Here is a 71,417-nt window from a genome sequence, read left to right as displayed (position 1 = left end):
TGTAAAAAATACCATAGGAAACATTTTCCCAGTTGCAAAACATCAAAATATATAAACATGTATGGAACATTTTATTGGCCAGCACTGTTGTATGCCCAGCTGGGCAACGCTTGCGCTGCCAGATGTGGAGCAGTAGTGGCTAGCGATTGTGGTCGTAAAGTCGAATGGTCGTAAGTTGCATAGATCGTAAGTTGATCAATACCTGTAGTATATTAACTTATTCCTACATCTAAAGACAAATATTCCTCAAAAAGTATAAAACAATTATTTCAGAAGGAAACTTAGTAATATGTATCAAGAAGCTTTAAAAATTCAAGCATGGCCCTGGCCAGGTGGTTCAGTGGATAGAGTGTTGTCCTGGCGCATTGAGGTCGCAGGTTTGATCCTGAGTCAGGGTATGTATGAAAAGTAATCAATGAATGCACAGCTAAACAGAATAACTAAGTGGAATAATGAGTTGATACTTCTCTCTCTCTTTTTCCCTCCCACCCCTAAATCAATGGAAAAAATTAAAGACAGGTATGAAGATATCACAGCAATATTTATACTATCAAAACTGGAGCCTGCCCTGTGGTGGCGCAGTGGATGGGGTGTCAACCTGGAAACGCTGAGGTCGCCGGTTCGAAGCCCTGGGCTTGCCTGGTCAAGGCACATATGGGAGTTGATGCTTTCTGCTCCTCCCCCCTTCTCTCTCTCTCTCCCCCCTCTCTATAATCAATAAAAAATAAAAAAAAACACAAAAAAACTGGAAACAGCAAAAACCTTGGACATAGGGACATGTCCCTATGCAATTTTATGTCATAGTTAAGCCATGTTACAGTTTCAGTCATAGTTCAGTTTCATGTCATAGTTAAGCCATGGAACATCAATTCAATGGAATATTATCACTGGAGAGCAAACCCTTTCACAGGATAGTCCAGGACATGAGAAATAATTAGGATGTACGTTGTATTTGCAAATTTATATATTTTTAAAAAGTTGATGTCTAAAAATAATAAAAAATGTTTAGAAAAATTATATTTAAGGGATCAGATTTGTTGAGTTTTCTTCTTTGTACTTTAATATACAAAATTTTCTTAATGAATGTGCAATATTATATAATACATATTTTAAGTTTATACTAATAGTACATTTAGTGATAAAGTTTGTCTTTGTGATTGTCTAATATTTATATAGCCTCAAAAAATGTCTTTCAAATATCTCTAAATTCCTATCTGAAGAGTATGGATGACTTTGAACTTGGGGGAATAAGTACAGTGAATATAGCACTGACCTTGTATTCATAATTTTCTTCTTGTTCCCAAGAAGGGATCGAGTTCAGCCTCTGCAATTCATAAACCACATGAACTTAGCCAGGCCATTTCCTTTTGGAACTTCCATTTAAAACTAGTATCCATTCCTGCTGTGAACCTGATTTTCCTGCCTCCAAATTCCTCTGTCCACAGATTCATGGGTTTCCTAAAGCCCCAAAGCATTAAGCTATTCAGAAAGATGAATTCACTGCTGTGTACAACCAGCAAGTATTTAAGATTTAAAAATTTAAATAGAATAATACACATTAACTAAATTTCATTTTAAAAGCCATTAAGTATTTTCCTTTTATTATGAAATATGTTTTTAAAAATATATAATCAAAGTCTACAAATAGATTTTTATTTATTTTTTAAAATTTATTGATTTTAGAGTGACAGAGAGGAAGGGAGAGAGAGAGAGAAGCATTCTTATGCTGTTCCACTTTAGTTGTGCACTCATTGATCATTTCTGTATATACCCTCACTGGGGATCAAACCTACAACCTTGGTGTTTTGGGATGATGCTCTAACCGACTGAACTAACTGGCCAGGGCATGAAATATTTCAATGATACAGAAAATGTAGGCCCTGGCTGGGTACTCAGTTCGATATCTGGTCAGGGCATATAAGAGAATCAACCTGTGAATGCATAAATAAGTGAAACTGCAAATTGATGTTTCTCTTGCTCCCTTCCTCTTTCTCTCTCTAAAATCAATAATGAGCCTGACCAGGAGGTAGCGCAGTGGATAGAGTGTCGGACTGGGATGCAGAGGACCCAGGTTCGAGACCCCAAGGTCGCCAGGTTGAGTATGGGCTCATCTGGTTTGAGCAAAAGCTCACCAGCTTGGACCCAAGGTTGCTGGCTCGAGCAAGGGGTTACTGGGTCTGCTGAAGGCCTGCGGTCAAGGTACACATGAGAAAGCAATCAATGATCAACTAAGATGTTGCAATGAAAAACTGATGATTAATGCTTCTCATGTCTCTTCGTTCCTGTTCATCTGTCTCTATCTATCCCTCTCTCTGACTCTCTCTCTGTCTCTGTAATCAATCAATCAATCAATCAATCATGAAAGAAAAACTGTAGAGCATATAATAATAACCACACATGTAACAACAACCAGTTTTGTTAAATCTGAACATTTTACCATATTTGCTTCACACACCACACAGACACACACACAAACACAGACACACACATTTTAAAGACCTAAAACATTAAGGGAGCAGATGATACATAGTCCTTACTAGGCCAAATCTTCTTTCTGTCAGAAGTAACTACTTTCTGAATATGCTGGTTCTCCTCCCTCTGTATATTTTAGTCTACTGCATGTGATAAATCCATAAATAGTATTGGTTTACACATAATTAACATTATAAAGTGGATATACTGTATATATTATTTTGAAGTTACTTTTTAAATACAATTGTATATTTTTGAGATTCATTATATTAATCCATGCAGCTCTAGTTCACTAAGTTCAGTATAGCTTTCCAATTTATGAATATGCCACAATTTATGTATGCATTAGTTTATTGGTGAACATTTTGATTTTTTTAAAAACAAATTTTACTAATTTTACTATCATAAACAATGTTGCAATGCATAGTATTGCACTTGTCTCTTCCTGCACATCTGCATGGATTTCCACAGGGTACATGCCTAAGAGCGAAGCTGATCAGTTTTGTGTTTTTTTGGTAAAGATTTTATTTATTGGTTTACAGAGGGGAGTGGAATGAGAGGTATCAATTCATAGTTGCTTCACTTGCGTTGTTCATCACTTGCTTGTGGCTTGTCCTATATGCCTTGACTGGGAAAACCCAGGTTCTCAACCCGGTGACCTCAGTATTCCAGGTCGCCATTCTAGCCACTGCATCGCCACAGGCCAGGCTGTTCAATTTTAGGATGTGTAAATGTTTGGCTTTACTAGATATTCTCCAAGCTGGTTGCCCGCCCCCCGCAACTCCTTTCCCACCAGCAGCGCATGAGCATCCCCACTGCTCACCATCGTTAGATAGCTGAGGGGAAGGTACATATCTCATTAAAAACAAAAAAGCCCCTTTATTGATATGTAATTCACATACCATATGATCTGCCCATTTAAAGTGTTTATCTACTTCAGTGGATTTTAGTGTATTCACAGAGTCGTGCAAGCATCACCACAATCAACTTCAGAGCATTTTTATTACTCCCCAAAGAGATCCTGCACAAAAGTTAGTGGTTGTTCGCCGTTCCACCTACCTCCAGCTCTAGTCAACCACTAATTTACTGCCTGACTCTATAGACTTGCCTGTTCTGGACATTTCCTATAAATAGAATCATACAATATGTAAATCTTTGTGATCGCCTTCTTTCACTTACTCTAATGTTTTCAAGGTTCATCCATGTGCTAGCATGTGTTGGTACTTCCCGTTTTTATTGATGAATAATATTCTATTATATGAACAGACTACATTTTATTTATCTAATGATGGGGATGTGTTTTTTTTCTACCTTTTGGCTATTATGAATAATGCTGTTGTAAACATTCCTGTACATATTTTTAGGAGGACATATATTTTTATTTCTCTCTCTCTGTTTTTCCATTGATTTGAGATAGAGAGAGGAAAGGGGAAGAAAGAAGGTAACGGGGAGAGAGAGAGAGAGAGAGAGAGAGAGAAAGAAAGAGTAGCATCAACTTGTTGTTTCACTTAGTTGTTCCATTTAGTTGTGCACTCATTGGATGCTTCTCATACGTGGGCACGGGGATGATGCTCTCTCCACTGAGCCACCCAGAGGCCAGGGCCTGTTTTTATTTCTTTTAGGTATGTACCTGGGAGTAGAACTGCTCGGTCATATGGCATCTCTGTCTAACTTCTGGAGGAACTGACAAACTGTTTTCCATTTTCCATTCCTACTAGTGTTTGAGTTTCAATTTTCCACATCCTCACCAGCATTGGTTGTCTGTAGTTTTTACTCTGACCATTCTAGTATGTGTGAAGTGTTATCTTATTGTGGTTTTGATCTATCTCATTGTCTTAATTTGCATTTTTTTATTTACTAGTGAAGTTGAGTATCTATTTATTGTCCATTCCTATTTTCTCTTCCATGAATGTCCTTTTATAATATTTACCCATTCCTCCCTTGCCTTTACTTATTGATTTGTTGGTATTTTAAAAATACATTTTGATATTAAATTTTTTGCTGATTTTATGCACTTTTTTTTTGAGAGAGAAAGAGACAGGAAGGGAGAGAGATGAGAAGCATCGACTTGTAGTTGTGCCACTTTAGTTGTTCATTGATTGCTTCTCATATGTGCCTTGATGGGGGCAGGGGCTCAAGCTGTGCCAGTGACCCCTTGCTCAAACCAGCAACCTTTGGACTCAAGGCAGCGACCATGAGTTTATTTCAATAATCTCACACTCAAGCCAGAATGAGCCCATGCACAAGCCGGCGACCTTGGAGTTTTTTTTATTATTATTTATTCATTTTAGAGAGGAGAGAGAAAGGGAGAGAGAGAGGAGAGAGAGACAGAGAGAGAAGGTGGGGAGGAGCTGGAAGCATCAACTTCCATATGTGCCTTGACCAGGCAAGCCCAGGGTTTTGAACCGGTGACCTCAGCCTTTCCAGGTCGACGTTTAATCCACTGTGCCACCACAGGTCAGGTGACCTTGGAGTTTTTGAACCTGATGTCAGCATTCCAGGTCAATGCTCCATTTACTGCACCAGCACTAGTCAGGCACATTTTAAGTTTTAATGAAGTAGAAATTAATCAATCTTTCTTTTTTGTTTATTTTTTTTAGTCTTGTTTAGGAAATCCTTCTTTCCCCCATGATTATTAAATAAAATATTTTTCAATAACAAATTTAAGAACTTGCTTTTCAGTTTTCACATTAAAATTTTAATGCAGGCCCTGGCCGGTTGGCTCAGTGGTAGAGCGTCGGCCTGGTGTGCGGGAGTCCCGGGTTCGATTCCCCGTCAGGGCACACAGGAGAAGCGCCCATCTGCTTCTCCACCCCTCCCCCTCTCCTTCCTCTCTGTCTCTCTCTTCCCCTCCTGCAGCCAAGGCTCCATTGGAGCAAAGTTTGCCTGGGCGCTGAGGATGGCTTTGTGGCCTCTGCCTCAGGCGCTGGAATGGCTCTGGATGCAACAGAGCGACGCCCCAGAGGGGCAGAGCATCGCCCCCTGGTGGGCATGCCGGGTGGATCCCGGTCGGGCGCATGTGGGAGTCTGTCTGACTGCCTCCCCGTTTCCAGCTTCGGAAAAATGAAAAAAAAAATTTAATGCAGAGCAATTTGGCCTTTATTTCATACTTTCCTTTTCTGTGTTTGCTTTAGAGGATTCCCTCTCAAGACTTTGACATAGCAACCTGTGGGGAGGGAAAGTGGTAAGTGTGTAAGTAATATGGAGAAGTGTATCAGGAGCATCATTTGTTCCCCAGTCTGAGCTGCACATTCTGCAATTTCTGCCTCACTGGTGTGAATCATACATAAGTACCTGTTCATGGGGCAGAGGTTTTCTGCCCCTGGGGCTCCCACACAGCCTTAGAGTCTGCCCAATTTCCTGTGCAGCAACCCTCTGGCCATCAGCCAGATTTCCCCTGAATCTTTATCTTCCAATGAAGCTGATGTTTAGCCACATGCTAGTGGGGGTTCTGTCGATCCCATTGTTCTAACCCAAATGTCCCATAGGGTCGGGATTGGGAAACAGTGGACTGGGGCAGGGAGACTGTCACCTGGCTCCCCAGGCTCAATTTCAACCCTGTTCAAAGAAGTGGGGACAGAAATGGAAAAGACATCAGCAACCCGACAGCACCCTCACCACTGCTCGCCCTCTCCCCCCAGTCTCTGTGTGTCATCGCTCTTTGGGCCTGCATAATCTATCTCTGATTTCTTACTCACTGATTTCATTTTTTTTTCCTTGTAAGCCCACAAAACATCCTCTGCACTTGTACATCAAGTAATGTACTTCCAACACACCCAGATTTTCTCTCTTCTCTGTTCATGCCTCCCAGCAAGACTGAAGGCACTATTGGTCCCAAATCTGGTTTGATCATTTGGTTGAAAGGTTCATACCAGGGGTCCCCAAACTACAGCCGGCAGGCCACATGTGGCCCCCTGAGGCCATTTATCAGGCCCCCCCACACACTTCTGGAAGGGGCACCTCTTTCATTGGTGGTCAGTGAGAGGAGCATAGTTCCCATTGAAATACTGGTCAGTTTGTTGATTTAAATTTACTTGTTCTTTATTTTAAATATTGTATTTGTTCCCGTTTTGTTTTTTTACTTTAAAATAAGATAAGTGCAGTGTGCATAGGGATTTGTTCATAGTTTTTTTTATAGTCTGGCCCTCCAACAGTCTGAGGGACAGTGAACTGGCCCCCTGTGTAAAAAGTTTGGGGACCCCTGGTTCATACCTTGGCTATATCTACTGCTGTGGGAGGTCATGAAATGTTACCCCTATTCACTGGACTGTGAGAGTATCCTGGAAGGTAAAGGCTGATCAAACAGATTGGTCAAAGTGTCACTGGAGGATCCTTGTGCTGTCCAGGGCAGGGGTGCGGCTGGAAGAAGAAAAAGAAGTTCCCCAAAGTTCACACCATCTTTATAAGCCCAGGAGCACAAGCTCCAATAGAGTGAATGAGAGACAGAGTCCACTGACCCCAAACATGGTCTTCAGGAAGATGGTCTTTTCAGAGGGGTGGGATGAGATGACGTTACTCCGCAAGGGTAAGGCTCTCTTTGTCATTCAGAGAAGATGGGTGTCTGGATCCCATACTGATGGTACTACCCCCTCCCCAAGGCTTCCCCTTCAAGGGCCAGTCATGCACCAGGTTGTGCCACATGGTCCCAGAGCATCCTGGGACTTTTAACTCCTGAGGCATCGGTGCTGCCCTGTCCCTGTTGGACCAGGGTCTCCTCTTCCTTCTTCGCCTTTCCTGGTTCTTCCCAATGCAAGATGCCATGATATATGGTGAAACCCATGTAGAGGGCACTGGGCACAGCCACCAACATGACCTGGAAGGCTCAGAAGCGCAGTGGGGAGAAGGGGTGGAAGGCATTGTAACAAGCCTTGCAGTCTGGCTGCTGAGTGTGACACACAGATTCGCTCTGCTCATCACCGTAGACCCCTGTCCCACCAGGCAGCCAGCAGCACGGGGCGGAATCCCAGGAGCACCGGAAGAAGAAGATGCCCCACAGGGGTGGAGTGCTAGATCTTTTCAGCCATCAGCCACCAGCCACCTTAGGAACCTGCCGCACGTCCTGCTGTGGAACACTGAAGTCAGGTTATTATGAGTGATTTTAACCTAAGCTGGATTCCTGGGCTGCTGGGGATGATTTTGCAGCCCAGGGATCCACCTTAGGGTCTTTCATGTCCTCATGTGGCTGAACAAGAACTGAAAAATTGATCTGACTCTCTAGCTTGTGCAAAAAAACAAGATTCTCTACTGAGTAAGTATCTGTGAAGCATCTCCTGTTAATCTTGTGCCTTACAGTTATAATACCCAGGACAGGTAGTGCGAGGAGACACACGTGGGTGGTTAGCAATCCCTGGAGATACCTGTCCCCATTCAATGATGAGTCAAGAGAAAAGAAATATGGTCCTTTTAAAATGTTACAGTGTGGCCCTGGCCGGTTGTCTCAGTGCTATAGAGTCAACCTGGAGTGTGGATGTCCCAAGTTCGATTCCCAGTCAGGGCACATAAGAGAAGCGCCCACCTGCTTCTTCCTCCTTCCTCCTCTTGCTTCTCTCTTTCTCTTCTTCTCCTGCAGCCATGGCTCAATTGGAACGGGTTGGCCCCAAGTGCTGAGGATGGCTCCATGGTCTCTGCCTCAGGTCCTAAAAAAAGCTCGGTTGCTGAGCAGCAGAGCAATGTCCCAGCTGGGCAGAGCATCGCTCCCTGGTGGGCTTGCCAGGTGGATCCCAGTGAGAGCGCATGTGGGAATCTGTGCCTACCTCCTTTCCTCTCACTGAATTAAGAAAAATAATATCACAGTGTCCTTAAAGAGTGTTCGCAGGCCTGGGATCTCAGAAAAAGCACAGCTCTGACAAAATTTTTGTTACAAAAGAAAAGATGAAAAATTTGGAAGACATCTGCTTAAGTACTTTAAAAATGCAATAGGATATCTGTCATACATATAGGAACCAAAAAAGAAATTTGGGCTCCAGTGCAGGCAGGTATGAATAGATAGACTGGATAAAATTTTTAAAAAGCAAGGATATACAGAATGTAAGAACAGATGATAAATCGATCTCAAAGAGAGTAAAAAGCTGAAAGAACACTGAAGAAGGTGTTCAGTTTCTTCATTTTTTTCATTCCATGAAGAATAAAAGAAAAAGTGAGAAACTCTGAAAATGGAGGAGGTATACAAATGGCTGAAAACAACCCAAATACCATCATCGACCTGGGCAATGATGTCTTCAACTTTGAAAGTAAACATAAGCTTCTGCTTGTAAGATGGTGACATAAGGATGTTTACATCTTTGTTCTCTTGAAAAACCACTCCTTAAACAACAGTGAGAATAAAGAAACAGGAACACAAATTACATTTATTTTTAAAAAATTTATTTACTGATTTGAGAGAGAGAGAGAGAGAGAGAGAGGTATTAATTCATTGTTCCACTTAGTTGTGCATTCACTGATTGCTTCTTGTACATGCCCTGACTGAGGATCCAACCTGTGACTTCAGTGTGCCTGGTGAATGCTTTATCCACTGAGCCAGCTGGCCAGAGCACAAATTTCGTTTTAAAAAGTAAGCTCAAGGAGATCTGTGGCCCTGAGATGCAATATCTACAGATGAGCTTAGGATACAGTATGACTACCCAGCTGGCCCCCGAAGCCCCACGGTCTGGCCTCTTCAGCTTACCTCTTTCCCTTCCCCTACTTTCCTTCCCTGACACAGTCATGACCTTCAATTCCCCAAATGCCCAGGTTCTCTTTGCCTAGCTAACTTTTATCTCCACTCCTTCCCTGATCCTAAACGCTGGGAGCTGTCCCTGCTATAGGCTCTCACAGTCTCCTATATTTCCCTTATCAAGTGATTTATATTTTACAGAATTTTATGGCAATTTCTTCTTTGCTTGTATCTGTTCCATGGTAAGTTTTCAGCTCTCTAATGCTTCTCTATCTAGCTTCTGCACTTGATCTTAGCCAAAAGGCTGAGAAGTGATCTCTATTTTCTGGAGAATTATTCTTTCTCTCTTTGTGTGGGAGGTTAGTAGGACTGTCAGCCTTTCTACCAGCTATGGATTGAGAACACAGATCAAATGAGGCTGATTGGATCAGTCTCTCCCCCAGAACTTTGAATCTTGAGCTGAGTGACTGTAGTAAACAACAAATGAACCTGGTTGGTGTTGATTTATTTGAGTGCCATTGAGATAGGGAATGTGGTGAAACAGCTGTAATGATAAGGACTACAAGGACTGTCAAAGAGATGGTTAGACCAACCCCAGTAGATTTATGGCTTAGAACCAGCAGAAGTCCAGCTTGATTCATCATGGTGATTACTTTCACCTTATGGTAATCCTTAGCCTCATTATACACTCATTATAATACATTAGCTTACTAAAGAACATGACCTTCACCACCATGATCAAAAAAAGAAAGTCCACATGAGGACACAAAATGGCTAAAGGTGCTCTTCCGAGAAGTTTCCATTCACTTTTCAGAAAAATCCTGAATATTCTTCCCCTTTATCGAAGGTCCTACCCCTCGATTAAATGTGCCTCAATTAAATAAGTAAATCCCCGTAGCTCTGTTGGTGGAGTAGCCCACTCTCTGTCTCACTGCTTCACCAATAAACTCTCTTTCACTTTAAACTCTATGCTGGCTGGCATTTGAATTCTTTTCTGTGCAAATGCAAGAACCCACAATGGGTTGTGGACCCTCAGGTCCCTGGACCCCTGGAACACCTGTATCACTATCATGGTGACAAGATTGTCAGTTACCTCCTACTGGCATGATCCCTAGTATTGGCCTCCTGAGAGATGGCTTCTTCAGCTGTTCCTTTGAATCTATGAGCTACTTAAAGTTTTACCAATAAAGTCCTTTTTCCGGGGGTGGGGGTGTTCTGGCCTAAAATTAGCCAGCTAGTGTCTGTTGCTTGCTGTCAAAAAATGCTGGTGGACACAATTCTGCATGATTGCAGCTGCTGCTGCACAGGCAGCATGATGTCCTGAAGCCTCATGCCTCACCACACTCGGTAAGTTTGAAGTAACAAGGAAGTGCTGTAAATAGAACACAGAATATGAGATGAAAGCAATCCATTTAACTGGGTTAGTAATAGCAATACATTTAAGAAGGTTAATTCCAGCATTGAAATCCAGATGTTCAAGAATTAATTCTTCATTCTGTGGAATCTTTAAGAAGACACACTCTTACCCCAAAAGGCCTTTCCTGTTTTGCAATATGTAAAATAAGCACCAGCCCACAGCCAAGAAAGTTCTCAGGAAGGAGTAGCAGGAGCTCACAATACAAGGGCAATGTTATGGCTGAACTGTATCTTCTTTCCATTTATATGTTGAAACCCTAACTCTCAGTATCTCAGAATGTGATTTCTAAAAATTAAAGAGTCACAACATGGAGATTTCATAACTCATGGGAGAGAAGGAGGGAGAGAGAGACAGAGAAGGGTAGTAAGTGTCTGTCACCACACAACTTCTGAGGTTGTTCACCCTGACTCATTTGCCTAACAAGAGAGAATCTCTTAGAACAGGGGTCCCCAAACTTTTTACACAGGGGGCCAGTTCACTGTCCCTCAGACTGTTGGAGGGCCGGACTATAAAAAAAAACTATGAACAAATCCCTGTGCACACTGCACATATCTTATTTTAAAGTAAAAAAACAAAACGGGAACAAATACAATATTTAAAATAAAGAACAAGTAAATTTAAATCAACAAACTGACCAGTATTTCAATGGGAACTATGCTCCTCTCACTGACCACCAATGAAAGAGGTGCCCCTTCCAGAAGTGCAGTGGGGGCCGGATAAATGGCCTCAGGGGGCCGCATGTGGCCCGCGGGCCGTAGTTTGGGGACCCCTGTCTTAGAAGGTGGTGTGTGGAAAAGAGATTGATATCCTATAAACAGCCAATGGTCTGCAACTCATGAGGATGTATATGAATTCAGAAAATAACTGCATAATGAAAACCCAGAGAGGTCTTGAGCTGTTTAAGGCTGATCATAGGTGTGCAGCACTTCCTAGTTGTGATGAACTTAATCTCCATACCAGGAGAGAGGAAAATGAAATAAAATATAGTAAAGTAAAATGATAAGAAGGAGCTACATGTTTAGGGTAGGAGGTGTCTGATGAGGCTGTCTAGGAGTCTTCCCAATTCTGCATTCTGGGGCAGGAGGGGCAGGAGGGGAAGGAAGGACCATCTGCCAACCTGGCTTTAGGGAAAAGTTCAGTTTGGGCCACCTGGGTTTTTTTTTCCAATCTCTGCAAGCTTTTAGTTGAAGAATGATTCATGGCAGTTGACCCTCCCAAGTAGAAAGCAATTCTACTTCCTGAAGCTCTCCTGTTGTCAGAGATATTAATCCAGCCATCTTGGCTTCATCAGGTTCAATGGGAAAATTTATTTGGAAATAAATTCCAAAGGATTTTCTGACACTCAAGCAAGAGGAGATCCTGCCAAGGTCAGCCCAGCCAGCCTGCACCTTTGATTTTAGACCACTAGGGGCGCCTTTCTGCTGCTAGTTTCTCTGCTCATCCTTCAACCCATTGTACTCAATAACATCTGGCTAAAAACATTCCTGAATCACAATTCTGATCATGTTACCCTACTGTCATAAAGCTTTCAACTGTTACACTCAGAATAAATATCAGAACCTTAGCACATCATTCAGAACTTTTCCCAGTTTGACCCCAAAACACCTTTGTGACTTATCACCGTATGGAACAAGAAACTTCTGGTCAATTTCTTTGTTATACAGACACCTATCTCAGTCTTACAATAAGAGACATTCATTAAACACTTATTGAATAAATAAATGGACGAATATATTCACTAAAACTTTAAAAGTGGGCAAAGGAAAATGTCTAAATTAGGATTCAGAAATTGATAAATTTGATCTCTGTATCTTTCCTATCTCTCTCCCCCACCTCTACCCATCTTTGATTTCCTCAGTTTTATTTCTCTTCCCTTTCATTTGGGAAGGAATAAAAAAGTGGATCAGTGATAGGTGGTCTGGGATTGCTTGTGATATCCTTAGATAGTATGCAGACTGGCTTTATTCAAATATCTTTCTGGAAATCTCCCCCAATATTTTTATCTGAAAGAAGTCTCAGCATGAAAAGAGTATACGCTGGAATCACTGCTCGTGGCAGTGGTCATGGGAGGCGGTGAGATTTGGGCTGGATATTGACAATAGATATTATATTGTTTCAATAATCAAATTGAGGTAAATTCCATGCATGAAGGGGCTGTACCTACCCTGTTCTCCTGGATCTCCAGCGCTAATTAGAGTGCCAAGCATAAAACGGATACTCAATATATAATTCTTCAATGAGTCCCCCAATAAATGAGCAAAGGAAATAGAGAAAAAACACTAAATGTGTCTGATGAACAAGGTTTATTTAGCTTAAATAGCAAGTTCTAGCAAGAAAACAAGGTTAAAAAAGCAGAGCTCAGCCAAATTGAAAAAGGCATTAGCAAAGAATGTTTTTAAGTCTTATATCCATTTGGTGCCTCCTGCCTAATTCAGAGTACTTTACCCTCCTGTCTAGCTGGTAAACCATCCCCAGAAGAATCCCCCAGAGAGATACAAGGAAGTCCTAAGGGACTGAGGAATTGTTAAAGTAATTTGTAACATCAATCTTTTTTTTTTTTTTTTTTTTTTTCTGAAGCTGGAAACGGGGAGAGACAGTCAGACAGACTCCCGCATGCGCCCGACCGGGATCCACCCGGCACGCCCACCAGGGGCGACGCTCTGCCCACCAGGGGGTGATGCTCTGCCCCTCCGGGGCATCGCTCTGCCACTCTAGCGCCTGGGGCAGAGGCCAAGGAGCCATCCCCAGCGCCCGGGCCATCTTTGCTCCAATGGAGCCTTGGCTGCGAGAGGGGAGGAGAGAGGCAGAGAGGAAGGAGCGGGGGTGGGGGTGGGGGTGGGGGTGGGGTGGGTGGGTGGTGGAGAAGCAAATGGGCGCTTCTCCTATATGCCCTGGCCGGGAATCGAACCCGGGTACCCCGCAGGCCAGGCCGACGCTCTACCGCTGAGCCAACCGGCCAGGGCCAACATCAATCTTAATAAAAGGGTCTGACGTATGAGTTCTGCTCTGTTTCTTTTTTCTTTCTTTCTTTTTTTTTTTTTTTGGCTTAAACAGTGCTTGGTGGTAGGTAACTCAGTTAAAAATAAAACACACACACTCAATCAAATTAATTTAGGAGAAGTCCAAGAACATCAGGTGATTCTTGCCTGCCAGGGAGTGCATCCTGGAGGGATGAAGCCTCTCAAATAGCCTATAGCTGTGTGTGGACCCGAAGGCCAGCTTGGTGTGGGAGAGAGGAGTAGCTGGAGGAGAAGGCAGTGTCTCACGGGGGTAAGGGAATGCTGGGGAAACTGAGGTACAGAAGAGGCTTCAGATTGAATTAAAGGAGTCACAGAATTCCATGGCCTCATAACTAGAGGGGACATCAGGAGTGGGTGCCTGAACAACACTCAAGATACCAGGTGGTCATGCCACACAACAGTGGGAACCCCAGGAAAAGACGGGCAGTGAACATTGCTTCCAGTGGGTACCAAGATTTAAAAATGATTCAAATGCCTGGGGCAGGATGATTGATAAAATTGAGTGACATTTCTATAGCATCTAAAGTTTAATAATCTGACTTATTATGTTTGTCAGGCAAAGTGATTAGTGTTGATTAGATATCACAGATTAGATCATGGGAAACACTAAGGGGAAACAACAGTAAGTCAGCTCAGCGACCAGCATTCAAGCCTGTGTCTCCAAATGCACCACCTGTCTGTTCTCTTCACAGCTTCTCCGGGTCTTGCCGATGGCGGTGATGGTCATTCTGAGCTCACCTTTGTCCTGCCCCAGTGAAAGGGTAACTACTGGTCTCCAGATTCCTGCCCCTCATTCCATGGGACAACGAGGGGCTGGGCCAGGCTGCTGTGCTGCACGTGGCAGGAGTAGGGGCCTCTGTCCGAAGAAGGGACTTCCACCACCACCCAGGACTGGTAAGTGCCATTTTCAGTGAGAGGACTGTCATTCTGCAACTCAGTCACCACTACATTGCTTCCCCGAGTCCAGTACATACTAATTGACTGTGGGTAGAAGTTGTTGGCCAGGCACTTGAGGGTCCTGCTCTGTCCTGGGCCCACCTGGCTGGTGATTGACACAGAGGGAGGATCTGTGGAGAGACACAGCATGGAGGTTGAGGGTCTGAAGGGGCTGGTTTCCCGCTCACGTCTCCCCCCAGCCCCGGAGTCTGGGATGAGCAGAGCTCTCAGCTTTTACCTGCCTCACCAAGGAAACTTCCAGATCAGGGAACTTGAGGCATTCCATGAGCCTTCCTTGCTGGATTGTGGAATACCCGTGGATACTTTCTTGCCTCCCAGCACCCCCTGCCCACCCTCGTGCATTGACTACTGCAACTGAGAAATGTGAATGCTCATGCATTGTTTTGTTTTTTCCCAAACCTTTCAGTGGGCTTGATGGCTCCTGCCTCCCCTAGTTTGAGCCCTGCTCCTAGATTCTGCCTGCTGCTGTGATTCAGACCTTTCTCTGCCTCCTCCCACAAGAACGTTTTTCTGATTAATTCTTAAACCAAGGTCTCAGCGGCCCTGGCCAGTTAGCTCAGCCAGTTAAGAGCCTCCTCCAGAAACCACAAAGTTGTGGCATACACAGGAAGCAACCAATGAATGCACAACTGAGTGGAACAACAAATGAATCAATAAATAAAACCCCAGCCCCAAAGCTCGGTTTGTTGGAGCTGCGTCCCACACAGAGGATGCCTGTTCAATTTCCTGGCTCCATGTTTCTGCGTCTCTTTCCCTGCCTCTCTCAAAAGAACAAAAAAACCCCCAAAAAAGTAAACCAAGGTCTCAGCTTGTTTCAAGCAATCCTGCTCACACTTACTCATCTTCATCCTTTCTGGGCAGACGTTTTATACCCCTGCCTTCTCCCCACCGCCAAGCCAAGAGGCATATCACAGAGAGAAATGGTTATAGCAGGGGTCCCCAAACTTTTTACACAGGGGGCCAGTTCACTGTCCCTCAGACTGTTGGAGGGCCAGACTATAAAAAAAATATGAACAAATCCCTGTGCACATTGCACATATCTTATTTTAAAGTAAAAAAACAAAACGGGAACAAATACAATATTTAAAATAAAGAATGAGTAAATTTAAATCAACAAACTGACCAGTATTTCAATGGGAACTATGCTCCTCTAACTGACCACCAATGAAAGAGGTGCCCCTTCTGGAAGTGCGGTGGGGGCTGGATAAATGGCCTCAGGGGGCCCCATGCGGCCCGCGGGCCATAGTTTGGGGACCCCTGGGTTATAGGATTTGCCTGAAATGTTCCCCTGAGGTTCTAGCCTGAAATCTCCCAGGTCTTTCTCAGCTCAGTGTGGGAGCAGGGCAGAGGAAGCAGTGGGTACCTTGACGGTCCAGGAGTGTCCTGCTGTATTGCAGGTATTTCTGCAGCATCTGGGGGCACTCATCTTCCACGTAGCTCTTGGATGCATGCACAGAGCCTTCTGTCTCCCAGTCCACCTTGGTTTTCAGAGCTTCTCGTTGCAGGGGGATCCAGGCAGGGATTTCTGTGTTTAACTTGATGTAGTCCTGTCCATCGTAGGAAAGCTTCCAGAATGCCCCACAGACGTTGTCATTCCGAAGCTCACAACCAAGCCTTGAGTGTAAGGTGTGATTCCCTGCATCCACCCGAACCCCCAGAAATCAGTCAGCCTGGCATCAACTCCATGATAATAACTTACTCCTACACAGTTTGCAACCCAATAGGAAGAAGGTGCTTTTAAATCTAGTATGCAACCCCGTTTATCCTGGCAATTGGGTTATTAACCAGACATAGAGCAGACACAGAAAGGGAAACTTACTTTGGTTTGGTGTTTTAGGCCAGTCTGAGATGAGACAGATTCTTCCCAGAGAGGGAGTTTCAAAGAGCTACGGACTGTGGACGGATCAGCCCCATGCAGCATCTTTTTACATGAACCTTGTTTAAATATACTGTGAATTCGGGTGCACTCTCCCTCCTGGGAGCATGCCAGTGCCCTTCCCCCCTTCTTTTTCCACAGGCTTGCATCTCCTAAACTCTGAGGAACTCCATCAGTTTCAGAACTCTCAAAATAAATAAATAAATAATAAATAAATAAATAAATAAATACATAAATACATAAGAAATAGAAAACAAATATATATATTGTGAGTTTTTAGGAACTGGAAAAATTACTTGTAGGTTAAAATAGACGATGTAATCTCTTTTTTCCAGTTCTGTGTAAAGATAATGTCTGCAGTGAGTCAGCATAATTTTATCATTTTTTTTTCTCTTTTTCATATCTTTGATATCTTCAAACAAATTTATAATGCCTGCCTCCCTTCCCAATTAGCAACAACTCTTGGAGGATGGCCTTGATAAGGGAAGGGGACACAACTTCTTCATTTCATTTGAGGAACTGTGTATTACTGGCCTTCCTAGGCAATGGGGCTGCCGGGAAGATCAAGACAGTCTGTGTAGTAGCTTTCATGGAATTTATCTAGATAAGTTTTATAGAGTCTCTTGGAGGCAGGACTCAACACTGCAATTTTTCCAGATTCAGGCCACGTATTTAAGAGCTTGTTCACTATCTGCCAGCTAGTGACTGGCAGAGTCAGCACCTGAACCCTAGTCAGAACGGCCCAAGATTAGCTCACTCCCACCCAACATCCCCGCATGGGGCTGAGCATGGCATCTCCTACAGTGGGGTCCAGCTCAGAAGGGTGGGGGTGTGGAGCTGAGAGGTCGGATGTTTCCAGCTGACACTGACTATACTTGTTGAGAGTCTAGGCCTGAAAATGAGGAAGGGGAAGTGATGGGGAAGGAGGGAAAGCAGCTGTGCTTGGGGTTGGGGGGAGGCAGAAATGTCTGTGCATGTGTACTTGTTCTTCTACTTCCCTTTCCAGATAGGGACTATTTCTGGCCTGAAGACCACTCTCCACTCTCAAATGCAAGCTGTCTCTTATGTTCAGACCCTCTACCCCAGCATATCATAGTGCACTGACCTCTGTCCTTGTAAAAGTCCATGATGTCTCTCAGGTTCTTCAGGAAGAAGTCCCCCTTGGCCTTCTGCCACTGACTTTCATTTTTCCAATCCACCATTCCTTCCACCCGTCTCCACGGGCCCAAGGGCTCAGCCTTTCCACTTTCACTATCATAGTGAAGGAAAGCCATGTCATTGAGGTAGCCAGTGGCCTGAAAACTGGGGAAGCCTGCATCGGGCATGGACACTCCAGTATAGAGGAAGCTCAGAGAGTAAGACCCTGCAAAAGAGGAGAAGAGGTTGAGGTGTTGGATCCACATGGCGGGGTCCCAATGTGGAGCACAGAGGATCAGGAAGGAACGCCTGGTCACTGGGCTTCCTCCCCAGCTCTCTCCAACATGCTGTCAGCCACGTACTATGGGAAGCCACAAGCTCTACCTCTATTCTGGGGATGATATTTCAGAGACCATTTTGTGTTTTCACTACATTGTTTCCTCTCTTAGCACACTGAAAGATCATAGTTCTCATCCTCCTTGTAAGTATATGGGGACCCTGACTGAGTTGTGTCAAAAGGCAATGTGAGGGAAAGTGATGTCTTCATTCTGGTCAGAGGCCCTGGGAGCTGGTTTGAACCTCCTGTCTCTCTTCTATTTAGATGATGACTGTGGAGACCATGAGATGAAACAGAAGGGTCCTAAGATACAAACCACGTAGATACTTGAGTCACCCCATGGAGTACAGGAAAGTTGCTGGATCCATATTCATCTTTGCAGGAGCAAGAAATAAACACTTATTGGGTTAAGCCACTAAAAACTGTCTTTGTTACTGAAGCATAGCTTAGTGGAACCTAGGAAATACATACAGTTAGAAAATGTAGGAAGGAAAATTGACTAGAAACCTCAGGTAATGACTTAGAATGGATCAGCATAAGGTAAGACCAGAATGGACCTCAGAATTGCCATGCCTGTCCCTGCACTTTAGTGGGAGGTAGGAAGGGGTAGAGGGTGGGGCATTTTCATAATTAATTTCAAAATGGGATCCTGATCTAACTCTCTTGGATGTTACTAATGTTAGGCCATATAGCAGGTTTCTAGTTTCAGTACTGAAGTTACTCTCACTAATTAGTTTATACATGTGATTACCATTTTACTCAGGGGATGCTGAGTGAAGCAGATTACCCTCTGTAATGTGACTGGGCCTCCACTAATCAGTTGAAGGCCACAGAGAAGAGGCTGAGTTCTCCACAGGAAGCAGGAACTCTGCCTCCAGCCTGCCTTTGGGCCCGAGATGGCAGCATAATCTCTTCTCTGGTCTCCAGTGTGCTGACCTACCCCGGGATTTCAGACTTCCAAGCCTCCACAATGCTTTTGAGTTGTATCCTTAAAATAAACCTCTCTTTCTGGCATATGCATGAGATTCATGCTTTCTCTCTGGAGAACGCTGACTAAATTCTACTACAGTGTAGGAAGTGATTAACAATCAAAATATGATCAATTCGTATAAAACATTTGTAATAGTTTGTCAGAAAATATTATAAATTTTAAACTTACACAGTTGTGCTTACATTCCTCATCCTGAAATTCTGTATACTAAGAAAGTCCTCAATACTCTGTCCTAAAATCGACTGGCTCTGTCCAAGCTTCAGCTGGCCTCCCAGGCCCACTGTCATAGCATCTCACTGTGGAGTGAGGGAATGGGTCTGTTTCTAAAAGCATCCTCCAGTTAATATGTTTTACAAGTGCTCTATGGAGTTGCGTCTTTCTCCCTGAGAGTCAGACAGGTATGTCCAGCCATTGAAAGGAGGGAGGAACAAAAAGTTCCACCTGTGGGCTTTGTTCTCTCATGCGACCCAGGACAGGTCACTTCACTTGTCCGGGTCTTAGTTTTGTTCATTTGTCTTATAAGAATTTTAGGTTCTAATTCTTTAAGGCCTTACTAATCATGAGTCCAGAGGCTCCCTAAATGCTTCTACAAGTGTATAATCTGAGTTAGTTGACAACCTCAAACAGCCATTCCTCGTGTACACTGGGAATCTTGGCTTCATCTGGAGCCCTCTCCCCACCCATCTATCTCCTTCATTACCTCTCTTCTGTTCTTCTCCATTCCCAGCCCTTGCTTCCCAACTCACCATCTTGGGTCTTGTGGGAGAATGCAGGACACAGAACAAGCAGTAGAGACAGCAGGACAGGCACCGTTGTGCTTATTTTGTCTGAGTGGAAGGTACTGTGCTTCTCTGTGTCCTGGAGTGGACTACTTGGAGAGAGTTCCAGTTATAGTTTTGGGAATGGCTGGCTTTGAGCCCTTCCCTGGTGAGTTAAATGCACAGGCCAATGAGAGTGCCAGGATGGGCTCCTCTCCCAACTGTGAGAAAACAGGATACACAGGCCAGGCTGGGCGGATGTTGTAATCAGTGAGTCTACGGACTGTCGGCCAATGGGGAGCTCCGACAGCCAATCTGATGTTTGGACTTTGTCATGGGTCCACACATTTGTCACTCTGTTGGCAGCAGCATGTGCTTATAGGAGTGGTTCTATGGTGTGGTTGGACCTGTGCTTCTCATGCCTAATTTGGAGAGTCACCAATGATTCTGAGAAATAACTTGTAAATATATAAATGCATTTCCTGCTTAAAGTCAAATTAGGAATCTGTTTCATCAACTAATGATGTGACTGTTACTGGAATTGGGACAGGATGCTTTCAGGCAACAGTCACTCAGAGAAATGGCGGAAAGGGAATCAGGCTTGGTTAAGGGGCCAGATTGGAGCTAAAGGCAGTTAAAAGCTCAATGTTGGGCACAGTCCTGCAGGCTGTGATAAACAGTGGAGGGTCAAACAGCTGCCTGAATCATCTATTTTGGTCAACTGGAATAAAATGCTCAGTGATGGCAAATTTTTAGTTCCCAAGGGGCTCCTACCATAGGACAGTGTGATGGACTTGAGGAATTCAAGAAAAGAGTTTGGGATAGTTGAGTCCATAAGTGCTGAAAAGCTTAAAGAAATACACAGTAAATCAAAAGAAAAATGATCAATTCAAAGCACAACCTGAGAAGCAGGCCATTTCTCATGTAGCAGAAGAATTCTTTTGACTCTTCTAGTTCTAAGGACAAAACAGATGTAAACGTAATAGTGCCTAATGATTAAAACAAGGTTTCATAACTCATTCACAAAAGCCTAAAACATCTAATAGTCAAGTGTGACCAAGACATTCCTACAAATCTTGTACAATTGTTACTTACAGTGGGGAACAAGAGGTCTGGAGAACAAACCAAAGTGTGGAATGGCATCAAGAAAGGCTTCATGAGATGTTGTGCTTGGGCAGGATATCGAACAGGTATAGAATTTCTTCTGGCAGCAGGGAAAATTTTTCTAAGGAATAGTGATGGTATTTGTCGTGTTCATTTTTCTGTCCCTTATACTTAACCTAGCGCCTGGTAAAAAAGAAAATAGTAAACGTTTTTTAAAATTTTTATTTTATTTTTTAATGAGAGAGAAAAATGAGGAGAGAGAGGGGCAGACAGACAAGAAGGGAGAGAGATGAGAAGCATCAACTCATAGTTACTTCACTTTAGTTGTTCATTGATTGCTTTCTCATATGTGCCTTGACATGGGGGCGGGGGAACTACAGCTGAGCCAATAACACTCAAGCCCGCGACCCCTGCTCAGGCTGGTGAGCTTGTGCTCACACCAGATGAGCCCGCAATCAAGCCGGTGACCTTGGGGTTTTGATCCTGGGTCCTCAGTGTCCCCGGGTGACATTCTATTCACTGCGCCACAGCCTGGTCAAGTAGAGACAGAAAAACACTTATAAAAATAGCTGAATTGGCCCTGGCCGGTTGGCTCAGTGGTAGAGCGTCGGCCTGGCGTGCAGAGGTCCCCGGTTCGATTCCCGGCCAGGGCACACAGGAGAGGCGCCTATCTGCTTCTCCACCCCTCCCCCTCTCCTTCCTCTCTGTCTCTCTCTTCTCCTCCTGCAGCCGAGGCTCCATTGGAGCAAAGATGGACCGGGTGCTGAGGATGGCTCCTTGGCCTCTGCCCCAGGCACTAGAGTGGCTCTGGTCATGACAGAGCGACGCCCCGGATGGGCAGAGCATCGCCCCCTGGTGGGCGTGCCGGGTGGATCCTGATCAGGCGCATGCGGGAGTCTGTCTGACTGCCTCCCCATTTCCAGCTTCAGAAAAATCCCCCCCAAAAATAAATAAATAAATAAATAAATAGCTGAATGGATAAATGAACAAAAATGATAAAGAGATAATACCAGACCTCTTGGAAGGTCACTGAGGACAATTAGGTAGAAACAGGGTTTAGGTACAAGACTGAGGGGAAGAGAGGTGGAGTGATAGAATCAAAAGGAAGTTGGAGGTAGAATCTATAGGACACTCATTCAATGAGTATCTCGCTCTTCGATGAATGAGGCACATTTCACTACTGTGCGTTTTTCCTCACGGCCTGTCTTCTCCGCATATCCCATTCCTCTAAGGGTCATCAGTTCTTAGCCTTCTGTACATCTATATTCTTGACAGTTATTCTCAAGATAAATTTTATTTAAATATTTTTTTAGAAATTATTTACTCATTTATTTTCTTTGATGATAGTTTTATTTGGTTTTCTTCTGCTTTTTTTTTGTGACAGACAGAGAGTGTCAGATAGGGACAGACAGACTGGAAGAGAGAGAGATGAGAAGCATCAATTCTTTATTGCGGCACCTTAGTTGTTCATTGATTGCTTTCTCATATGTGCCTTGACCAGGGGCTACAGCAGAGTTAGTGACCTTGGGCTCAAGGTGGTGAGCCTTACTCAAATCAGATGAGCCCGTGCTCAAGCTGGCTACCTCGGGGTCTCGAACCTGGGTCCTCCGCATCCCAGTCTTATGCTGTATCCACTGTGCCACTGCCTAGTCAGGCTCAGGATAATTTTGAATGCATAAATTAAAACATGGCAGATACAGAGGAAGCCAGTCCTATGGAAATTCAGGTCTTTTCACGTGCCCCTGTGGGCCATTGGACTGCTGGCAGCCCCTCCACCCCTCAAACAGAGCAGGATGCTATTTTAAAGTGACTGACTGAGGAATTGTGAAGGAGATAATTTGTGACAATGAAGTTCTCCTGGTGTGGGGCTTCCTGAAGTTACAGTGGTAGGTGGTCCTGCCAGCAGAGGAAGCTGTAGGTGATTTTAGTTGGGTGGGCAGAAAGTGACCGAGGATGGACCCACATTTGGTTCTCCAGACCCCTGCCTCCTCTCTGATGTGACTAGTCGATGCCTATGGCCCAATCCCAAATTCAGGTCGCTTTCCTGTCAAGGCCTTGTGACCCTCCCCTCTCAGCTGCCTCTGCCCTCCTGGTCAGCAACAATCTTTCTACCTTTTCTTGGCAAATTATCTTCGGTCTTCACACCTCCTCTGAAATCAGAATCCCTCTGTGGGGGGTGTTCTCTGTGCCTTCTCCTCCTGCCCCACACCTGGCCAGGACTCAGGTCTTCTGAGCTTTCCTCCCTCTCATCCGGATGGGCCCCTCATTCCTGTCATGGGCTGGGTATGATCCAACATTCCCATATTTACTGGCCCTGGCCACTAACTTGGATTCTGGGTGTTCTCATTGATCTGAGACTTTTCTCCGGTGAAGTTTTATTTTTTTCAAAGTGTCATAATATTTTGAAATATTAATTGTACATTGTTGCCTCTTAACTATTTGAATTTTTCTTCCCTGCAGCCTCCCTTTGTTCAGATAGGATATTATTCTGCCCCAGGGAAGGGGAATGTTGATTTCACTTAAAGAAGCTGTTTCTTAGCTTTGATTTTGAAATTGAAGTATCAAAATAAAAAAGTATAGTCCTTGGCCCTGGCTGGTTGGCTCAGTGGTAGAGCGTCGGCCTGGCGTGCCGAAGTCCCGGGTTCGATTCCCGGCCAGGGCACACAGGAGAGGCGCCCATCTGCTTCTCCACCCCTCCCCTTCTCCTTCCTCTTTGCCTCTCTCTTCCCCTCCCGCAGCGAGGCTCCATTGGAGCAAAGATGGCCCGGGCGCTGGGGACGGCTCCTTGGCCTGTGCCCCAGGTGCTGGAGTGGCTCTGGTCGTGGCAGAGCGACTCCCCAGAGGGGCAGAGCATCTCCCCCTGGTGGGCAGAGCGTTGCCCCCTGGTGGGCGTGCCGGGTGGATCCCGGTCGGGCGCATGCGTGAGTCTGTCTGACTGTCTCTCCCCGTTTCCAGCTTCAGAAAAAAACACACAAAAAAAAACTCTTCCTAATAAACTAGTCCTACCTCTTAAATTCACAAGGGGCTATGGGTGGGACCCATGGGAGTAGAAGAACCCCAGAGCCCCTATTCTTCATCGAATGTCAGGAGGAGAAACAGGATTTAAAAAAAAAAAAGAAAAAAAAAGTATAGTCCTTAAATTCAGGCTGTCAGAAAAAAAAATCTTGGATAGTTAAGTCTACAAGTGCTGGAAAGATGAAAAAAAATAATCAAAAGCAGAAATTATAGGCTCAAGCAGAGTCTGAACACCAGGCAATCCCTATGATGGTGCAGAAAGAATATTTTGTCTTTTCTAGTTGCGAGGATAAAACGGATAAAACTTAATAATTCCTAATGATTAAAACCTAAGAACAAAAAATGAACTTTCATAACTTATATACAAAAACCTAAAAAAATCAATAACCAACTCTGACCAAGACACTCCTACCTATCTTATGCAATGCTAATATGATGAGTGTTGACAAGAGCTTCGTTAGAGAAGGAAGTGAAGTGTGAATGGCATTGGGAAAGGCTTCAGAAGAGATGTAAACAGGGATAGAATTTCTTTTGGCACCTAAGGGCAAATTTTACAAGAACAGGGCTGGTGTGTTCCGTGTTCATTTCTCTGTCCCTAGCAATAGTCTGTTTCCTGGCAGAAAGAAGACAATGAATAAACACTTACAAGAATAGATCAATGGGTAAATGAACAAAGACCCAAAGGGACAGCACCAGACCTCTCTGAGAGTCTATTTTCAACTTAGTGGAAATAGAGTTCAGTGAGAAGATTGAGGGGTTGGGCGGGTGGTGTGGTATATATTCAGACGGGATACAGAAGTCAAATTCTGGAGGCACCCCCCCTAATACAATGAACATCCCATGTCTTCCAATGAATGAGGCACATCCTGCTATTGCATCTTTTCCCTCAGAGCCAGTATTTTCTCAATATTTCCTTCCTCTAGTTCAGTAGGTTTTTTTTTGTTTGTTTTTTGTTTTTACAGAAACAGAGAGAGAGTCAGAGAGAGGGATAGATAGGGACAGAGACACAGGAACAAAAAAAAAATGAGAAGTATCAATCATCAGTTTTTTGTGTGACACTTCAGTTGTTCGTTGATTGCTTTCTCATATTTGCCTTGACTGTGGGGCTACAGCAGACTGAGTAACCCCCTTGCACAAGCCAGTGACCTTGGGTCAAAGCTGGTGAGCTTTGCTCAAATCCTTTGAGCACGCACTCAAACCTGTGACCTTGGGGTCTCGAACCTGTGTTCTCCTCATCTCAGTTCGACGCTCTATCCACTGCGCCAACACCTGGTCAGGCTAGTTCAGTAGTTCTTAACCTTTGGTTCCATCAACTCCCTTGCTAAGACAAATTTTATCTTTTCTTAATTTTTAGAAATTATTTATTCATTCACTTTTTTCTTTCAAGATAATATTTTAAACCATTTTATTTATTCATTGTAGAGAGAAGAGAGGGGGAGAGAATGAGAGAGAGAGAGAGAGAGAGAGAGAGAAAGAAAGGAAGGAGCAGGAAGCATCAACTCTCATATGTGCCTTGACCAGGCAAGCCAATGTTTCAAACTGGTGACCCCAGCATCAAGATAATTTTTCATGCATTATATAAAACAGAATAAAGAGGAAGCCAGTGACATGGAAACACAGTGTTTCCATGCTGTGATGGGCTCTTTGCAGAGGGGTTCCTTGATACAGAGCCACATGCTATCCTAAAGTGACTGAGGAATTGTTAAGAAGGAGATAATGTGTGACAAGGGGTCCCTCCTGGGGTGTCCTGAAATTGCACTTGAAGTTGGTGTGCCTGCCAGAGGAAGCTGTTGGGGATGACTGTTGGCTGGGCAGAGGCGACCTTGGAGGGACTCCTTCATCTTCCCTGATGTGACTTGTTGGTGCCTGTAGCCAAGCCCCACCCTCAGGTCACCTGAGCCCTGTGACCCCTTCTCAGTTGCCTCCTAACCATCTCCTCATGAACACTTTCTACCACTTCTTGCCAAGTTCTCCGAGCCTTTCACTCCTCCTCTGCAATCTGAATCCCCCCAGGAAATTTCTCTGGGTGTGCTGAGTACCTCTTTGCTCCCCCCCACCTACCTCCCTACATCCGACCTGGCCTCAAGTTTTCTGAGGTTTCCTCCCTCTTGTCCACTTGGGCCCCATCACTCTTGTCGTGGGGGTGGGGGTGGGATCTCATATTCCAGTCTGCCTGGACCCTGGCATATTCAAATGGACTTTGGGTTTCCTCATTGATCTGAGATTTTTTTTTGTCATGTGCTTTTTATTTTTTTAAATTTTACATTGACATATTTAAATTAGTGATCTATCACTGCATTGTTTCCTTGGGTATTTGAATATTTTTCCTTGCAGTCTTCCTGATGTTCATTACGGCAGGGCTTTATTTTGCCCCAGGGAAGAGGATGTGGATTTCATCACTTAAAAGTGAGTCAGCTCAGAATTTGGAAGGCTGATTTCCTTAAGTAGCTGTGCTTAGAGGAAAACCTGGAATAATATGTAATGTGAGGGCTACTAGGATGAAAGGTGTAGGATAAGAAGATCTTGTCACACAAGAAGGAAAAAAACTGTCTCATGCTGTTATTGGTTAATTAAAAGTCAGGCGTGAGAGTTCTGCTCTGTTTTGGGTGTAATCCTGTGACCAAAAGGGGTTCTGTGAAAAGTGTCTTCATAGGGTGAGCTGATCATAAACTCCTAAGTAGGCAGGGTAGGTAGCCCCTGCCCCAGACCCATACATTCTTCAGTTACAGCCTGGTTTATTATTGTTCCCGTACATCCAGGTTAACACACCTTTGAAATATCAGAAGTAATATCCCTGGAAGGGGGTATTAACCCCTAAAAGAGCACAAAGTCTTGTTAACTACTCTATAAGCCAATCCCTGCCTTACTTTCTCTCCCTCACGTAATGCTCCTCACCTTTCCTCCTTAATTTCAAATGCATAAGAGAAGCCACAAACCTGTTATTTTATGGAGCTTTGAGATCTTGCTTCTGGCATATGCCATCAGTTTGGCTCAAATAAACTCTTAGAAGGGTTTCCTACAGGTTTAGACATTTCTCATATTGGCATTTACTTGGCAGTGTGAGTGGGATTCTGAAAAAGCCCACCAAGACCTCCCTGCAGACCTGGACCCAGTGCGACGTACAATCAAGGGCCCATTGTGCCCACAGGCTTCCCATTATGCATTGGGGGAACTTGAGTTTTTCTCAAAATTCTGGGCCTACTGGCCTTAAGAAGCAGGTTATAAGTTTATCTGAGCTGTTTTTAGAGGATCCTTGAGATGAATAAGGATTGTAGTAACACAGGGAAAAGAAAAAAATGGGTTGCTGCTTTAATTTTGTCTTTCTAATTGTATTGCTTGCTGAGGGTCTGAACAAAATTTTTGCTGATTAAACAAAAACCTAAACTCTCCTTAGTTTGGAAATTGAGAGGACTCTTGCATCCCCTACCGGAATATCCAGTGAGGTCATTATAGTTGTTCAGTTCCCGAATCTGGCGTGGTGGAGATGGGTCTGGGCTGTTCAATGCAGTAACACGTGATCCTGGAGAAGCCAGTGGGAATCCAGGGAAGAGGGGCAGGGCACCCTGGAATGGGAGCACCTCGAAAGAGGGGCCCATGCATTGGAGTGTTGAGATTTAGGTGAACATCTGGCAAGTTTCCCCACACTTGTTCGAGTACTCTTAGATGCCTGAGAAAAAATTTTCTCTAGGGCATAAATCAGCCCTACAGGGATATCACTGCACTTGGCTCATCTGGAGACGTGCATGTAGGTTATGTTATCCCCTAGAAGTGTGTTCAGACTCTACAGATCTCAACATAAACATGGAAATTGTGCCTTCCAGGTCAACAAGGCCCAGCACTGTCAGCCTCCCATTTGTAAGTGTAGCAGGCAGTTACACAGGCATGAGCGGAGTAAGAATGATAGGCCAGGTGCAGAGGGTCACCAGGGCAGAAAGCCCCAGGTTCCTAGTAATGGGCACAACTATTAGTCCTTGCACAGAATTTTCCCTTGACATTAACACCTGGAGATGACAGCTAGTCCTCACCTGTGTTTCAGTTCCAGGCCCAGAAAAGCAGCAAAACTAGGAGGAAAGATCAGTGGCGGAGTGAACATAACTGGTGCTCGGGGCACGACACTTTATTTGCGCCTCCCTCCCCTTCTACTAGGCTTTTCTTGTTTGTCTTGGAGACCATTTGTTGCCCCTCTGCGAGGGGAGACTTGGGCATGATAAACACCTTGCCCCCCCCCCTCTCGCCACTACGCTACTGGGAGAGATGCCATGGACATCAGGATCAGCAGCAATGACTGATGACCCTTCTTCTGGTGCTGACCAATCAGTGGAGACCACAACCCTGATGAAACACACTGAGGAAGCTGATGAGTATTCTACTGAGGTCCTCCCCTGAGACCTCAGATTAAAGCCCTCAGGATGGAGGACCCAGGTCTCTACAAAACATGCCTGCTCTCCCTCTCCCCCTTCCTCTTGGGTGTTTTACTTGCCTCTCTCTTTCTCCTAAGCTTCGAGGGCCCTTCTTTTGCTTCTGTAATTTGTTTCTTGAGCCCATTTATTCTAAGGCTTTGTTTTCTACTCTGTGACTTACTAAATGAACTTTCTCATATGGTTAGAGTCTTGATTCTTAATTCTTTCTTGGCTAGAACTCAAGTACTGAGGTTGTTGAACTGAGGTCTGGCCTGAGTCCACTCATCACTAATGCCTGGTGCCTCTTCTGCACTGCTAACATAACTACAGTGGCCGACATGAGGATCCTTTGCTACTTCTTTTTTTTTTTTTTTTTTTTTGTATTTTTCTGAAGCTGGAAACGGGGAGAGACAGTCAGACAGACTCCCGCATGTGCCCGACCGGGATCCACCCAGCACGCCCACCAGGGGCTATGCTCTGCCCACCAGGGGGCAATGCTCTGCCCCTCCGGGGCGTCGCTCTGCCGCGACCAGAGCCACTCTAGCGCCTGGGGCAGAGGCCAGGAAGCCATCCCCAGTGCCCGGGCCATCTTTGCTCCAATGGAGCCTTGGCTGCGGGAGGGGAAGAGAGAGACAGAGAGTAAGGAGGGGGGGGGTGGAGAAGCAAATGGGCGCTTCTCCTATGTGCCCTGGCCAGGAATCGAACCCGGGTCCCCCGCACGCCAGGCCGACGCTCTACCGCTGAGCCAACTGGCCAGGGTTGCTACTTCTAAATTATGTAATCTTTTGCATGCGCAATTAGAGAAAGCTGTGTATTAAACTAGGCAGTATAAATGGAAACCAAATTTAATTGGTCTCTTGAAACTTCAAGATGAAGATTTAGATAAATAGATCTACCCATGATGTTATTTAGGTGTCAATCCAATTCTTTGAAGAACTAATAAATGGCTGTCCTTATTTTAAATGGAGAAAGGTCATTTGCAATTTGACTTGTCAAAGACAATTATAAATTGTAAATACCTCCAGGAAGAAGTTGGATCTAATTGTTCTTTTATAACAAGTGAGATTTTCTCATGGCTAAATGGTCTTTGTTTGTGTCTGTGTCTGTGTATCTATTCAATATATATATGTATACTGTATATATGAGATACCTTTCTATTTCCTGATAGTTCTGTTAAAATTAATTTAAAGGCAATGATTGCTTATAAGAATTGGATATTCTATAATTCGCAGTAATATAGGCACTAACCTAAATGTTTTTTCAAGGTCATGTGATCTAAGTTTAATCTTTACTTAGTAAGCTAGCTTAATTTTGTTTAAGTAGAACAGACATGTCATTTTGCCTGGGTTTTACAAAAATAAGTTTATGTTGATAATTTGCTTTTATGTTTCTGAAAACGTTTCTTTTTTTTTTTTTTTTTTACAGAGACAGAGAGTCAGAGAGAGGGACAGATAGGGACAGACAGACAGGAATGAAGAGAAATGAGAAGCATCAATCATTCATCAGTTTTTCGTTGTGACACCTTAGTTGTTCGTTGATTGCTTTCTCATATGTACCTTGACCATGGGACTACAGCAGACCAAGTAACCCTTTGCTCTAGCCAGTGATCTTGGGTTCAAGCTGGTGAGTTTTGCTCAAACCAGATGAGCCCGCGCTTAAGCTGGTGACCTCAGGGTCTTAAACCTGGGTCCTCCGCATCCCAGTTCGACGCTCTATCCACTGCGCCAACACCTGGTCAGGCTTCTTAAGGGTATAAAATGTTCAAGCTAAAGTATGCTATTTGGCTTCTTACTTTTCATTAGACATTGGGATTTTTTAGAAAGGCTTTAGTTATTGATTTTACAGAGAGAGGAGGTGGGAGTGGCTACAAGAAGTAGTTGCTTCCCTGTAGCTGTTCATTGGTTACTTGTCATATGTGCCTTGACCCAGTAGGTCCAGGGTTTCCAACAGGTGACCTCAGCGTTCCAGGTTGGTGCTCTATTCACTGTGCCACCACAGGCTACAATTCACATTGAGGTTTTAAGGGTTAAAATTTTAATATATGACCCTGGCCAGTTGGCTCACTAGTAGAGTGTAGGCCCGACATGTGGATGCCCGGGGTTCGATTCCCAGTCAGGGGACACAGCAGCAGCAACCATCTGCTTCTCCACCCTTCCCCCTCTCTTTTCTCTGTCTCTGTCTTTCCCTCTCATAGCCAATGCTCCACTGGAGGAAGTTTGCCTGGGTGCTGAGGCTGGCACCATGGCCTCACCTCAGGTGCTAAAATGGCTCTAGTTACAATGGAGCAGAGGGCCCCAGATGGGCAGAGCATTGCCCCCTAGTGGGCTTGCCTGGTGGATCCTGGCCCAGCACATGGGGGAGTCTGTCTCTTTGCCTCTCTTCTTCTTACTTTTTTTTTTTAATTATTTTTATTTATTTATTCATTTTAGAGAAGAGAGAGAGAGAGAGAAGTGGGGAGGAGCAGGAAGAATCAGCTCCCATATGTGCCTTGACCAGGCAAGCCCAGGGTTTTGAACCAGCGACCTCAGCGTTCCAGGTCGATGTTTGATCCACTGCACCACCACAGGTCAGGCTCTTCTTCTTACTTAAGAAAAATACAACCCCCCCCCTCAAAATCATAGTATATGTAAAAATAGCTTTGTAGTGTTTCAGAAGGGTCCCTGGAATTCTTCAAAAGATTTGAAAACTCATGGGTAGCATTGTCAAAAAAGTGATGTGAACATCTAGGTTATATTGTGCAAATAAACAATGGTTGTAATTAAATGAATAGTCAGTGCTATGGAAACCCAAGACAGTCACTTGGTTTTTCCTGGCTTCCTGCCTCCTCATTTTTTAGATTTTGCAGTGTTTCATGTATCACAGTGCATTTAAGCCAGACCTAGTTGAAGAAACTTCTCAGCTGACATTATTACAAGGAGACATCTTACACTTATTGTCAAAGTTTGATAGAGTCACTTCAAGAAAATACCAAGTTGGTAATCACTTTCTTTCACAGTCAGCATTCAGGAGACAATGACATTAAAAATCATTTGACTGCCACCTGGAGATTTTGTTCATTGGAAAGAATATCAAATAAAAGATAGTCTCACTGGAAGGGGACCTTATCAGGCACTTAACTGAAAAGTGGACATCTATCCCTGTTTATGGACATCAAAGACTGCTGGGGGATGGGAAGCTGGCACCAGGGGTAGACAGCTATCCCTAGACATCAACAAGGCTTTTATGCTTACTCTTTGATATTGAACTCAGTGTATTTGGTTTAGTTATCCTTCTTTTCTTCTTCTTTTCTGAGTGAGAGGACAGAAGATAGAGAGACAGACTCCGACATGTGCCCTGATTGGGATCCACCTGGTGACCCCTGTCTGGGGACATTGCTCTGCCCATTTGGGGCCGTGCTTGCAACTGAGCCATTTTTAGTGCCTGAGGTGAAGGCTGCACATAGCCATCCTAAGGTTCAGGGCGATGTGCTCAAACTAATCAAGTCTTGACTGCAGGAGGGTAAGAGAGAGAGAGAGAGAGAAAGGGGGAAGGGAAGGGGTGTAGAAGCAGATGGTCGCTTCTTCTGTGTGTCCTGACAAGGAATCAAACCCAGGACATCCACACTCCAGGCCGGTGCTCTACCACTGAGCCAACTGGCCAGGGCCTTGATTTGGTTATCTTTACCTCTCTGATAATGATATTAGTCATTGTAATAGTTGTACTTGCCCTTGGGTTTTTCTATATAGTCCAACTATTTATGGTTACTGAACATGTATAATATAACTATTAATACTCTTTCTGTGGCTTATGTAATTTTTATACTGGATGCCAAATACAGAAAAAATGAGACAGAAAACAGAGCTCATATCATGATAGTTCACAGAATAGAAATGATGCAGAGCGTGTTTTTTGTTTTGTTTTGTTTTGTTTTTGTAATGAAGGCCATAAGACCTGACTGCCTTTCACTTTCCTGCTCTTTTCTTTTGGGAAAAATTCAACCTCAACTCAGGTCCATGGTTGTAGTATTACCCCATATCCAATGGTCAACAAGACAACTTCAACACTGAGACTTCCTAGGATTGAGCTTCCTAGTACTGTGAGATCACACCATCCAAGCAAGTTTGGTCATCCATGCATCCTTTGTGTTGATTTATGACCAAAAATGAGAAATGTTAATGAAAAAAAGGGGGGTTTTCATGGAAAGTAATGTCATAGGATGACCTGTTTATAAATTCCTCACAGGGCAGGTCATGGTGGGCAGTCATGTCCCATGCCTATAACTTCTTTGGTGAAAGGTTATAAGCCAGCCTTGTTCATTGTTCTTATGCATCTAGGTTAACCCACCTCCGAAATATCAGTAATAAGAACCTTCAAAGGGGATATTAACTCTCAAGGAAGCACATAATCCTGTTAATGATCCTTTAATCTAATCCCTGCCTTGCTTTCTCTCACCTGCTTACATTCCATTTGTATTTTCTTTCTCTTTCTTTATATTTTAGCAAGAGAAAGAGAGAGAGAGAGAGAGAGAGAGAGAGAGAGAGAGAGAGAGAGAAACAGAAACGGAGAGATGACAAGAATCAAGTCATGGTTTCATCACTTGAATTGTTCATTGATTGCTCTCCATATGTGTTTTGATGGGGGGTGGGGGTCTAATTGAGCCAGTGACCCCTTGCTCAAGCCAGAGACCTTGGGCTTCAAGTCAGTGACCATGGGATCATGTGGATGATCCCATGCTCAAGCTGGTGACCTCAGGGTTTCCAACATGGGACCTCAGCATCCCATATTAATGCTCTATCGACTGTACCTTCACAAGTCAGGCACCTTTCTTATTTTCAGATGAATAAAAGAATGTGCAAAACTGTTATTCTCCAGAGCATTTGTGATCTTGCTCTGTGCATATGTCATCAGTTTGTCTCAAATAAACTGTTACAAAATTCTCTATAGGTCTGAATAGTTTTTACATGGACAAACCTGTATATGGTGGTGGGAGACTCAATTAAAAAACCTACTGACCACAAGAAATTCAATTAAAAATAAATAAATGAAATTATACAAGTTTTTCATGTCAAAAAACCTTCCAATTAAATGAATTCGGGTGAATCCAAGAACATCAGATGATTCTTGCCTGCCAGGGAGTGCATCCTGGAGGATGAAGCCTCTCAAATAGCCTATAGCTGTGTGTGGACACAAAGGCCAGCTTGGTGTGGGAGAGCTGGAGTAGCTGGAGGAGAAGGCAGTGTCTCACGGGGGTAAAGGGAATGCTGGGGAAACTGAGGTACAGAAGAGGCTTCAGATTGATTTATAAGAGTTGCAGAGTTCCATGGCCTCATAACTAGAGGGGACATCAGGAGTGGGTGCCTGAACAACACTCAGGAAAAGACGGGCAGTGAACATTGCTTCCAGTGGGTACCAAGATTTAAAAATGATTCAAATGTTTGGTGGCAGGATGAATGATAAAATCGAGTGACATTTCTATAGCATCTAAAGTTTAATAATCTGACTTACTATGTTTGCCAAGCAATGTGATTAGTGTTGCTTAGATATCACAGATTAGATCATGGGAAACACTAAGGGGAAACACAACAGTAAGTCAGCTCAGTGACCAGCATTCAAGCCTATGTCTCCAAATTCACCACCTGTCTGTTCTCTTCACAGCTTCTCCGGGTCTTGCCGATGGCGGTGATGGCCATTCTGAGCTCACCTCTGTCATGTCCCAGTGAAAGGGTGACTACTGGTCTCCAGATTCCTACCCCTCATTCCATGGGACAACGAGGGGCTGGGCTAGGCTGCTGTGCTGCACGTGGCAGGAGTAGGGGCCTCTGTCCGAAGAGGGGATTTCCACCACCATCCAGGACTGGTAATTTCCATTTTCAGTGAGAGGACTGTCATTCTGCAACTCAGTCACCACTACATTGCTTCCCCGAGTCCAGTACAGACTGATTGACCGTGGGTAGAAGTTGTAGGCCAAGCACTTGAGGGTCTTGCTCTGTCCTGGGCCCACCTGGCTGGTGATTGACACAGAGGGAGGATCTGTGGAGAGACACAGCATGGAGGTTGAGGGTCTAAAGGGGCTGGTTTCCCGCTCACGTCTCCCCCCAGCCCCAGAGTCAGGGATGGGCAGAGCTCTCAGATTTCTACCTGCCTCATCAAGGAAACTTCCAGATCAGGGAACTTGAGGCATTCCATGAGCCTTCCTTGCTGGATAGTGGAATACCCATGGCTACTTTCTTGCCTCCCAGCACCCCCTGCCCACCCTCGGGCATTGACTACTGCAACTGAGAAATGTGAATGCCATGCATTGTTTTGTTTTTTCCCAAACCTCCAGTGGTCTTGATGGCTCCTGCCTCCCCTAGTTTGAGCCCTGCTCCTAGATTCTGCCTGCTGCTGTGATTCAGACCTTTCTCTGCCTCCTCCCACAGGAACTTCTTTCTGATTAATTGTTTTTTTCCAACTTAAAAAAATAGTTTTATTGTTATTAGAGAGTGATAGAAGGAGAGGGAAGCATCAACTCATAGTTGCTCTTCGTATATGCCTTGTTCAGGCAAGCCTGAGGTTTCGAACCAGCAACCTCAGCTCTCTTGGTTGTGGCTTTTTCCACTGCATCACGTCAGGTCAGGCTCAGCTTAATATTCAACCATGGTCTCAGCTTGTTTCAAGCAATCCTGCTCAAACTTACTCATCTTCATCCTTTCCCGGCAGATATTTTATACACCTGCCTTCTCCCCACTGCCAAGCCAAGAGGCATATCATAGAGAGAAATGGTTATAGGATTTGCCTGAAATGTTCCCCTGAGGTTCTAGCCTGAAATCACCTAGGTCTTTCTCAGCTCAGTGTGGGAGCAGGGCAGAGGAAGCAGTGGGTACCTTGACGGTCCAGGAGTGTCCTGCTGTGTTGCAGGTATTTCTGCAGCGTCTGGGTGCACTCATCTTCCAGGTAGGCCTTGGCCCGATGCACAGAGCCTTCTGTCTCCCACTTTACCTTGGTGTTCAGAGCTTCTGGTTGCAGGGGAATCCAGGCGGGGATTTTTGTGTCAAATTTGATGTAGTCCTGTCCATCGTAGGCAACCGTCCAAAGTGCTCCACAGTAAGTGTCATTCCGGAGTTTACAACTAATCTCTTCTTGCATGGTGTGATTCCCTGCATCCACCCAAACCCCCAGAAATCAGTCAGCCTGGCATCAATTCCTTCATAATATCTGCTACTCCTACACAGTTTGCAACCCAATATGAAGAGAGGGTTTTGAATCTGAATGTGGCACCCTGTTTACGCTGGCAAATGGGTTGTTAGCCAAACATAAAGCAGAGAGAGGAAAACTTAATTTGGTTTGGTGTTTTACCCTAGACTGAGATGAGACACATAGAGGGAGTTTCAGAGGGCTACCGACTGTGGACCAATCTAGCTCCATGCAGGATCTTTTGATTAAAAAAAAAATTTATTGATTGATTTTTTTTTTCTGAAGTTGGAAATGGGGAGGCAGTCAGACAGACTCCCACATGCGCCCAACCGGGATCCACCCAGCACGCCCACCAGGGAGCAATGCTCTGCCCATCTGGGGCGTTGCTCTGTTATAACCAGAGCCATTCTAGCGCCTGAGGCAGAGGCCACAGAGCCATCCTCAGCACCCTGGCCAACTTTGCTCCAATGGAGCCTTGTCTGCAGGAGGGGAAGAGAGAGACAGAGAGGAAGGAGAGGGGGAGGGGTGGAGAAGCAGATGGGCGTTTCTCCTGTGTGCCCTGGCCGGGAATTGAACCCGGGACTCCTGTACGCCAGACTGACGCTCTACCACTGAGCCAACCAGTCAGGGCTATTGATTGTTTTTAGAGAGAAGGAGAAAGAAAGGGAGAAACATTGATTTGTTGTTCCACTTATTTATGTACTCATTGGTTGATTCTTGTATGTGTCCTGAGCAGGGAATGAACTCATGACCTGGTGTATGGGAATGATGCTCTCACCAACGGAGCTACCTGGTGAATGCAGCTCAGGTTGTTTTCTCACACGGGCTTCCCAATCTACATCCTTCAGATTTCTGAGTAACTTTTACCTCCTTTTGGAACATCTCATATTTCATGTAGCTTTTTGGGCATTTTTATACTCAGAAACACATCTTTTGATACCCACCCAGTAATAATTTAAAATTATCAGTTCACCTGGCCTGCAATGGACTGGCTTGAGGGGTCAGTGATGTGGTTCAGGAGAAAGAGTGCTGGGCTCGGAGACATGAGAACTATTCTCTGTGCTGTGCTCTCCACTAGCTCCTCACACCACAAGTCCTGATGACTCCTCCTGCCTAAGTCTACTTTGTACAGACAGGAGGGTCTTTATGATTATATGGGACTCAGTTTGTGGTTTTGAATTCAGTCCTTCCTGAGCTGCTAGTAGAGCCATGGATTGTACTGGGTACTCTCCTCATTCAGCATATTTATTGTCTGTCTTAGGGTATGGGGCTGTAAGGGAGATCAGGACGGGTTATGTCCTAGCTCTCACAGAATTCATCTAGATAAGTTTTACGGAATCTCTTGGAAGCAAGACTCAACGCACCATTTTTTTTCAGATTCAGACTACATAATCAAGAACATGTTCACTGCCTGCCAGCTAGTAACTGGCAGAGTCAGCACCTGAACCCTGGTCAGAACGACCCAAAATTAGCTCACTCCCATTCCAACACCCCTGCACAGGGCTGAGTACGGCACCTTCTAAAGCGGAGTCCACCTCAGAGGAGTTGAGGTGTGGAGCTGAGAGATCAGATGGTCCTAGCTAAGGGCTGACGTGGATTTCGCTTGCGAGAGTCTAGGCCTGAAAGTGAGGATGGGTGAAGTGATGGGGAAGGAGGAAAAGCAGCCGTGCTTGGGGGTGGGGGAGGCAGAAATGTGTGTGCATGTGTACTTGTTCTTATACTTTCCTTTTCGGATAAGGAGTACTTCTAGCCTGCAGACCACTTTCCACTCAGAATTGTGGGGCTGCCTCTTGAGCTAAGACTATCTACACCAGGGGTCCCCAAACTTTTTACACAGGGGGCCAATTCACTGTCCCTCAGACCGTTGGAGGGCCAGACTATAAAAAAAACTATGAACAAATCCCTATGCACACTGCACATATCATATTTTAAAGTAAAAAAACAAAACGGGAACAAATACAATATTTAAAATAAAGAACAAGTAAATATAAATCAATAAACTGACCAGTATTTCAATGGGAACTATGCTCCTCTCACCGACCACCAATGAAAGAGGTGCCCCTTCCGGAAGTGCGGTGGGGGCCGGATAAATGGCCTCAGGGGGCCGCATGCGGCCCGCGGGCCGTAGTTTGGGGACCCCTGCTCTACACCAATAGTCCATAAACCACTGACCTCTGTCTTTGTAATAGTTCATGATGTCTCTCAGGTTCTTCAGGAAGAAGTCTCCCCTGGCTTTCTGATATTTACTTAGTTCTTCCCAGTCTTCCATTCCTTCCACCTGTCTCCATGGGCCCAAGGGCTCAGCCTTTCCACTTTCACTATCATAGTGGAAGAAGGCCTGATCATTGAGGTAGCCAGTGGCCTGAAAACTGGGGAAGCCCTCCTTGGGCCTGGACATCCCGATGGAGTAATAGTTCAGAGAGTAAGACCCTGCAAAAGAGGAGAAGAGGTTGCGGTGTCGGATCCACATGGCGGGGTCCCAATGTGGAGCACAGAGGATCAGGAAGGAACGCCTGGTCACTGGCTTCCTCCCCAGCTCTCAACAACATGCTGTCAGCCACGTAATATGGGAAGTTCACAAGCTCTACCTCTATTCTGGGGATGATATTTCAGAGACCATTTTGTGTTTTTACTACATTGTTTCCTCTCTTAACAAATCAGAAGATCATAGTTCTCATCCTCCTTGTAAGTATATGGGGACCCTGACTGAGTTGTGTCAAAAGGCAGTAGGAGGGGAATTGATGTCTTCCTTCAGGTTGGAGGCCCTGGAAGCTGGTTTGAACCTCCTGTCTCTCTATATTTTGGTGATGACTGTGGAGACCATGAAATAAAACAGAAGAGTCCTAAGATACAAATCACCTAGATTCTTTAGGCACCCCATGGAGGACAGGAAAGTTGCTGGACCCATATTCATCTTTACAGGAGCAAGACATAAACATTTGTTGGATTAAGCTACTGAAAACAGTCTTTGTTACTGAAGCATAGCTTAACGGAACCTAGGAAATACATACAGTTAGAAAATGTAGGAAGGCAAATTGACTAGAAACCTCAGGTAATGACTTAGAATGGATCAGCATAAGGTAAGACCAGAATGGACCTCTGCATGACCATGCTTGTCCCTGCACTTTAGTGGGAGGTAGGGAGTGGTAGAGGGTGGGGCATTTTCATAATTAATTTTAAATGGAATCCTGATCTAACTCTCGTGGATGTTACTAATGTTAGGCCATATAGCAGGTTTCTAGTTTCAGTAAGGAAGTTATTGTCACTAATTAGTTTATATAAGTGATTACCATTTTACTCAGTGGATGTTGAGTGAAGCAGATTACCCTCTGTAATGTGACTGGGCCTCCACTAATCAGTTGAAGGCCACAGAGAAGAGGCTGAGTTCTCCACAGGAAGCAGGAACTCTGCCTCCAGACTGCCTTTGGGCCCGAGATGGCAGCGTAATCTCTTCTCTGGTCTCCAGTGTGCTGACTTACCCCGCCGATTTCAGACTTCCAAGCCTCCACAATGGTTTTGAGTTGTATCCTTAAAATAAACCTCTCTTTCTGGCATATGCATGAGATTCATGCTTTCTCTCTGGAGAACGCTGACTAAATTTTACTACAGTGTAGGATGTGATTAACAATTAAAATATGATCAATTCTTATCAAACATTCATAATAGTTAGAAAACATTATAAATTTTAAACATACACAGTTGTGCTCACATTCCTTCATACTAAAATTTTGTATACTAAAAAGTCCTCAATACTCTGTCCTAAAATCGACTGGTTCTGCCCGAGCTCCAGCTGGCCTCCCAGGCCCACTGTTGTAGCATCTCACTGTGGAGTGAGGGAATGGGTCTGTTTCTAAAAGCATCCTCCAGTTAATATGTTTTACAAGTGCTCTATGGAGTTGCGTCTTTCTCCCTGAGAGTCAGACAGGTATGTCCAGCCATTGAAAGGAGAGAGGAACAAAGAGTTCCACCTGTGTGGGCCTTGCTCTGTCCTGGCTGCATGACCCAAGACAGGTCACTTCACTTGTCTGGGTCTTAGTTTTGTTCATTTGTCTAATAAGAATTTTAGGTTCTAATTCTTTAAGGCCTTATTTAGCATGATTCCAGAGGCTCCCTAAATGCTTCTACAAGTGTATAATCTGAGTTAGTTGACAACCTCAAACAGCCATTCCTCCTGTACACTGGGAATCTTGGCTTCATCTGGGGCCCTCTCTCCGCCCACCTATCTCCTTCATTACCTCTCTTCTGTTCTTCTCCATACCCAGCCCTTGCTTCCCAACTCACCATCTTGGGTCTTCTGGGAGAATGCAGGACCCAGAACAAGCAGCAGAAACAGCAGGACAGGCACCGTTGTGCTCATTTTGTCTGAGTGGAAGGTACTCTGCTTCTCTGTGTCCTGGAGCAGACTACTTGGAGAGAGTTCCAGTTATAGTTTTGGGAATGGCTGGCTTTGAGCCCTGCCCTGGTGAGGTAAATGCACAGGCCAATGAGAATGCCAGAATGGGCTCCTCTCCCAACTGTGAGAAAACAGGATACACAGGCCACGCTGAGCGGATGTTGTAATCAGTGAGTCTACAGACGGTCTGCCAGTAGCGAGCTCTGATAGGCAATCTGGTTGTTTGGACTTTGTCATGGGTCCACACATTTGTCCCCTTGTTGGCAGCAGCAAGTGCTTATGGGAGTGGTTCTATGGTGTGGTTGGACCTGTGGTTCTCATGCCTAAATTGGAGTGTCTCCAATGATTCTGAGAAATAGCTGGTAAATAAATGCATTTTCTGCTTAAAGTCAGAATAGGAATCTGTTCCATCAACTAATGATGTGACTGCTACTGAAATAGAGACAGATGTTTTCAGGCAACAGTCACTCAGAGAAATGGCGGAAAGGGAACCAGGCTTGGTTAAGGGGCCAGATTGGAGCTAAAGGCAGTTAAAAGCTCAATGTTGGGCACAGTCCTGCAGGCTGTGATAAACAGTGGAGGGTCAAACAGCTGCCTGAATCATCTATTTTGGTCAACTGGAATAAAATGCTCAGTGATGGCAAATTTTTAGTTCCCAAGGGGCTCCTACCATAGGACAGTATGATGAGCTTGAGGAATTCAAGAAAAAAGTTTGGGATAGTTGAGTACATAAGTGCTGAAAAGCTTAAAGAAATACACAGTTAACTCAAAAGCAAAAATTATCAATTGAAAGCACAACCTGTAAAGCAGGCCATTTCTCATGTAGCAGAAGAATTCTTTTGACTCTTTTAGTTCCAAGGACAAAACAGATGTAAACGTAATAGTGCCTAATGATTAAAACAAGGTTTCATAAATCATTCACAAAAGCCTAAAACATCTAATAGTCAAGTGTGACCAAGACATTCCTACAAATCTTGTACAATTGTTACTTACAGTGGGGAACAAGAGTTCTGGAGAAAAAACCAAAGTGTGGAATGGCATCAAGAAAGGCTCCATGAGATGTTGTGATTGGGCAGATTATTGAACAGGTATAGAATTTCTTCTGGCAGCAGGGAAAATTTTTCTAAGGAGTAGTGATGGTATTTGTCATGTTCATTTTTCTGTCCCTTATACTTAGCCTAGTGCCTGGTTTAAGAGGAGACAGTAAACATTTTTTAAATTTTTTATTTATTTTTTTAATGAGAAAGACAAATGAGGAGAGATAGGGACAGACAGATAAGAAGGGAGAGAGATGAGAAGCATCAACTCATAGTTACTTCACTTTAGTTGTTCATTGATTGCTTTCTTATGTGTGCCTTGACCAGGGGGCGGAGGAACTACAGCTGAGCCAGTGACCCCTTGCTCAAGCCAATGACCTTGGGCTCAAGCCAGGGATTTTTGGCTCATGCCAGAGAGATCATGGGGTCATGTCTATAATCCCACGCTCAAGCCGGTGACCCCATACTCAAGCTGATGAGCTTGTGCTCACACCAGATGAGCCCGCACTCAAGCTGTTGACCTTGACGTTTTGAACATGGATCCTCAGTGTCCCCAGGTGACATTCTATTCACTGCACCACAGCCTGGTCAAGTAGAAAAAGTAAACACTTATAAAAATAGCTGAATGGATAAATTAGCAAAAATAAAAAAGAGTCAATGCCAGATCTCTCGAAAGGTCACTGAAGAAAATTTGATAGCAACAGGGTTTAGATAGAAGACAGAGGGGAAGAGAGGTGGAGTGATAGAATTAAAAGGAAGTTGGAGGTAGAATCTATAGGACCCTCATTCAATGAGTATCTCGCTCTCTGATGAATGAAGCACATTTCACTACTGTGCGTTCTCCCTCACGGCCTGTCTTCTCCGCATACTCCATTCCTCTAAGGGTCATCAGTTCTTAGCCTTCTGTACATCTATATCCTTGACAGTTATTCTCAAGATAAATTTTATTTAAATATTTTTTAGAAACTATTTACTCATTTATATTTTTTCAAGATAATTTTGTATGTTTTTTTTTTTTTGTGACAGACAGAGAGAGACAGAGATGGACAGACAGACTGGAAGAGAGAGAGATGAGAAGCATCAATTTTTTGTTGTGGCACCTTAGTTGTTCATTGATTGCTTTCTCATATGTACCTTGACCAGGGGCCTACAGCAGAGTGAGTGACCTCTTGCTCAAGGCAGCAACCTTGGGCTCAAGGTGGTGAGTCTTGCTCAAACCAGATGAGCCCGTGCTCAAGCTAGCTTCCCCGGGGTCTCGAACTAGGGTCCTCCACATCCTAGTCTGACGCACTATCCGCTGCACCACCGCCTAGTCAGGCTCAAGAGAATTTTGAATGCATAAATTAAAACATGGAAGATACAGAGGAAGCCAGTCCTATGGAAATTCAAGTCTTTTCACGTGCCCCTGTGGGCCATTGGTCTGTTGGCAGCCCCTCCACCCCTCAAACAGAGCAGGATGTTATTTTAAAGTGACTGACTGAGGAATTGTTAAGAAAGAGATAATTTGTGACTATGAAGTCCTCCTGGCGTGGGGCTTACTGAAGTTTCAGTGGTAGGTGGTCCTGGCAGCAGAGGAAGCTGTAGGTGATATTAATTGGGTGGGCAGAAAGTGACCAAGGATGGACCCACATTTGGTTCTCCAGACCCCTGCCTCCTCTCTGATGTGACTAGTCGATGCCTATGGCCCAATCTCAAATTCAGGTCGCTTTCCTGTCAAGGCCTTGTGACCCTCCCCTCTCAGCTGCCTCTGCCCTCCTGGTCAGCAACAATCTTTCTACCTTTTCTTGGCCAATTATCTTCGGTCTTCGCACCTCCTCTGAAATCAGAATCCCTCTGTGGGGGGTGTTCTCTGTGCCTTCTCCTCCTGCCCTACACCTGGCCAGGACTCAGGTCTTCTGAGCTTTCCTCCCTCTCATCCGGATGGGCCCCTCATTCCTGTCATGGGCTGGGTGCGATCCAACATTCCCATCTTTACTGGCCCTGGCCACTAATTTGGATTCTGGGTTTTCTCATTGATCTGAGATTTTTCTCCTGTGATTTTTAAAATTTTTTTCAAAGAGTCATAATATTTTGAAATATTAAATGTACATTGTTGCCTCTTAACTCTTTGAATTTTTCTTCCTTGCAGGCCTCCTTATGTTCAGACTGGACATTATTCTGCCCCAAGGAAGGTAATGTGGATTTCACTTAAAGAAGCTGTTTCTCCTTGGGGTATATTCCTAAAAGTGGGATAGCTGGGTCAAAAGGCAGTTTGATTTTCAATTTTTTGAGGAATCTCCATACTGTTTTCCACAGAGGCTGCACCAGTCTGCATTCCCACCAGCAGTGCAGGAGGGTTCCCTTTTCTCTACATCCTCGCCAGCACTTATTCTGTGTTGTTTTGTTGATGAGCGCCATTCTAACCGGTGTGAGGTGATATCTCATTGTGGCTTTAATTTGCATTTCTCTAATGATTAATGATGTTGAGCATTTTTTCATATGCCTATTGGCCATCTGTATATCCTCTTTGGAGAAGTGTCTATTCATTTCTTTTGCCCATTTTTGGATTGGATTGTTTGTCTCTCTGGTGTTGAGATTTACAAGTTCTTTATAAATTTTGGTTATTAAGGACAAATGCACCCCCATGTTTATAGCAGCATTGTTCACAATAGCAAAGATCTGGAAACAGCCCAAGTGTCCGTCAGAGGACGAGTGGATTAAAAAGCTTTGGTACATATATACTATGGAATACTACTCAGCCATAAGAAATGATGACGTCGGATCATTTACAATAACATGGATTGAACTTGATAACATTATACGGAGTGAAATAAGTAAATCAGAAAAAACTAAGAACTCTATGAACCCATGCATAGATGGGACATAAAAATGAGACTCAGAGACATGGACAAGAATGTGATGGTAACAGGGAGTGGGGTGGAGGGGTGGGGAGGGGGCGAGGAAGGAGAGGGAGGGAGTGGGGGGAGGCGAGGGGCACAAAGAAAACCAGATAGAAGGTGACGAGGATGATTTGACTTTGAGTGAGGGGTATGCAGCATAATCAAAGGTCAAAATAATCTGGAGATGTTTTCTCGGAACATGTGTACCCTGATTTATCAATGTCACTGCATTAAAATTAATAAAAATAAGATTAAAAAAAAGAAGCTCTTTCTCTGCTTTAATTTTGAAATTGAAGTATCAAAATAAAAAAGTATAGTCCTTAAATTAAGGCTTTGAGAAAGATAAGAGAGTAGGCTCAGCATTTTGAAGGTTGGGGATGAATTCCTTTAGGAGCTCAGTTTAGGGGGTAGAGTTCAGATAATTAGGAGTAGATGTTATTAATGTTATACAATTGTTATAAAACTTATATTTTCACAGTTTGTATATGTAATGAATTAGAAACTTGCACAATTTAGCTTATATTTCTTCATCCCTAAATTTTGTTTGCCTCTCACCCCCCAAAAAGGGCCTCATTCTCCGTCTTAGAATTGACTGGTTCTTCCCAAGCTCCCCATGGGCTGCTGTCCCAGATACTTGCCTTCCAGGCCCACTGTCATAGCCTGTGGGGTGAGGGCATGGGTGTCCTTCAGGAATCATCCCTCCAGGTCACCTGCCTTCACACTTTCCCCTTGGAGTTGCTGTCTCTTTCCCTGGGGGTCTGACAGGTACATCCAGTCACTGGAAAAAGAGAAGGAACAAAAGTTCCACGTGTGTGATTCTTACTCTGTCCTGGGAATGTGACCCTAGGTAAGGTCACTTTGTTTCTTTCTCTGGGTCTTGGTTTTGTTCATCTGTATACTAAAATTTTTAAAAATCATTATTCTTTGAGGTCTGATTTAGAATAAGTCCAGAGGCTTCTTGAATCCTTCTAGAAGAGTGTGTGCTGAGTTAGTTGAGAGCCTCAGACAGCCTTTCCCACTGTACACTGGGAGTTCCAGCTCCTTCAGGGGCCTTTCTGCCTTCATCCCATTGATCACGTTTTCTCCATTCTTCTCCACAGCTAGCCCTTGCTTCCACACTCAGCAGCTTGGGTCTCCAAGGGAACTTCAGGACCCAGAGGAGCAGCAGGGACAGCAGGAAAGGCACTATTGTGCTCATGGTTCTTGACTAGAAGATTCTTGTCTTCCTGAGGTCCAGGAGCTTGGAGCAGACTATTTGGAGACAGAGCCAGGTGTCGTTTTGGGATTGGCTGGCTTTGAGCTCTCCCCAGGTGAGGTGAATGCACAGGTGAGAGTGCCAGGATGGGCTCCTCACCTGACTGAGAAAACAGGATACTTAGTCCAGGCTGGGCAGATGTCTGCTTACTGAGTCTGAGACCTGGGACAGGTATTCTGGGGACTGTGACCTTGTCTAGCGCTTCCATGCTGTGGCATTTATTGCTTCTGTTGGCAGCAGCATGTTATTATAGGACCGGTTCCACGGTGTGGTTTGGCTTATCTTTCTTCTGCCTAATTTGAGTGTGGGTTCTTCAGGCTCTCCACTGATTCTAGAACAAACCTGTAAATAAATTAATTTTCTGCTTAAAGTTGGAATAAGAATTTGTTTCTACAACACATTTAATGGTGTGACTGGTACTGAAATGGGAAAAGGACTGTTTTAAAGCAGCATTCGCGAAGGGAAATGGAGGAATGGAAACCAGGTTTGGTTATAGGACCATATTGGAGCTAAAGCCAGTGAAAACACAAATATCTTTGGGAGATTCTTACAGACCTGGATATGCAGTGGAGGGAGAAACAGCTGATTTAGTTAGGCCTTGTCAACTAAACGTAATGCTCGTTGAAGGCAAAAGTTTAGTTTCCCCGAGGCTGCTACCATCAGACAGTATGAAGGGCTTGAGCATTCAAGGACTAAATCTGGGATGGTTGTCTGATCAGTGTTGGCATAGTGCATAGAGCATTGACCTGGTATGCTGAGGACCCAGGTTTGAAACACTGAGGTTACTGTCTTGAATGCAAGTTGCCTGCTTGAGCATGGGCTTGCCAGCTTGAGTTTGGGATCATCAACATGATCCCATGGTCACTAGTTTGGGCCCAATGGTTGTTGGCTTAAAGCCCAAGGTTTCTGGTTTGAACCCAATGTTGCTGGCTTAAGGAAGGGGTCACTGGCTCACCTTGATCCCTTCAGTCAAGGCACATATGAGAACAATCAGTGAACAGCTAAGGTGCCATAACTATGAGCTGATGCTTCTCATCTCTATCTTTCTCTCTCTTTCTTAAAAAAACATTCTTTGATAGTTAAATCTACAAGTGCTGGAAAGATTAAAGAAAAAAACAAAATTAAAAGCAGAAATTATTGGCTCAAGCAGAGTCTGAACACCAGGCAATTCCTATGATGGTGCAGAAAGAATATTTTGTCTTTTCTAGTTGTGAGGATAAAACAGATGAAACTTAATAATGCCTAATGATTAAAACCTAAGAACAAAAAATAAGCTTTCATAACTTATATACAAAAACCTAAAAAAATCAATAACCAACTCTGACCAAGACATTCCTACCTATCTTATATAATTGTATTAGGATGAGTGTGGACAAGAGCTTCATTAGAGAAGGAAGTCAAGTGTGAAATGACATTGAGAAAGGCTTCACAAGAAATGTAAACAGGGATAAAATTCCTGTTGGCACCTAAAGGGCAAACTTTATAAGAACAGGGCTGGTGAGTGCCATGTTCATTTGTCTGTTCCTAGCAATAGTCCGTTTTCTGGCAGAAAGAAGACAATGAATAAACACTTATAAAAATAGATCAATGGGTAAATGAACAAAGACCAAAAGGGACAGCACCAGACCTATCTGAGAGTCTATTTCCAACTTAACAGAAATAGCGTTCAGTGAGAAGATTGAGGGGTTGGGCATGTGGTGTAGTATATATTCAGAACGGATATAGAAGTCAAATTCTGGAACACTCCCCTAATCCAATGTGCATCATATATATATACATATATATATATATATATATATATATATTTTTTTTTTTTTTTTTTTTTTTTTTTTTTTTGCATTTTTTTGAAGCTGGAAATGGGGAGGCAATCAGACAGACTCCTGCATGCGCCCAACCGGGATCCACCTGGCATGCCCGCCAGGGGGCGATGCTCTGCCCCTTCTGGGGTGTCGCTCTGTTGCATCCAGAGCCATTTTAGTGCCCGAGGCAGAGGCCACAGAGCCATCCTCAGCATCCGGGCCATCTTTGCTCCAATGGAGCTTCGGCTGTGGGAGGGGAAGAGAGAGACAGAGTGGAAGGAGAGGGGGAGGGGTGGAGAAGCAGATGGGCGTTTCTCCTGTGTGCCTTGGTTGGGAATTGAACCTGGGACTCTTGCATGCCAGGCCGATGCTCTACCACTGAGCCAACTGGCCAGGGCCTACATCCTATGTATTTTAATGAATGAGGCACATTCTGTTGTTACATCTTTTCCCTCACAACCTGTATTTTCTGATATATCCTTCCTCTAGTTCAATAATTTTTTTTTTTTTTTTTTTACATAGACAAAGAGAGAGAGAGAATCAGAAAGAGGGATAGACAGACAGGAACGAAGAGAGATGAGAATCATCAATCATCAGTTTTTTGTTGCGACACCTTAGTTGTTCATGGATTGCTTTCTCATATGTGCCTTGACCGTGGGCCTTCAGCAGACTGAGGAACCCCTTGCTCAAGCCAGTGCCCTTGGGTCCAAGATGATGAGCTTTGCTCAAACCAGTTGAGCCCACACTCAAGCTGGCAACCTTGGGGTCTCGAACCTGGGTCCTCTGCATCCCAGTCCAATGCTCTATCCACTGTGCCACCACCTGGTCAGGCTAGTTCAGTAGTTCTTAACCTTTGGTGTCATCTACTCTCTTGCTAAGACAAATTTTATTTTTTCTTAATTTTTAGAAATTATTTATTCATTCACTTTTTTCTTACAAGATGATATTTTAAACCATTTTATTTATTCATTTTAGAGAGAAGAGAGGGAGAGAGAATGAGAGAGAGAGAGAGAAAGAAAGGAAGGAGCAGGAAGCATCAACTTCCATATGTGCCTTGACCAGGTAAGCCAGTGTTTCAAACTGGTGACCTCAGCATCAAGATAATTTTTCATGCATTATATAAAACAGAATAGACAGAAATGGCGCCGTGAGCAGCGCATCCGACAGATCTCCCCAAAATCTCAACAAATTTATCAACTAGAAAGAAAAATTTATCTTTGGAGCATTCCGGAGTTCCACACAAACTGAAAGCGAAAGGACTGTTATCACTTGAATCTGAGAGTCAAGGGTGTGGAGGAAGCTAACTACCGCAGGGATGTTCATTCAAGCTGTGGAGGGAGTGCGTCTGGGGTGAGTCGGCCCACACTCAGGGAGCGGCAGCCTAAGTGCTGCGAGCAGCCGCCAGCGCGCACCTGGTGCCGCAGTCCGGTCGCAGAGCGAGCACCACTAGCGTCCCCAGCAGCCTGCGCACTGTGAGTGAGAGTCCCCAGCCACCGGTGCCCGGAGCACCCCATTCGCGCGCGTGCCCTGTGCGTCCCACACGCCCAGAGCGCCCTACTGGCCTGCACACCCAGGGTGCCCCATTATCCTGCGCCCGGTGAGCCCCAGCCGCCAGCGGCGGGGCGAGCGGGAGAGGCGCCAGGGTGGTCTTTCCTACTTGGGAGATTCTCTCCATGGGCGGGGCACCTCACCCAGCCATTCAAGCTAACAATCAAGCGTTGGGGGAGGGGCGCGCGGGCAGCCTGAAATACCTTCGGGAGCACAGCTGCGGACCCAATCACTGAAATTAGCTTAACCCACGAAATCTGCGCACCCACGGGGCTCTAATTGATAAGATCTCTCTCAGTTCAGCGATCCAAGACAAGAGGCGTGATATTTTTTAGTGCCTCTCGCTAAAGGGGCAGGGGCAACTTCTGATTGACAGAGCCTCCATATTCAGGGATAAACGCTAACAAGAGGGACTTGGCAGATAATAAGATCTATACTACACTAGTCGCAAGCAGAGACTAGTGCCTCTTCTTCCCAGCCAAAACAGGCTACAAAGTGTGGAAAGCCTGGGTTGAGTGGTCCAACTGAATGCTAGGCGCTGAACAGTCACCTTGACAACAATTGACTCCCACCCCCGCCTGATTACACTGGAGGCTCTGACTGCCAGAGCCTTTCCCAAAGCCTTGCGCTGAGTGGGGATAGAGTGGGGATTTCCTAGCTCTTTGAGCCTCTTACTCCCCAGGCAGAAGCTGTAGCAGCCTTATAGCTGGATCACCAGGCTGCTAATTCAGGAAGGGGGGACTAGGAGAGAGACTCCAGGAAAGCAAACTCTCTCATTGTTGGACCCTACAAACGCCAACAAGCCTTGACTACCAGCAAGACCAAAGCCAATTATGTGACATTGCCATAGAATCCCATCAACCGCAAATCCCTACCTAAGTGTGACACAGGGGCAGAGCCTGGGGTACAGAGTCACCAACCAGGAAGAGGGAGAGAAAAGAAAAAGGAAGAAGTTAACCTCTCAAAATCAAGAAAAATCCACAGACTTTATAACTTGTTCCACTAATTTTTTGTTGTTGTTGTTTCTTCTATCTTATTGCCTTTATTATTATTATTTCTATTTCCTCCACCTCAGTCCTTTTATTCTCTGCCCATCTTATGCTTCCCTTTTCTTGAACTACACTACCCATGAGTGTTACATTTTATTTCTTTTCTTCATCCTCACTCTCCTTTAAGGTTACACTCCAAAACACTTAACTCTCACTCTCTCCTCTTTTGTTTTTTTTTGTTTTGCTTTATTTTGTTTTTTTCTCTTCCTTTTTTTCTTCCTTCGTTTTTCTCTTTTTCTTATTTTTTCCTTTCTATTCGTTTCTTCTTTTCTCCTTTTACTTTTCCTCCCATTTAATCCTCAATCACGAACAAATTATTTAATTTGGGACTCAAGTTCTTTTTTTTTTTCTTTTTTGCTTTTGTTTTTTGTTTTTGTTTGTTTATTTTTGTGGCATTTTGGGTACTTTTTACGTTGCTTTTTAACTCACTAGCATTCCTCCCAACCCAAGGTCTCCATTGTATTTAGTCTTCGCTCCACTTAATACAACAGATTTTTACTTATTATTTTTATTTTTTTTCTTCTTTATTATTCTTTTTTTTTTCTCCTTTTTCTTTGGTTTCCTCTTATCCCTCTCATTATATCTCTTAGTCGACCATCACTTACAAGCAAATCATCTTATGCTTGTCTAAGATTTTCTTCTTCTTTTTTTTTTTTTTGCATTTAGTAGGTCCCTACTCCCTTTTTTTGCCCTTTGAACTCTTCACCCCAAATCAGGCCCTCCATTATAGGCAGTTTTTGTTCCATTTAGCATAATATAATTCACAGGTCATCACGTTATTTCCCTGAGGAGGGGAGAGGAGGGAAAGAGAAGAAAGAAAAAAGGGGGAAATAATAAATTATTACTGTTTTTTTTTTGTGGGGTGTTTTACCTTTTTTTTTTTTTTTTTACTCTTTATTAATTCTAATTAGTGCTATCAACAAGACCACCCTCAGATGCCAATAAGAAAGAAGAAATAGAATATTATGGATACAAAAGATAGAGAGGTAACACAAATTGATGTGGAAAAATCTATGGAGAAAAGATTTAACATATTGGAAGCCTTGGAGCTAAATGACAGAGAATTTAGAATAGAAATCTTGAAAATACTCAGAGATATACAAGAAAACACAGAAAGGCAATTTAAGGAGATCAGAAAACAACTCAACGAACACAAAGAATATATTACCAAGGAAATTGAAACTATAAAAACAAATCAAACAGAAATAAAAAACTCAATTCACGAGCTGAAAAACGAGGTAACAAGCTTAGCTAACAGAGCAGCCCAGATAGAAGATAGGATTAGTGAAATAGAAGACAAGCAACTTGAGGCACAACAGAGAGAAGAAGAAAGAGACTCAAAAATAATAAAAAACGAGAAAGCCCTACAGGAATTGTCTGACTCCATCAGAAAGAATAACATAAGAATAATAGGTATATCAGAGGGAGAAGAGAAAGAAAATGGAATGGAGAATATACTCAAACAAATAATAGACGAGAACTTCCCAAGCCTGTGGAAAGAACTAAAGCCTCAAATTCAAGAAGCAAACAGAACACCGAGTTTTCTTAACCCCAACAAACCCACTCCAAGGCACATCATAATAAAGATGACACAAACCAATGACAAAGAAAAAATTCTCAAGGCAGCCAGGGAAAAGAAGAGTACAACATATAAAGGAAGGCCTATTAGATTATCATCAGATTTCTCAGCAGAAACTCTACAAGCTAGAAGAGAGTGGACCCCAATATTTAAAGCCCTGAAAGAGAGGAACTTTCAGCCAAGAATACTATACCCATCAAAGTTATCCTTCAAGTACGAAGGAGATATAAAAACATTCACAAATACAGAAAAGATGAGAGAATTTATCAGCAGAAAACCCCCACTCCAGGAAATACTAAAGGGGGTTTTCCAACCAGATTCAAAGAACAAAAGAAAACAAAACCACAAGTAACAGCTCCACCAAGAACACAATAAAACCAAACTTAAACTGTGACAACAAAAGAAAAAAAGGGGGGGAGAGGATGGAGATTAACAGTAGCAAAGGACGATGAAGTGCAGAAATACTAATAAGATAGGGTACTACAATGAATATGGTAGGTACCCTTTTCATTACTTAATGGTAACCACCCTTGAAAAAACCACCACAAAAACAGAATAAAGAGGAAGCCAGTCACATGGAAACACAGTGTTTCCGTGCTGTGATGGGCTCTTTGCAGAGGGGTTCCTTGATACAGAGCCACATGCTATCCTAAAGTGACTGAGGAATTGTTAAGAAGGAGATAATGTGTGACAAGGAGGCCCTCCTGGGGTGTCCTGAAATTGCACTTGAAGTTGGTGTGCCTGCCAGAGGAAGCTGTTGGGGATGACTGTTGGCTGGGCAGAGGCGACCTTGGAAGGACTCCTTCATCTTCCCTGATGTGACTTGTTGGTGCCTGTAGCCAAGCCCCACCCTTGGGTCACCTGAGCCCTGTGACCCCTTCTCAGTTGTCCCCTATCCACCTCCTCATGAACACTTTCTACCACTTCTTGCCAAGCTCTCCGAGCCTTTCACTCCTCCTCTGCAATCTGAATCCCCCCAGGAAATTTCTCTGGGTGTGCTGAGTACCTCTTTGCTCTCCCCCCAGCCTCCCTACATCCGACCTGGCCTCAAGTTCTCTGAGGTTTCCTCCCTCTTGTCCACTTGGGCCCCATCACTCATGTCACGGGTTTGGGGGTGGGATCTCATATTCCAGTCTGCCTGGACCCTGGCATATTCATGTGGACTTTGGGTTTCTTCATTGGTCTGAGATTTTTTTTGTCACGTGCTTTTCATTTTTTTAAATTTTAAATTGACATTTTTAAATTAGTGATCTATCACTGCATTGTTGCCTCTGGTATTGAATGTTTTCCCTTGTAGTCTTCCTGATGTTCATTCAGGCAGGTCATTATTTTGCCCAATGGGAGAGAATCTGGATTTCATGACTTAAAAGAGAGTCAGCTCAGAATTTTGAAGGTCGGGAATAATTTTCTTAAGTAGCTGTGCTTAGAGGGGACTCTGGAATAATATGGAATGTGAGGGCTACTAAGTTGAAAGGTGGGCCCTGGCCAGTTGGCTCTGTGGTAGAGTGTTGGCCTGACGTGCTGGAGTCCCTGGTTCGATTCCCGGCCAGGGCACACAGGAGAAGCACCCATCTGCTTCTGCACTCCTCCCCCTCTCCTTCCTTTGTGTCTCTCTCTTCCCCTCCCACACCCTAGGCTCCTTTGGAGCAAAGTTGGCCTGGGCCCTGGGAATGGCTCTGTGGCCTCTGCCTCAGGCGCTAGAATGGCTCTGGTTGCAACAGAGCAACGCCCCAGATGGGCAGAGCATTGCCCCCTGGTGGGCATGCTGGGTAGATCTTGGTCGGGCACATGCGGGAGTCTGTCTGACTGCCTCCCTGTTTCCAACTTCAGAAAAATTCTAAAAAAAAAAAAAAAAAAGATGAAAGGTGTAGGAAGATCTTGTCACACACAAGATGGAAAAGAACTGTCTTATGCTGTTGAGGGTTAATAAAAAGTCAGGCTTGAGAGTTGTAATCTGTTTTGGGTGTAATCATGTGAAAAAAATTCCTAAGTAGGCACGGTAGGTTGCAATGCCCCAGACCCATACATTCTTCAGTTACAGCCTGGTTTATTATTGTTCCTGTACATCCAGGTTAACACAACTTTGAAATATCAGCAGTAGTATCCCTGGAAGGGGGTATTAACCCCCAAAAGAGCACAAAGTCTTGTTAACTATTCTATAAGCCAATCCCTGCCTTACTTTCTCTCCCTCACGTAATGCTCCTCACCTTTCCTCCTTATTTTCAAATGCATAAGAAAAGCCCCAAACCTGTTATTTTGTTGAGCTTTTGAGATTTTGCTTTTGGCATATTTCATCAGTTTGGCTCAAATATATCTTATATGGGTTTCCTAAAGGTTTAGACTATTCTTTTTCTTTTTTACAGAAAGTCAGAGAGGTATAGACAGGGACAGACAGACAGAAACAAAGAGATGCACAGATGAGAAGCATCAATCATTAGTTTTTCATTGCCCATTGCGTGCCACACCTTAGTTGTTCATTGATTGCTTTATCATATGTGCCTTGACCGTGAGCCTTCAACAGACCGAGTAACGAGCCAGCGGCTTAGGGTCCAAGCTGGTGAGCTTTGCTGAAACCAGATGAGCCTGTGCTCAAGCTGGCGACCTCAGGGTCTTGAACCTGGGTCCTCTGCATCCCAGTCCGATGCTCTATCCACTGCGCCATGGCCTGGTCAGGCTAGACATTTCTTATATTGACATTTACTTGGCAGAGTCAGTGGGATTCTGAAAAAGCCCACATAAGACCTCCCTGCAGACCTGGACCCAATGCGAGGTACAATCAAGGGCTTATTGTACCCACAGGCTTCCCATTTTGCATTGGGGGATCTTAAGTTTTTCTCAAAATTTTGAGCCTCCTGGCTTTAAGCAGCAGGCCATGATTTTATCTGAGCTGTTTTTAGAGGATCCTTGAGGTGAATAAGGATTGTAGTAACACAGGGAAAAGAAAAAAATGGGTTGCTGCTTTAATTTTGTCTTTCTAATTGTAGTGCTTGCTGAGGATCTGAAGAAAATTTTTGATGATTAAACAAGAGCTTAACTTTCTTTTGCTTGGAAAGAGAGAGGACTCTTGCATCCCCTACCAGAATATCCAGTGAGGTCATTATAGTTGTTCAGTTCCCGAATCTGGCGTGGCGGAGAAGGGTGCTGCTGACTTGTTCAATGCAGTAACACGTGATCTTGGAAGCCAGTGGGAATCCAGGGAAGAGGGGCAGGGCACCCTGGAGCAGGAGCACCTTGAAAGAGGGGCCCATGCATTGGAGTGTTGATTTTGGGTGGCATCTGGCAAGTTTCCCCACCCTTCTTCAAGTACTCTTAGATGCCTGAAAAAAGATTTTCTCTAGGGCATAAATCAGCCTTACAGGGATATCACTGCATTTGGCTCATCTGGAGACGTGCATGTAGGTTATGTTATCCCCTAGAAGTGTGTTCAGACTCTACAGATCTCAAAATAAACATGGGAAATTGTGCCTTCCAGGTCAACAAGGCCCAGCACTGTCAGCCTCCCATTTGTAAGTGTAGCAGGCAGTTAGACAGGCATGAGCAGAGTAAGAATGATAGGCCAGGTGCAGAGGGTCACCAGGGCAGAGAGCCCCAGGTGCCTAGCAATGGGCATGACTACAAGTCCTTGCACAGACTTTTCCCTTGACATTAACACCTGGAGATGACAGCTAGTCCTCACCTGTGTTTCAGTTCCAGGCCCAGAAAAGCAGCAAAACTAGGAGGAGAGATCAGTGGCGTAGGGAACATAACTGGTGCTCGGCGCACGACTGTTTATTTGCGCCTCCTTCCCCTTCTACTAGGCTTTTTTTGCTTGTATTGGAGACCATTTGGCGCCCCTCTGCGAGGTGAGACTTGGGCATGATAAACGCCTTGTCCCTTCCCCCAACCTCATCACTACGCTACTGGGAGAGATGCCATGGACATCAGGATAGGCTGCAATGACTGATGACCCCTTCTTCCAGTGCTGACCAATCAGTGGAGACCATAACCCTGAGGAAACACACTGAGGAAGCTGATGAGTACTCTACTGAGGTCCTCCCCTGAGACCTCAGATTAAAGCCCTCAGGATGGAGGACCCAGGTCTCTACAAAACATGCCTGCTCTCCCCCTCCCCCTTCCTCTTGGGTGTTTTCTTTGCCTCTCTCTTTCTCCTAAGCTCCAAGGGCCCTTCTTTTGCTTCTGTAACTTGTTTCTTCAGCCCATTTATTCTAAGGCTTTGTTTTCTACTCTGTGACTTACTAAATAAACTTTCTTATATGGTTTGAGTCTTGGTTCTAAATTCTTTCTTGTCTAGAACTCAAGTACTGAGGTTGTTGAACTGAGGTCTGGCCTGAGTCCACTCAGCACTAATGCCTGGTGCCTTTTGTGCACTGCTAACATAACTACAGTGGCCGACATGAGGATCCTTTGCTACTTCTAAATTAATCTTTTGCATGCACAATTAGAGAAAGTCATGTATAAAACTAGGCAGTATGAATGGAAACCAAATTTAATTGATCTCTTGAAACTTCAAGATGAAGATTTAGATAAATAGATCCACCTATGATGTTATTTAGGTGTCAATCCAATTCTTTGAAGAATTAATAAATGGCTGTCCTTATTTTAAAAGGAGAAAGGTCGTTTGGAATTTGACTTGTCAAAGACAATTATAAATTGTAAATACCTCCAGGAAGAAGTTAGATCTAATTGTTTTTTATATAACTAGTGAGATTTTTCTCATGGCTAAATGGTCTTTGTTTGTGTCTGTGTATGTGTATCTATATATATGTATACTGTATATGTGAGATACCTTTCTACCTCCTGATAGTTCTGTTAAAATTGATTTAAAGGCAATGCTTGCTTATAAGAATTGGATATTCTATAATTCGCAGTAATATAGGCACTAACCTAAATGTTTATTCAAGTTCATGTGATCTAAGATTAATCCTTACTTAGTAAGCTAGCTTAAGTTTATTGGTTTAAGTAGAACAGACATGTCATTTTGCCTGGGTTTTACAAAAATAAGTTTATGTTGATAATTTGCTTTTATGTTTGAAAAATGTTTCTTAAGGTTATAAAATGTTCAAGCTAAAGTATGCTTTTGGCTTCTTACTTTTCATTAGACATTGGGATTTTTTAAGAAAGGCTTTAGTTATTGATTTTACAGAGAGAGGAGGTGGGGGTGGCTACAAGATATAATTGCTTCACTGTAGCTATCACTGGTTAATTGTCATATTTGCCTTGACCCAGTAGGTCCAGGGTTTCCAAACGGTGACCTCCACGTTCCAGGTTGGTGCTCTATTCACTGTGCCACCTCAGGCTACAATTCACATTGAGGTTTTAAGGGTTAAAATTTTAATATATGACCCTGGCCAGTTGGCTCACTAGTAGATTGTAGGCCCAGCATGTGGAAGTCCTGGGTTGATTCCCTGTCAGGGCACACAGGCACAGCAACCATCTGCTTCTCCACCCTTCCCCCTCTCCCTTCTCTATCTCTCTCTTCCCCTCTCATAGCCAATGCTCCACTGGAGGAAGTTGGCCCAGGTGCTGAGGATGGCACCATGGCCTCTGCCTCAGCCGCTAAAATGGCTCCAGTTACAATGGAGCAGATGGCCCCAGCTGTGCATAGCATTGCCCTTTAATTGGCTTGCTGGGTGGATCCCGGCCAAGCACATGTGAGAGTCTTTCTCTTTGCCTCCCTGCTTCTTACTTAAGAAAAATACAAAAAATAAAAATAAAAATTGTAATATAGGTAGAAATAACTCTGTAGTGTTTCAGCAGGGCCCCTGGAATTCCTCAAAATATTTGAATGCTCATGGGTAGCATTGTCAAAAAAGTGATGTGAACATCTAGGTAATATTGTACAAATAAACAATGGTTATAATTAAATGAATAATCAGTGCTATGGAAACCCAAGACAGCCACTTGGTTTTTCCTGGCTCCCTGCCTCCTCATTTTTAAGATTTTGCAGTGTTTCATGCATCACAGTGAATTTAAGCCAGACCTAGTTGAGGAAACTACTCAGCTGACATTCTCACAAGGAGACATCTTACACTATTGTCAAAGTTTGATAGAGTCACTTCAAGAAAATATTAAGTTGGTAATCACTTTCTTTCACAGTCAGCATTCAGGAGACAATGACATTAAAAATCATTTGACTGCCACATGGAGATTTTGTTTGTTGGAAAGGATATAAAATAAAACACAGTGTCATTGGAAGGGACCTTATCAGGCACTTAACTAAAAAGTGGACATCTATCCCTGTTTATGGACATCAAAGACTGCTGGGGGATGGGAAGCTGGCACCAGGGGTAGACAGCTATCCCTAGACATCAACAAGGCTTTTATGCCTACTATTTGATATTGAACTCAGTCTATTTGGTTTAGTTATCCTTCTTTTCTTCTTCTTTTCCAAGTGAGAGGACAGGAGATAGAGATACAGACTCCGACATGTGCCCTGATTGGATCCACCCGGCGACCCCCGTCTGGGGACATTGCTCTGCCTGTTTGGGGCCATGCTTGCAATTGTGCCATTTTTAGTGCCCATTTCGGAGGCTGCACAGAGCCAGCCTCAGGGTCCAGGGCAATGTGCTCAAACTAATCAAGTTTTGGCTGCAGGAGGGTAAGAGAGAAAGAGAGAAAGGGGGAAGTAAGGGGTGAAGAAGCAGATGGCCGCTTCTCCTGTGTGCCCTGACTGGGAATCAAACCCAGGACATCTACACTCTAGGCCGGTGCTCTACCACTGAGCCGACTGGCCAGGGCCTTGGTTTGGTAATCTTTACGTCTTTGATAATGATATTAGTCATTTTAATAGTTGTACTTGCCGTTGGGTTTTTCTATATAGTCCAACTATTTATGATTACTGAACATGTATAATATAATTATTAATACTCTTTCTGTAGCTTATGTAAGTGTTATACTGGATGCCAAATACAGAAAAATGCGACAGAAGGCAGATCTCATATCACGAAAGTTCACAGAATAAAAACAATGCAGAATTTTGTTTTTGTTTGTTTTGTTTTGTTTTTGTAATGAAGGCCATAAGACCTGACTGCCTTCCACTTTCCTGCCCTTCCCTTTTGGGAAGAATTCAACCTCAACCTAGGTCCATGGTTGTAGTATTACCCCATGTCCAATGGTCAACAAGACAACTTCAACACTGAGACTTCCTAGGATTGAGCTTCCTAGTACTGTGAGATCATACCATCCAAGCAAGTTTGGTCATCCATGCATCCTTTGTGTTGATTTATGACCAAAAATGAAAACTGTGAATGAAAAAAAAGTGGGGCATTTCATGGAAAGTAATGTCATAGGATGACCTATTTATAAATTCCTCACAGGGCAAGTCATGGTGGGCAGTCATGCCCCATGCCTATAACTTCTTTGGTGAAAGGTTATAAGCCAGCCTTGTTCATTGTTCTTATGCATCTAGGTTAACGCACCTCCGAAATAACCTTCAAAGTGGATATTAACTCTCAAGGAAGCACATGATCTTGTTAATGATCCTTTAATCTAATCCCTGCCTTGATTTCTCTCACCTGCTTACATTCCTTTCTTATTTTCTTTTTCTTTCTTTTTATTATAGCAAGAAAAGAGAGAGAGAGATAGAGAGGAACAGGAACAGAGAGAGATGAAAAGCATCAACTCGTAGTTTCGTCACTTTAATTGTTCATTGATTGCTCTCCATATGTGTTTTGCGGGGGGTGGGGGTCTAATTGAGCCAGTGACCCCTTGCTCAAGACAGAGACCTTGGGCTTCAAGCCAGTGACCATGGGATCATGTGGATGATCCCATGCTCAAGCTAGTGACCTCAGGGTTTCCAACCAGGGACCTCAGTGTCCAAAATTGATACTCTATCGACTGTACCACCATAAGTCAGGCACCTTTCTTATTTTCAGATGAATAAAAGAATCTTCAAAATTGTTATTCTCCAGAGCATTTGAGATCTTGCTCTGTGGCATATGTCATCAGTTTGTCTAAAATAAACTATAAAATTCTCATAGGTATGAGTAATTTTTACATGCACAAACCTGTGCATGTTGGTGAGAGACTCAATTAAAAAACCTACTGACCACAAGAAATTCAATTAAAAATAAATAAATGAAATTATACAAGTTTTTCATGTCAAGAAACTTCCAATTAAATGAGTGAGTCCAAGAATATCAGATGATTCTTGCCTGCCAGGAGTGTATCCTGGAGGGGTGAAGCCTCTCAAATAGCCTATAACTGTGTGTGGACACAAAGCCAGCTTGGTGTGGGAAAGCTGGAGTAGCTGGAATAGAAGGCAGTGTCTCATGGAGGTAAGAAAATTCTGGGGAAACTGAGGTACAGAAGAAACTTTAGATTGATTTTTAGGAGTTGCAGAGTTCCATGGCCTCATAACTAGAGGGGACATCAGGAGTGGGTGCCTGAACAACACTCAAGATACCAGGTGGCCATGCCACACAACAGTGGAGACCCCAGAAAAGATGGGCAGTGAACATTGCTTCCAATGGGTACCAAGATTTAAAAATGATTCAAATGTTTGGGGGCAGGATGAATGATAAAATCGAGTGACATTTCTATAGCATCTAAAGTTTAATAATCTGATTTACTATGTTTGCCAAGCAAGGTGATTAGTGTTGATTACATATCACAGATTAGGTCATGGGAAACACTAAGGGGAAACACAACAGTAAGTCAGCTCAGCGACCAGCATTCAAGCCTGTGTCTCCAAATGCACCACCTGTCTGTTCTCTTCACAGCTTCTCCGGGTCTTGCTGATGGCAGTGATGGCCATTCTGAGCTCACCTCTGTCATGCCCCAGTGAAAGGGTGACTACTGGTTTCCAGATTCCTGCCCCTCATTCCATGGGACAACGAGGGGCTGGGCCAGGCTGCCGTGCTGCACGTGGCAGGAGTAGGGGCCTCTGTCCAAAGAGGGGATTTCCACCACCACCCAGTACAGGTAATTGCCATTTTCAGTGAGAAGACTGTCATTCTGCAACTCAGTCTCCATTACATTGCTTCCCCGAGTCCAATACATACTAGTTGGCTCTGGGAAAAAGTTGTTGATCATTCACTTGAGGTACGTGCTGGGTCTTCCTGGGCCCACCTGGCTGGTGATGGACACAGAGGGAGGATCTGTGGAGAGACACAGCATGGAGGTTGAGGGTTTGAAGGGGCTGGTTCCCTGCTCATGTCTCCCCCCAGCCCCGGAGTCTGGGATGAGCAGAGCTTTCAGCTTTTACCTGCCTCATCAAGGAAACTTCCAGAGTAGGGAACTTGAGGCATTCCATGAGCCTTCCTTGCTGGATAGTGGAATATCCGTGGCTACTTTCTTGCCTCCCAGCACCCCCTGCCCACCCTCATACATTGACTACTGCAACTGAGAAATGTGAATGCACATGCATTGTTTTGTTTTTTCCCAAACCTTCCAGTGGTCTTGATGGCTCCTGCCTCCCCTAGTCTGAGCCCTGCTCCTAGATTCTGCCTGCTGCTGTGATTCAGACCTTTCTCTGCTCCTCCCACAAGAACTTCTTTCTGATTAATTCTCTTTTTTCAATTTAGAAAGTAAAGATTTTATTGTTATTAGAGAGAGATAGGAGAGGTAAGCATCAACTCATAGTTGGTCCTCTTATGTGCTTTGACCATGCAAGCCTGTGGTTTCAAACCAGCAACCTCAGCACTCTTGGTTGTGGCTTTTTCCACTGCACCACCACAGGTCAGGCTCTGCTTAATATTTCAACCAAGGTCTCAGCTGTTTCAAGCAATCCTGCTCACACTTACTCATCTTCATCCTTTCTGGGCAGACATTTTATACACCTGCCTTCTCCCCACCGCCAAGCCAACAGGCATATCATAGAGAGAAATTGACTAGAAACCTCAGGTTATGACTTAGAATGGATCAACAAAAGGTAAGACCAGAATGGATCTCAGAATTACCATGCCTGTTCCTGCACTTTAGTGGGAGGTAGGAAGGGGTAGAGGGTGGAGCATTTTCATAATTAATTTTGAAATGGAATCCTGATATAACTCTCTTGGATGTTACTAATGTTAGGCCATATAGCAGGTTTCTAGTTTCAGTACTGAAGTTATTGTCACTAATTAGTTTATACATGTGATTACCATTTTACTCAGTGGATGCTGAGTGATATAGATTACCCTCTGTAATGTGACTGGGCCTCCACTAATCAGTTGAAGGCCACAGAGAAGAGGCTGAGTTCTCCACAGCAAGCAGGAACTCTGCCTCCAGACTGCCTTTGGACCCGAGATGGCAGCGTAATCTCTTCTCTGGTCTCCAGTGTGCTGACCTACCCTGTAGATTTCAAACTTCCCAGCCTCCACAATGGTTTTGAGTTGTATCCTTAAAATAAACCTCTCGGCCCTGGCCGGTTGGCTCAGCGGTAGAGCGTTGGCCTAGCGTGCGGAGGACCCGGGTTCGATTCCCGGCCAGGGCACACAGGAGAAGCGCCCATTTGCTTCTCCACCCCTCTGCCGCACTTTCCTCTCTATCTCTCTCTTCCCCTCCCGCAGCCAAGGCTCCATTGGAGCAAAGATGGCCTGGGCGCTGGGGATGGCTCTGTGGCCTCTGCCCCAGGCGCTAGAGTGGCTCTGGTCGCAATATGGCGACGCCCAGGATGGGCAGAGCATCGCCCCCTGGTGGGCAGAGCGTCGCCCCATGGTGGGCTTGCTGGGTGGATCCCGGTCGGGCGCATGCGGGAGTCTGTCTGACTGTCTCTCCCCGTTTCCAGCTTCAGAAAAATGAAAAAAAAAAACAAACAAACAAAAAAACCTCTCTTTCTCGCATATGCATGAGATTCATGCTTTCTCTCTGGAGAACGCTGACTAAATTCTACTACAGTGCAGGATGTGATTAACAATCAAAATATGATCAATTGTTATAAAACATATTCTTACTAATTTTTCAGAAAATGTTATAAATTTTAAACTTACACAGTTGTGTTTACATTCCTCATCCTGAAATATTGTATACTAAAAATGTCCTCAATACTCTGTCCTAAAATCGACTATGGTTCTGCCTGAGCTCCAGCTGGCCTCCCAGGTCCACTGTCGTAGCATCTCACTGTGGAGTGAGGGAATGGGTCTGTTTCTTTTTTTTTTCTTTTCTTTTCTTTTTTGTATTTATTTGAAGCTGGAAACGGGGACGCAGTCAGACAGACTCCCGCATGCACCCGACCGGGATCCACCCAGCATGCCCACCAGGGGGCGATGCTCTGCCCATCTTGGGGTGTCGCTTTGCTGCAATCAGAGCCATTCCAGCGCCTGAGGCAGAGGCCACAGAGCCATCCTCAGTACCCGGGCAAACTTTGCTCCAATGGAGCCTTGGTTGCGGGAGGGTAAGAGAGAGAAAGAGAGGAAGGAGAGGGGGAGGGGTGGAGAAGCAGATGGGCGCTTCTCCTGTGTGCTCTGCCGGGAATGGTACCCGGGACTCCTGCATGCCAGGCCGACGCTCTACCACTGAGCCAACCGGCCAGGGCCGGGTCTGTTTCTAAAAGCATCCTTCAGTTAATATGTTCTACAAGTGCACTATGGAGTTTCTGTCTTTCTTCCTGAGAGTCAGACAGGTATGTCCAGCCATTGAAAGGAGGGAGGAACAAAATGTTCCACCTGTGGGCTTTGCTCTGTCCTGGCTGCATGACCCAGGACAGGTCACTTCACTTGTCCGGTCTTAGTTTTGTTCATTTGTCTAATAAGAATTTAAGTTCTAATTCTTTAAGGCATTATTTATCATGAGTCCACAGACTCCTTAAATGCTTCTACAAGTGTATAATCTGAGTTAGTTGACAACCTCAAACAGCCATTCCTCCTGTACACTGGGAATCTTAGCTTATCTGGGGCCCTCTTTCTGCCCACCTATCTCCTTCATTACCTTTCTTCTGTTCTTCTCCATACCCAGCCCTTACTTCCCAACTCACCATCTTGGGTCTTCTGGGAGAATGCAGGACCCAGAACAAGCAGTAGAGACAGCAGGACAGGCACCGTTGTGCTCATTTTGTCTGAGTGGAAGGTACTCTGCTTCTCTGTGTCTGGAGCAGAGTACTTGGAGAGAGTTCCAGTTATATTTTTGGGCATGGCTGGCTTTGAGCCTTGTTCTGGTGAGTTAAATTCACAGGCCAATGAGTGTGCCAGGATGGGCTTCTCTCCCAACGGTGAGAAAACAAGATACACAAGCCAGGCATGGCGGATGTTGTATTCAGTGAGTCTACAGACTCTCTGCCAATGGATAGCTCGGACAGCCAATCTGGTGTTTGGACTTTATCATGGGCCCCCACATTTGTCACCTTGTTGGCAGCAGCATGTGCTTATAGGAGTAGTTCTATGGTGTGGTTGGACCTGTTCTTCTCATGCCTAATTTGGATTGTCTCCAATGATTCTGAGAAATAGCTGGTAAATAAATACATTTTTTGCTTAAAGTCAGAATAGGAATCTGTTTCATCAACTAATGATGTGACTGCTACTGAAACAGGGACAGGATGTTTTCAGGCAACAGTCTCTCAGAGAAATGGAGGAAAGGGAACCAGGCTTGGTTAAGGGGCCAGATTGGAGCTAAAGGCAGTTAAAAGCTCAATGTTGGGCATAGTCCTGCAGGCTGTGATAAAAGTGGAGGCTCAAACACCTTCCTGAATCATCTATTTTGGTCAAGTAGAATAAAATGCTCAGTGATGGCAAATTTTTAGTTCCCAAGTAGCTGCTACCACAGGACAGTGTGATGGGTTTGAGGAATTCAAGAAAAAAGTTTGGGATAGTTGAGTCCATAAGTGCTGAAGCTTAAAGAAATACACAGTAAATCAAAAGGAAAATTATCAATTCAAAGTCCAACATGAAAACCAGGCCGTTTCTCATACAGCAGAAGAATTCTTTTGTCTCTTCTAGTTCCAAGGACAAAACAGATGTAAACCTAATAGAGCCTAGTGATGAAAACAAGGTTTCATAACTCATTCACAAACCTAAAACGTCTAATAGTCAAGTGTGACCTAGACATTCCTACAAATTTTGTACAATTGTTACTTACAGTGGGGAACAAGAGGTCTGGAGAACAAACCAAAGTGTGGAATGGCATCAAGAAAGGCTTCATGAGATGTGATTGGGCAGGATATGGAACAGGTATAGAATTTCTTCTGGCAGCAGGGAAAATTTTTCTAAGGAATAGTGATGGTATTTGTCTTGTTCATTTTTATGTCCCTTATACTTAGACCAGTGCCTGGTGTAAAAGGAGATAGTAAACATTTTTTAAAATTTTTATTTATTTTTTTAATGTGAGAGACAAATGAGAAGAGAGAGGGGCAGACAGACAAGAAGGGAGAGAGATGAGAAGCATCAACTCATACTTCACTTTCATTGTTCATTGATTGCTTTCTCATATGTGCCTTGACCAGGGGCTGGGGGAACTACAGCTGAGCCAGTAACTCCTTGCTCAAGCCAGTGATCTTGGGCTCAATCTAGGGACTTTGGGCTCAAGCCAGAGACCATGGGGTCATGTTTATAATCCCACGCTTAGTCCAGTGACCCCGTGCTCAAGCTGGTGAGCTTGTGCTCACACCAGATGAGACCGCACTCAAACCATTGACCTTGCGTTTTGAACCTGGGTCCTAGGAGTCCCCGGCTGACATTCTATTCACTGCGCCACAGCCTGGTCAAGTAGAGACAGTAAACACTTATAAAAATAGCTGAATAAATAAATGATCCAAAATGAAAAAGAGACAATGCCAGACCTCTCGAAAGTTCACTGAGGACATTTTGATAGAAACAGGTCTTAGGTAGAAGACTGAGGGGAAGAGAGGTGGAGTGATAAAATCAAAAGGAAGTTGGAGTTAAATTCTATAGGACGCTCATTCAATGAGTATCTCGCTCTTCGATCGATGGGGTACATTTCACTACTGTGCGTTTTCCCTCACGGCCTGTCTTCTATGCATACCCCATTCCTCTAAGGGTCATCAGTACTTAGCCTTCTGTACATCTACATTCTTGACAGTTATTCTCAAGATAAATTTTATTTAAATATTTTTTAGAAATTATTTACTCATTTATTTTCTTTCAAGACAATTTTGTATGATTTTCTTTTTTTTTATTTCAGAGAGAGAGAGAGAGACAGAATGTAAAGGAGAGAGATGAGAAGCATTAATTCTTTCTTGCGGCACCTTAGTTGTTCATTGATTACTTTCTCATATGTATCTTGACCAGGGGTCTACAGCAGAGTGAGTGACCTCTTGCTCAAGCCAGCGACCTTGGACTCAAGGTGGTGAGCCTTGTTCAAACCAGATGAGCCTGTGCTCAAGCTGGCTACCATGGGGTCTTGAATCTGGGTCTTCCACATCCTAGTCTGTTGCTCTATCCACTGTGGCACTGCCTAGTCAGTCTCAAGATAATTTTGAATGCATAATTAAAACATGGAAAATACAGAGGAATCCAGTTCTATGGAAATTCAGGCCTTTTCACGTGCCCCTGTGGGCCATTGGACTGCTGGCAGCCCCTCCACCCCTCAAACAGAGCAGGATGCTATTTTAAAGTGACTGACTGAGGAATTGTGAAGAAGGAGATAATTTGTGACAATGAAGTCCTCCTGGCATGGGGCTTCCTGAAGTTACAGTGGTAGGTGGTCCTGCCTACAGAGGAAGCTGTAGATGATTTTAGTTGGGTGGGCAGAAAGTGACCGAGGATGGATCCACATTTGGTTCTCCAGACCCCTGCCTCCTCTCTGATGTGACTAGTTGATGCCTATGGCCCAATCCCAATTTCAGGTTGCTTTCCTGTCAAGGCCTTGTGACCCTCCCCTCTCAGCTGCCTCTGCCCTCCTGGTCAGCAACAATCTTTCTACCTTTTCTTGGCCAATTATCTTCAGTCTTCACACCTCCTCTGAAATCAGAATCCCTCTGTGTGTGTGTGTGGGTGTTCTCTGTGCCTTCTCCTCCTGCCCCACATCTGGCCAGGACTCAGGTCTTCTGAGCTTTCCTCCTTCTCATCCGGATGGGCCCCTCATTCCTGTCAAGGGCTGGGTGCGATCCAACATTCTAGTCTTTATTGGCCCTGGCCACTAACTTGGATTCTGGGTTTTCTCATTGATCTGAGATTTTTCTCCGGTGAAGTTTTCTTATTTTTTTTCAAAATGTCATAATATTTTGAAATATTAATTGTACATTGTTGCCTCTTAACTATTTGAATTTTTCTTCCCTGCAGTCCTCCCTATGTTCAGACAGGACATTATTCTGCCCCAGGGAAGGGGAATGTGGATTTCACTTAAAGAAGCTGTTTCTCAGCTTTAATTTTGAAATTGAAGTAACCAAATAAAAAGGTATAGTCCTTAAATTAAGGCTTTTAGAAAGATAAGAGAGTTGACTCAGCATTCAGAAGGCTGGAGATGAATTTCTTTAGGAGCTCAGGTTAGGGGGTAGAGTTTGGATAGTTTGAAGTAGATGCGATTATTGTTATCAATGTGATCAATTGTTATAAAACTCATATTTTGACAGTCTGTGTATGTAATGAATTCAAAACCTGCACAGTTTAGCTTATATTTCTTCATTCTTAAATTTTGTTTGCCCCTCAAACCCCCAAAAAGGGCCTCATTCTCAGTCTTAGAATTGACTGGTTCTTCCCAAGCTCCCCGTGGGCTGCTTTCCCACAGCTTCCATGCTGTGGCATTTATTGCTTCTCTTGGCAACAGCATGTTATTATAGAACGGGTTCCATAATAACTTGCCTTCCAGGCCCACTGGCATAGACTGTGGAGGGAGTGAGGGCATGGGTGTCCTTCAGGAATCATCCCTCCAGGTAACCTGCCTTCACATTTCTCCCTTAGGGTTGCTGTCTCTTTCCCTGGGTGTCTGACAGGTACTTCCAGTCACTGGAAAAAAGAAGGAACAAAGAGTTCCACGTGTGTGATTCTTACTCTGTCCTGGGAATGTGACCTTAGGTAAGATCACTGAGTTTCTTTGGGTCTTGGTTTTGTTCATCTATATACTAAATTTTTTAAAAATCATTATTCTTTGAGGTCTGATTTAGAATAAGTCCAGAGGCTTTCTGAATACTTTTAAAAGAGTGTGAGCTGAGTTAGTTGAGAGCCTCAGACAGCCTTTCCCATTGTACAGTGGGAGTACCAGCTCCTTCTGGGGCCTTTCTGCCTTCATCCCATTCATCACCTCTCTTCCATTTTTCTCCACAGCTAGCTCTTGCTTCCACACTCAGCAGCTTCGGTCTCCAAGGGAACTTCAGGACCCAGAAGAGCAGCAAGGACAGCAGGAAATGCACTATTGTGCTCATGGTTCTTGACTAGAAGATTCTCTACTTCAGACTATTTGGAGACAGAGCCAGGTGTCGTTTTGGGAATGGCTGGCTTTGATCAAGGGGTCACTGGCTCACCTTGAGCTCTCCAGTTAAGGCACATATGAGAAGCAATCAATTAACAACTAAGGTGCCACAGCTATTAGATGATGCTTTTTATCTCTCTCTCTCTCTCTGAAAAAATCTAGGATAGTTAAGTCTACAAGTGCTGGAAAGATTAGAGAAAGAAAACAAAATCAAAAGCAGAAATTATTGACTCAAGCAGAGTCTGAACACCAGGCAATTCCTATAATGTTGCAGAAAGAATATTTTGTCTTTTCTAGTTGTGAGGATAAAACAGATGAAACTTAATAATGCCTAATGATTAAAACCTAAGAACAAAAAATGAGCTTTCATAACTTATATACAAAAACCTAAAAAAATCAATAACCAACTCTGACCAAGACACTCCTATCTATCTTATACAATTGTAATATGATGAGTGTTGACAAGAGCTTCGTTAGAGAAGGAAGTCAAGTGTGGTATTGGCATTGGCATTGGCAAAGGCTTCAGAAGAGATGAAAACAGTGATAAAATTTCTGTTGGCACGTTAAGGGCAAACTTTATAAGAACAAGGCTGGTGTGTGCCATGTTCATTTCTCTGTCCCTAGCAATAGTCCGTTTCCTGGCAGAAAGAAGACAATGAATAAACACTTACAAAAATAGATCAATGGGTAAATGAACAAAGACCAAAAGGGACAGCAGCAGACCTAGCTGAGAGTCTATTTCGAACTTAGTGGAAATAGAGTTCCCTAAGAAGATTGAGGGGTTGGGCAGTTTGCGTGGTATATATTCAGAAGGGATATAGAGAATTTTAAGAACTATCATCTGGCAAAACCAACTTTGAACTAAACTAATAGGACTCTTCAACTAAGGAACATTGAAGAAGTCACACAGAGACTGGTAGGAAAAGCAGAAATGCGGAGAGGGCTGCCCAGCTCCCCAGAGCTAACGACAGCCGGGAGAGACTCATGTGGCGATAAGTGAGTTTAGCAGAGAAGAGAGGGTCCTGAGCCCCAGGAACAAAGCCCCCACCTTCATCCCCAGAGCCTATAAGAGGTGTATGGATAGTATTTAGCTGGAAACAAGACAGAATATTGTTTGTGAGAAAGAGACTGATTTCTCAGACCCAGGATTCTTCTTCAAGGGACTGCGCAGAACAGTTCTCTCACAACCACTCATCCGGGGCTCTGAGGGACAGGGAGAGAGAGAGGACCGGAATAGCAGGAAGAGAGTGTAATCTAGGAGGCACAGGGAGAAACATTTTGGGAGACTGCCACCCTAACCCCTGGGATGAGTCACTCCCAAAATCTGAAGAGAATATTTCCCCTGGAAACAGCAATACCAGCAAAGGGAAGCAGGACACCAGCCAAACAAGCTCTCCCATGGCACTCAGAGCAGAGTCGCTTAGAAGGAGGGAGCTTTTGGGACTACAGTAGTGAGTGTTATGGTCTGAGCTGCAGCGCACCCACCCACATGGCTGAGGGCTCGGCAGGATGCGCAAGCCGGCTGGCCACCACTGGGCCCAGGTGTGAGCTCAGTCTTGCCTGGCAGGGGAGGAGTAGGCATGCAAAAGTGGTCAAACCCAGCTGTGGTTCCCCTGTAATTCAGCCTGAGGGAGAAGGGCTGGAACCCCAGAAGGGGTGGAGACCAGCCCTTGAGCAATGGCGCAGAAGAACAGCCTTGCCCCACCCATGGAACCAAGGCTTGTGGCCTGACTTGGGAGCCGGCTCCTCCCATGGGGGTGGAGCCAAAAACCCAGAACAGGTACAGTCCCACTACTGAGTGTGGGCATGCATTCCCGCCTGGCCTGTGGAGCCAAGGTTTGCAGCCGTCCCACGAGCGGGCTACTCCTGCAAGGGCGAGGCAGAAGCCTGGAAACAGGCGGAGACCCTCAGCTGAGCAAAGGTTCTCGCTACTGCCCTCAGGGCCGAGCATAATCCCACCCACAAGGGCAGGGCCAAGGCCAAGGCCACCAAGTCTTGTATACCCGAGCATGTGATCACAGCCACTCCCATGAAGGAGAGGCAAAAACCACAGCAACAGCCCCAGTGGGCAGGCAACAGCAACGCCCATACCCACAAGCCCTAGGCAGCAACAGCAGAGGGGTGGCATATCTGCAGACAGACCATACCTAGGGATAGAGGCCACACCCAGTGGACTCCAGTGGCCAAGACCTTTTACACAATGAAGATGAAAAGGCAGAGAAATGCAACACAAATGAATCAAGAGAAATCCCCAGGAAAGGACTCGAATGAATCCGATAGAATCAAATTACCAGTTCCAGGACGTCAGAGTAATGGCGGGGTAGGAAGCGATACCGATAAATCTCCCCCAAAACTCAACAAGATCTTCAACCAGAAACAGAAAAACCTATACTTGGAGCTTCCAGATGCTTCGCAATACACCCAAAGGTATGATTGAGTGAAAAATTGGCTAAATATATAACCAAACCCCGAAGGAAATAGGGAGTAAGAAATGCTCCGCCTTCCTCACTAACCTAAACAGGGCGGCTTTCTCTGGTAACTGTGAATATAGAAACTGAGGCGGGCAAAGGGGGTGAATACATCCAGGCCGCGAAACAAACGGCCGAACCAGGCTGTGGCACGGAGATCCAAGCCGAGGAAAATCTGATCCCGTGGCAACCCGGGCAATACAAGCTAACACTCGCGCCAAACCCAAACAAAGAAAGACAAGCGGCGCGGCCATTTTACCCGGTCTCCTGGTCGGTGCGCAGTTAGTGGGCGAGAGATTTCTTCCTAGGCCCCGGGAGTCAGTGCCCGTGTTGCCTCACGGAGAGGCAGGGTCAGAGGCCTTTCTGTGGGCCGAGGGCAGAGTCTCTGGGCAGCCCCAGTGCCCTGGGAAAGCCACGCACGGGAGGGAGTGAGAACTAATTCCAACGGTGGAGATTTTCCGTGCCGGAGGGTATTTCACTCAGAGGGAAAGCGGCCGGCCTCATATCCTGGTTTGCGCGCGCAGATAAGGAGTGAGCGATTCCTCCGAGTGCCTCGGCTGTGCGCGCCCGTGTCATCGCACAGAGGAGCAGAGTCAGGGGCCTTTGTGTGGGCCAAAGCGGAATCTCGGGCCGCCCCAGCGCCTTGCAAAATTTGCGCACGGGGACGGAGCGAGACTCAATTCCAACGCTGCAATTTTTCCCTGCGGTTGGGGGTTTCACTCAGAGCGTGAGACTGCTGGCCGGATATCCTGGTCTGCGCGCGCAGCCAGTGAGTGAGAGTTTCCTCCAAGCGCCCCGGAAGTGGGCACCCGCTTGTGTTACCGGACAGAGTGGCAGAGCCAGAGGTCTTTGAATGGCCGGAAAGCCCGCCTGATTATGCTAGCAGCTCTGACTGACTGAGCCTTACCCAGAGCCCTGTGCTGAGTGGAAATAGAGTGGGGAGTTGCCAGCTCTTTGAGCCTCTTACTATCCAGGCAGAGGCAGCAGCAACCCCATAGCTGGATTATCAGGCTACTAATTGAGGAAGGAAAGACTAGGAGAAAGGCTCTAGGAACACGGACTCTCTCACTGTCGGAGCCTATAAATGCTAATAGCATAGACTGCCAACGAGACTAAAGCACAATACATGACATTGCCATAGAGACTTATCAACTGCAAACCTCCACCTGAGCGTGGCAAAGGGGCAAAACCCGGGGTACAGAGTCACCGACCAGGAAGAGGGAGAGAAAAGAAAAAGCAAGAAGATAACCTCTCAAAATCAAGAATAATCTGCAGACTTTATAACCTATCCCATTTTATTATATTTGTTCGTTTGTTTCTCTTATCTTCATTCTTGATACTTTTTTTTTCCTCCTCCAATTTGGCCGATTAACTCTCTACCGGTCTTACTCTCTCCTCTCCTTGAACTACACTACCCATAAGTGTTACATCTCCCATTATCTTTTCTCTTCTCTTCCTTTCTCTCTATGAGGGTTGCACTCCAAAACCCTTAACTCTCTCTCTCTCTCTCCTTTCTTTTTTCTTCTTTTAGTGGTTCCCTCTTTTTTTTCTCTCTCTCTCTTTCTTTTATCCCTCTATATTAGTTTCTTCCTTTCTCCTTTACATCTCCTCTCACTCAAACCTCAATAACAAACAAATTATCTTATCTGGGACTCAAACTTATGTTTGTGGCATTCTGGGGGTTTTTTACTTCACCTTTTTAACTCACTAGCAGTGCTCCCATCCCTGGCTCTCCATATTATCTAGTTCTTGTTCCACTAAATACAATAGTAATTTTTTAATTTGTCCCCCCATTTTTCCGTTTTCCTCTTAATCCTCTCATCATAACTCTTAGACAACCAACA

The 71,417-nt window shown here is 44.4% G+C and overlaps 1 protein-coding gene, 1 non-coding gene and 1 pseudogene across 5 annotated transcripts; 1 reads left to right on the top strand and 2 right to left on the bottom strand.

Annotated features, from left to right (window-relative positions):
- Positions 1-6,791: 6,791 nt before the first annotated feature.
- Positions 6,792-10,230, bottom strand: LOC136404305 (gap junction gamma-3 protein-like; annotated as a pseudogene).
- Positions 10,231-13,529: 3,299 nt separating this feature from the next.
- AZGP1 (alpha-2-glycoprotein 1, zinc-binding) lies at positions 13,530-62,892 on the bottom strand. 4 transcript variants are annotated; one of them, XM_066382190.1, is made up of 4 exons: positions 62,721-62,892; positions 17,500-17,757; positions 15,882-16,154; positions 13,530-14,628 (listed from the first exon to the last, which is right to left on the bottom strand). In XM_066382190.1, exons 1-4 carry the CDS (start codon positions 62,875-62,877, stop codon positions 14,327-14,329), a joined length of 990 nt encoding a protein of 329 aa, XP_066238287.1. In that variant the 5' UTR covers positions 62,878-62,892; the 3' UTR covers positions 13,530-14,326. The 4 variants fall into 4 exon arrangements, with proteins under 4 accessions (XP_066238287.1, XP_066238290.1, XP_066238288.1 ...); XM_066382193.1 differs by lacking the exon at positions 62,721-62,892 and adding an exon at positions 39,570-39,812 and having other exon boundaries at positions 13,533-14,628; XM_066382191.1 differs by lacking the exons at positions 13,530-14,628; positions 15,882-16,154; positions 17,500-17,757 and adding exons at positions 33,580-34,145; positions 34,979-35,251; positions 37,461-37,718.
- Positions 23,308-23,383, top strand: TRNAA-GGC (transfer RNA alanine (anticodon GGC)). The gene has a single exon. It is a non-coding gene; the product is annotated as a tRNA-Ala (tRNA).
- Positions 62,893-71,417: the final 8,525 nt, after the last annotated feature.

This window comes from Saccopteryx leptura, chromosome 4 (assembly GCF_036850995.1).
Source record: "Saccopteryx leptura isolate mSacLep1 chromosome 4, mSacLep1_pri_phased_curated, whole genome shotgun sequence".
NCBI lineage: Eukaryota > Metazoa > Chordata > Mammalia > Chiroptera > Emballonuridae > Saccopteryx > Saccopteryx leptura.
The sequence above is the reverse complement of the archived record's forward strand: the minus strand, read 5'-3'. Positions and strand labels throughout refer to the sequence as shown.

Bases quoted from the DNA above. Each gene is read 5' to 3' on its own strand.
- AZGP1 (XM_066382190.1), bottom strand. From the start codon at position 62,877: ATGCCCAAAAATATAACTGGAACTCTCTCCAAGTACTCTGCTCCAGAC. The intron at 17,758-62,720 runs GTGAGTTGGGAA...CCTCTTTTGCAG, and splicing joins CTCCCAGAAGACCCAAGATG to GGTCTTACTCTCTGAGCTTC. The intron at 14,629-15,881 runs GTACCCACTGCT...GTCTCTCCACAG, and splicing joins GACACTCCTGGACCGTCAAG to ATCCTCCCTCTGTGTCAATC.